This window comes from Cylas formicarius, unplaced genomic scaffold (genome assembly GCF_029955315.1).
Source record: "Cylas formicarius isolate icCylForm1 unplaced genomic scaffold, icCylForm1.1 PGA_scaffold_9__14_contigs__length_23061073, whole genome shotgun sequence".
Taxonomy (NCBI): Eukaryota; Metazoa; Arthropoda; class Insecta; order Coleoptera; family Brentidae; genus Cylas; species Cylas formicarius.
The window spans coordinates 6,369,226-6,441,314 of NW_026844365.1; the positions used below are offsets into that span (position 1 = coordinate 6,369,226).

Genomic DNA, 72,089 nt, shown 5'->3' on the forward strand with positions numbered 1-72,089 from the left:
ACAAATTTGAAATAAGTACCACTATTATCATTAATGAAATAATTCCGAAGATGATAGGGTAATCAAATTAATCTTTTATTTGTACCTAAATTCGCTATGGTTCTGGCTGTTTCGACGCTTTGCAGGTAACACGCATCTTGAGGAGTTCCCAACGAATCCAGATAGTCTTCATAGGTTGCGAATCTCAGCAAGGTTTTGTCGGCTTCTATCTGAGGTGTCGCCTTCATGGACAATCTTCTGTGCGTAGTTAGATATCAGAATTTTACAACAAAAATCAAATTTTAGTTGTCAAAGTCACCATTTTTATTACGAAACAAAAAAATTTTTTACTGAAGACAATAGATTCATAATTTTCAATGTATTAAAAAAAGGCAGTTACCAATTTTGTTGTCTGGACGGATTTAATAATAATAATAAAGGGCCTCTATTCGATTTTGACGGAGATATCTCACAAAATATATAACTGTGGGGGCGGCCTCCCCCTAAAACGAGTATATGACACAATTTATAAAATAAAATATAGCATATAAATTATATAGGCATTTATTCAAAATGGTAGATACTGCTAGAGTAAATTCAAAAAATAAATACGTATATACAATTTGATAGTTACTAGTTTTATGATGAATGTATTGCTTAAGCTTTTGTTTGAATGAAGTTAGCGAGGTGATTGATCTAAGTTGGAGAGGTAATGGTAAACAGCCCCCTATGGCGAGTATTAACCGAATGAATATCTGATCCACGAGTAAGTTTGTCAAAAAGATACGTTGGACGTTGGAGAGATATTACGTTTTTAATTAAGACTAAAAATTGCGACTTAAAACGTTCGTCTAATGTTAGCCGGCGAGACTCCTCTAGGCTAGTAGATATATGATCGAATTTACGAATATTGTATGAGAATCTGAGACAGGCATTCTAAAGACGCTGAAGACTAACCTTGTCCTTTTGAAGTAGGGCGGGCCAGTAAACTAGAGAGAATTAAGGAATCGGTAAGTTTTAGTAGAGAATCTGAAGCTTGTAAAACGATTTCTGGATCAATGAAGCTACGTGACCTTCAAAACGCAGATAATTATCCGAATGCAGACCCAGATTTTTGCAGCGTCTAGACTAATTATTTTTCCTTTATCTTTACCAGAAATTATGAGTTGCGTCTTATTTTCGTTAAGTAACAGACCGTGCTTACTAGAAATATCACTGAGAGCACGGTCACTGTTTATATTATTAACGGCGGTATTAATTTGAGAGTAATTAAAAGAGAGAGATACCTAAGTGTCGTCTGCGTACCGATGGGAGGAACAATGCTTAATAAACTTACAGGAGTCGGAGGTATAAACGGAAAACAGCACCGGACCTAAAATACTACCCTGTGCTACACCTTTGGGAATATTTACATAATTGGAATAGCTTTTATTGCAGAATACTCTTTGACACCGATCAGAAAAGTAACTTTTGAAAAACTGCAACGCACCAGCCCCGACACCAAAGTATTTCAGTTTAGCAAAGAGCAATCGGTCGTCCAGGGTGTCAAATACCTTGCTACAATCAAGCAATATTCCGGCCTGCATCATTTGCCCGAAATATATCATCACAAACTTTTAAAAGAGCAGTATTTGTACCATAATGTGCCCTAAAGGCCGATTGCGTTGGGGGTAGAATATTGTGCCGAACCATAAAATCTCCAAGCTGCTTCTCAACAACTTTTTCTAGCACTTTAGATATAGTAGGGACAATGCTAATAGGTCGATACATAATAATTGAGAAACATCATGCGGTTGAGATGTTTTAGGGACAGGAATGACGTTAGCGTATTTCCAGAGTTTAAAGAACTTGTTAGTAGACAAGCACTTATTATAAGTAATATGCGGCAAAAGTTGGGGGATAAAGTATAATATCATCTTCCTATCAATCCCATCAGACCCCACGGCGTGAGTTCTAACTAAAATAACAATGTTTTTTATTACGTCAGTTTTTTATTAACATTAAAAAGTGTTATTTAATATTTGAAAGTGCAAACTTGTCGGTCAAGTGTCAACCATGCGGATAACTACCGGTATAATATAAACATCAGAAGATCCAAAAAAGAAAAACTGTTAAAGTGATTTTCCATTTTCTAAAACATTTGCTAGGTTAGACAAGTTTGTAAAATTGATCTATAAAACAAACACAAATTTTTGAAGCTAAGAACTTTCTGTATAACGCTACGTGCAACCTTAAGAGTTTAATGGTGCGCGTAAAATTGTATTTTTTTTCGTAGATAATATCGCTCTTTACTGCTGTACCAAGTCAAGCAGAACAACACATAAAAAACCCAAAATTGGATAATAACCGCAAAAATTCGGCAATGAACCTATTCTTTGACGTCCCTCGGCAAATATTTAATTTACGTAAGTAGAATAGGTGAACAGTATTTTTTAAACGGATTTAAATTATAAATGATTGTTATAATTTAATTTTAGCAAAAAATACGCAGAAACATCGATAAAAAATATACTCCATATCTGGTTTATTATAACCGGAGATGGATTGCCGAAGGGGCCGCTATGATTAACTCATATACCGAGTTAAAATAAATTTTAATAAGTCAATCTTCAGTTATTGAATTAAATATGAGGACAAAATAAGAAAATTTTTATTGCGTATATAATAAATCAAACACCGGTAAAATACATTTTGACAATGACGACATGAAAATTAGTGACAGTAAGAATATATTTGTGTGATTGCTACACTCTATTAAAAACGCTTTAATTAAAGCTAACCATAATTAGGCAGGAAACAGTCTTAAAGCAGTGTCTAAAATATTTTCTGTTTATTTTCCTTCTAAAACAATACCTTTGATTTCAACAATTTAACGTATTATTACCCAATTAAGTTAAATAACTGCCAATGTTCAGTTGAAAATCTCTATAATAAAGCAGAAGAAACGGACAATAAAGAATTGAACGTTGCATTGCATTGCATAGGCTAAAGGGATAATGCTCTATCTTATTAGGACTTATCTTGAAACTAGATTTCAATGCGTTGAAGTAAACAACGTAAATAGTCCACTTAAATCCAGGGCTCGGTCCTTGAACCTTAAAGCCCGTTCGCAGATGATACTGCTCTATTTTGAAAAGAAGATATGCGGAATAATCATTAATGACCTACAGAAATATGTGAATTGACTGTATCTAAACAAATTAAAAATTAATATTAACAAAACAAAATATAAATGATATAAATATACAACTCGAGAAAGTTACAAAATTTAAATATCTAGGAATAATAATATACGATAAACTAAATTGCCGTGAACACACAGAAAAAAATATCTACACAGTTCTACCCCTCATTTTTGTTTAAGCGTAGGAATTACTTAACTAATGGGGAATGCACACCGAAACAAATGTCAATAAAATGCAATAATTACATAAAAAAAAATATATTATATAAGTATGATGATGATAAGTATGATTAATACCAGAGCCAACATAGGTTTATATAATCCCATTTCATTCACTACCTGTAAGTTTAACAAGTGTAAAAAGTAACATTATTATTAACATTATTAAACAATATTAATTTGTTATTACTTGACTTTTTATTTTTGATAGTTTATTCCATAGTTTAACTGTTTAGAGAAAATGTAATTTTTTTTTAATGGATAAAATAATTTTGTTATGACTATTGCTTTCGTTAATTCGTTGCCTACTTTTATTAGCCATTTTGTATCATTTTGTAATCTTTTCGTTACATTCATCCATTTTTCTCCAACGTCCATTCCTTTCATAGCTTTCCATAATTGTTTCCTACGTACATTATAGTACGTTTTTTCTAAGTGAATGAAAATATATTGTTCGGAATCCTGATTGTTCTTCGCTTAAATCATCCATATGTAGTTCTATTTTTTCTTTTATTATTGCTCTATAATTGCTGGCTGACTTATTTCTTATTTCCTTTTTTATATACGGAAGGCTTGTGTTCCATTCCATTCTATTCTCTCGGAATTTCTTTTTCAATTTTATTAAATAATGCTTTATTGAAAAATACCTTCTCCTCTATATTTCAACAACTCCATTTTCATATTTCCTGGCCTAGGTGCTTTATTGTTTTTTGCCTTTTTAAGGCTTTGTTTATATCTTCTTTCATGATTTCAGTTTCACCTATCGTTGGTGTCGTTGTTGTCTCTAGGTCTTGTATATATTCCTGTCGATTTTCTTGCAATAACATCGGCTAGTGTTCTTTCCACTCGTTAGGTGTAATCATTTGTACAATATCCTTGTGGTCATTGTTGCTTCTAATATATTTTTTCCATGTTGTCTAAGTTTCTGTATAATCTTTACCAGTATTCGTTTTTCTCTATTAGAATTCTTTGTTTTACCTGCTGTCTAATATTCTTCTCGTGTTCTTATTGTCTTGTGTATATTTTTCCATTTATTTTTTATAAGTATTGACACTGTTTTTGCTGCTCTCTCATGTTTCGGAACACCATTACAGATGTGTGTACATATTCCGACCATTTTCTCTCCTTGTCTCTTTTTCTTTGTCCCACTTGAAACGATTATGTCTATTTCGAATTTTTCAATTCAATAAAAAATTTCTATAGAATGGGTTTAGTTATAAAGAAACAGTTCTGGCTTTTTTTTATTTTATGTATAACACGCCAAAAATTTTCGTTTATAACGTGCGAATAAGCGAATCTCTCAAGAAACATATAATAACCCAACTGAATAAACACACAAATAAACACCTTTGTCCGAAGCGGGACAAACGATCAAAAAAGCTTGTTATTAGCGGCAACCTCGGGCGTAACATTGACACAGAACAATATGGTTTTGTTCGAGACGTTGGTTTTGGTTAGGAATTGCAAATATATCGTAATTGAATTCGGAAGATTGCGGCCGAAGAAGGGATATTTTAATTTTGACAACGACCTATATATAAACTTAAATCGCTACCACCGTTATCAGTCTACCGATCTTCAGAATCGTCAGCAACTTACACAGAATGTTCGCGCAATTTTCTGCCATCGTAGCCATAATATGTGCGGTAGAGTGTGTTCCGTCATACTACGGTAGCTACGACGGCTATCCGCCAGCAAGCTACGGCTACGGACATAACATCGGCTATGGCTACGGCAACAACTACGATTACGACGGTTATGGTGATCACTACGACGGTGAAGGTTACATCTACGAGAAACCTCTGATCGGGTTCGAATCGCCCCTCATTAAGAAGTATATATCACCAATAACTAAGTCGATTACGAAAACTTCCCTGGCCCAGACTCACCCAAGTCCGTTGAACTATGGGTATGGAAACGGCTACGGCTACGGTTACGGCGGTCACTACGAAAAGCCGCATTATTACACGGGAGATTTCGTTTATTCGAAATAGTGATCAAATGAGAAGGGAATGTAATCATATATTTATTTGTAATTCGATTTTAAACTTTAGTATATGAATATTTATTTTGTAGTAATAATCATAAATGTTTTATCTGCCAAAAGAATGTACCGGGTGATTTGATATAACGTTTGGGAAAAAAACGTGAAACACAGAAGTTGTTCACAAAATAGTAAGTTATCTGTAAGATATAGTTACAGATAATAGTTATTTATTTTTTAATGGATCACCTCGTATATTATATGATTAATAAAATCCTAAAAAATTCAGCACATTTCTTGTATTTATCCTATGCCCAAATCCAATATTTTTTAATATAAAAGCAACATTTAGGAATAAAATAATATTACAGAATTTATAATTTATATCGTAGGTGGCTGGGAAGTAAGTCATAACCAAAATGCAAAATGTTTGCGTATAACAGACAGTTAAAGTTTTAGCAAAACAACTATGCTCCTTTTATCCTTAAAAATGACATAACACAAAAAAAACAATTTCCCAGAAAACGTAATTATTATGTTTTTTCAGAAATATTCATTTTCATTTAAAGCATAAAAATAATTATTTTTGATTTGTGCCACTTTTAACAGAAAAAGAAAGGCAAAAACAAAATGTTTTCAATTGGGACATATTTGAAGATTTTTTTTGTGAATTCATGAAATTTTTGCAGAAATAAAAAATAAAAACAATAATTTTTATTAATAAAAATGTTTCAAAAGCAGTTGGTATTACTATAAAAAAAAACAATTAAATCAAAGGTGCTAATGGAACGCAAACATAAACCTAAATATATAAACATAAAATAACTTTAAAAAAGAACATTCGAAAATTTTTAAAAGGAAAAATAAAGAAATAATACATTTTCAGACATTTCTATAAAAACAATTATAACAAGATTTTTTTCCCATCACTACTATTCTGGGGATGGAATTAAAGCTAGAGGTTTTTTTCCTAAACTTCTATCAAAGAAATCTTATTAGAAATAGCAAGAGTCAAGTGCTTTTCATTTGGACATCATTTAATCGAGATTTCTGCTTTAGAATCTTACAAAATGTCAGACGATGGTCAATTCTCGTGGTCTATATTATCTGGATCGTTGTTAATACTGGTAATATCTAGCATTATTCTCTAAGATTTTCCCTATACGATTTGAAGACTACATGATTTCTAAATAAAACTGAAAACAGACTTTTATGCATTTTATTAAAATGACCTAAAACATGATTCTGCAATAAGTCGGTAAATAAGCTACAAAAACTATGTGGTGGCTTCCTTAATTCAACGAATTCAAAAATACGTAGGTATTTTAAACCCTTTTATTAGTCACTGACAAAAGCCTTTTTATATATTTGATCGTTTATGAAAAAAATCAGTTAATAAAAAATTAGTCAAATTTGAGAAAGAAACAAACAAGCGACCTAACTTAAAAACAAATTGTGCTTAGGGGAGCGAGGAGTAAATGCGATCATTTAAGAAAGTATATCGTAACTTTAAAACTATTCATAGCACGATTATGTGCTTTGGCATGGATCCCCCGAAATGTTGTTAAATTATATTAATAAGATTAATCGAAAAAATCCCAGCCTTTTCTAAACCCTTTATGGCTTTTTCTGTAGATAATTAGTAGACAGTCCCTTTTAAAATGTCAATGTTGATGCTACTTTTTCGAAGAAGCGGCAACGTGGCAGAGTTTTACCTCGGTAACTAATTATTACAGTGTGATCCCGCAAATTAGATAATAATACAGACTAGAATCGTGTTGATATTCAAATTGTGGCGTTTACACATAACGTCTTTGTTGATTTTCGGTTTCCGATATCCAATGCACCCCTGCGGATGTGGAACTTCCTGTACATAAATTTATTTATTGGTTTCTATTGCTGGACACAAATTTATAATAATATTTATTGCATTGGGTACAGTTGGTAATAACATGTTTACATACTTTTTAGCTTAATTAGGTTTTGCGGCTATCTAAATAAGCTAGTAGACTCTTCGGTTTAACATCGGCCTGATTATAACACATAAAGTCGATTATTACTATTATTATTAGAACTCCAAAATTACGAGGTTTATATTTACGTAAAATTATATTATATTATTATAGTTATCGAAATATTCAACTTTACAATAAGTGATTATAGTACTACCAATGACCGGCGTAACCATAATAATCAGGCGCCGAAGCAATGACGGCCTTGTGTACAACCGGGTGTACTAAAATGTTACGGTAAGAAGTGTAGTGCACAGGTTTGAAGCCCACAATGCTTTTCGTCGGAATTGAATAACCGTAGCTCCATGGGTTGGCGTAAACGAAACTTTTGTGCACCACTGGTGTACCGATGACGTCTTCTCTGTACACGTAACTCACTGCGGGTACGGCAGGATGTCCGTGGAAGGAACTGTGCAAAACACCTGGTCTGGCAATCGGCAGACTGACGATGACGAACAAAATACATACGTACTCCATCGTCACGACGTAGTATTTCTTGATGACTGCTCCCTCTCCAAGCGATCCTAAGGTTTATAGCAAAAAGAAGACAATCGCGTGCTAAACCAATTAGTCGCAGATATTTAATAGGGAGCTTTTAATGAAAATAATGACCTTGATCGGTTACATGCCCATACTATCCTATAGGGAATCTCCGGACCGCAGGTAATGCGACTAATTCGCTTTTAATTAAAATGCTTTTCCGGCAATCGATGGGGGAAATTTGGTTTTTTGATTCGATGACGTGTCGGTAATCCGGATAACCGAATAAGGGAAAATAAAAAAAAACAATACAGCAAAAAGCGGTGTAATAAAACGGTTAATTCTACGAGGGCCACTTGAAAAGTTTCCTACTTAACAATGACACGACACAAAGGATATAGATAGATAGATAGATATCCTAGGGATGCTACCATCTCTCTAACCCAGCGTTGTTCACCGCAAAATAATTGTTCATCCTTCGAGCGCAGTTTGCAGATGATTGAACAAAAAGAAGTCGCTCGGGGCTAGATCTGGTGCATAAGGCGGATAATCAAGCAGTTCAAATCGTAATTAGTAGATTTTTGCTGGCAATTGCTGAGGTAAGTCTTGTTGAAACAGGATTTTTTATGCAAATGTCGCCGTCTTTTCCCAATTTCTGTCCTCAGCTTGTCAAGCACTGTAGTATGTTCTTTGATCTAACATTATAACTATGCTTTTCACATCTTTGGGCTAAGTAGTTTTGACTATATGGCGGCATTGACTATAACAAAGAACAACCCACAGTGCATTGTCCTGCAACAACTGTGACTCAACTCCTATAAAGAAATCCATTCTTGAAATCAATTAAACCTTAGTATATAGTAAGGAACAAGGCTACAGGGAAAAAGAAAAAAAGATATTTCATTATTTAAGCAAAATGCTTCGTTAATTAGTGAACGATAGTTAAAATGCTGTGCCAACTATCAACGTGTCAAAAATTTGCATCTTGTGTCGTTTGAATGATTCAATTGAATTGATTGAATAGATTGGGTAATAGTATATTACGCAACAAGTGCAGTAAACGGCATTTGACTCACGAGTTTTTAATAAACGAGTGAGTTAAAAAGTTTACCGAACGTGTTGCATACTATACTTTTTCTACGAACTTTAGTTTTTGGTTCCATTTTCGCAAAACAGCACAAATACATTCAGTGACATGACCGTCAGAATGGTCAAACGTCAATTATCAAAGCGTGGGAAATATATGCGAAAACATCCGATGGCTCCTAAATCCGTGCGGTAAAATCCTGGAAATGTCCGGCTCGGATTCGTGGGAAACGAAACTGACGTGGTAAAGTGACGCTTCCTTCACGCACGCTAGATCGGTGTGTAATTAGGTATTTTATAGATTGGGGTAGAATTATAACCGCAATCTGATAGGAGCAGCACTTTTTAAAAAATTCTTTTTTATAAACAGTTATAGTTAACAAATGTTTACGAATATTTATGTTTTGAATATCCGTACGACTTGGTGGTAAGCAACACACTAATTAAGCTTCCAAATAGGAGACTGTACACCTGGAAAGAATCCGGAGACAACGAAGATTATTTAATTAGAATCCAGATAGACTTCAGTTTGGCGAATAAAAGATTTATAAATGAAATAAAAGCAGTTAAAGCTTACCCAAGCGCAGATTTCGGATCCGACCACAAGTCTATAGTTTTGGATTTGCTACAGGGGATCCTAACACAAAATGGGAAAAAACTAAGGATACCGTAGAAACACAAAAAAAATAGTTGGTAAGGACAGGAGGGTGCCAAAATAGAAGTCGATGACACAAAAATTTTTATCACTAATGGTGAAGCAGCATACAAGTCCATTAAAAACACTATTCGTAACAAAATCTGCGAAGCGAAGGAGAACTGGATGAAAGAAAGGTGCAGAGAAATAGAGGACCTGGAACGCAAATACGATAGCTTTAATGTGCACAAAAACTATTTCAGATTGTACGATGTTTTGAACAAATAGATCCACCGTAAATAAAAAATGCTACTCATCATCGGCTCATTGAAATGCTCATAATGCTGATTTTGCCAATTCAAATTATGTCGCAACTCAAAATCCCTTGCAAGATAGTTAAGCATCAAGTCAAGCATTACAGCCAAGCACTAAGCCAAGCACCAGAATTATTTTTCGAATTTAAACTCTTAACCAATCAAATTAGTTAGAAGATATTCCAAAATCACTTTTCGAAAAATAACATTGACCGGTTCTTCGTAGACGAGTATTGTTGAACAGAGATTTGATTGTGTTTAAATAATTTTCATTGTTCCAGTAGACCAGGTTGGTTAGTTTTAGTTGAAAATGAGCCTTACTTTCATGTGTTCAAAAGACGAGGCGTGCAATCGTTCCCAGAATTCGCCTCAGTCAGACCCGGTAATATAAATGAATAAGCGACTGCCGCAGACTTCTCGCATGACTACGTTCAGAAGCGACAAAACGATCGGTTTTTATTTAATTGGTTTAAAAAATTCAATTCGCGGGAAAACACGGCGAATGTGCTTCAAGGACAATGTCTGACACTCCAGTGATTTATTCAGTTTTTGCTTATTTTAAAATTTTATCACCGGAATTTTAGAGTCGTGAGGGGTGACAGACTTTTTCATGGATTCAAATAGTTGTGATAGTTATATTCATGAGTAATCTACTACTATGCTTATTATGTAATTTTAGATTTTCAAGAGCAACACATTCATGCTTTTGATACCCCCCCCCCCCTTGTAAATTTCTAATATTATAATAAAAGCAGCTACAGAGTAGAATGCTAAAGAGTTTCAATTAGGTTCTGAAGGAGCCAGGAGGAAGGTTGGCAATGAAAACTGCGTATATATTTCCTTGAAGTTGTGTTCCGTTTGCGATAATCGATACGAAGAAAACGTCAGGATCTGTTTGAAAACAATTCATGGTTTTGCATCACGATGATGCATCTGCCCACTCATCATCAGGCGTCACACGATATGCTTTGAGACAAACCACATTCGTCGTATTAGTTTTCAATTTTTTTTTGACCTCGTTAAAAAATACTGGAAATTCTTCCAAAATAACCCGAAGTTATTGCTCGGCGGCGGCTGCGGTCGATTTGGAAAACCCACCTGCCGTGTTTTTTCGATATTTTTATACGCTCGATAGCTCTAGTTGGTAGGCCAGAGTTACATACACGGCGGCTCATTTAAAAATATAGTTCGGGTTTCACCATTTGTCACCGACTCTGACGCGAGCAGATCGCATTCGGTAAGTGACACGTGGACGTAAGCGAACGAGGTTTCGCTCATCGACGCGCCTGCATCAGCGTTGCGGCAAACACAAAACGCGGGCGAGAGTCGCTAAAGACGCGACGCATCCTGTAACGACGACGGAAATCCCAGAAGACTCGAAATCGCGCTTCATTCTCCCATGAAGTAAACAAATTTAGCTCCGCTAGTTACCATTAGTCCGTATATAAACAATAAAAGCGTTACGCCGTCCGGTAGTCGATCGAAATCCTCGACAAAATGATTACCGTTTGGTGTTGTTTGTGTTTGTTTACGGTCTCGATCAAAGGAAAGACGGTTTACTACACCCCCAGGAGTGCCATATACACCCCGGAAACGGGGGAAACCCTGCCACACGTCGCGCCGGTTCACGAGTTTTCGTCATCTGTGCAGACGTCGTTCAGGCACGAGGTGAACGTGAAGAAACCGGCCTTGGTGCAGTCCGAAGGTCACGAGCACGTGGCGCTGCCTTTTGAGGAAGAAAGTCATCACGTTTACACAGAAGAGACGGAAGACGTCATCAAGAAGCCCGCGGGATCGCACGTCGGGCTGGTGGAGAGGGAGAACACGAGGAAGACCTTCCGGAAGGACGTGGTGAAAAAGCCGGTGTTGTTGGCGGCGCCCGTCGAAGTTCATGACTGGAGATAACAGCCGGAGACCGAACTGTGGCGTATCGCTTAAGCTAATTTATTGGAAGACAAGACTGCCCGTTCCTAGTTTAGCAGATAATGACTTTTATATATAAAGAAAAGTGGATAAATAAATAATTTCCAAAATATGTTTTCTTTTGGCGGGGGGGGGGGGGGTCGTAATAGGAACAACCCATTTCCTAGATAGAGCAAAATCTGCTTAGAGCGCAATGACGGACCCCTAATATCGCCAAGTTTTTGGTAATTGAGAAAGGTATAACCAAAACACAAAGAAAATCGATATGAATCTATCGATTATGATTAAAAAACATTTATGTAACACATAAGTTTAAGATTTAAAAAACTGTCAATTTCTGGTATTACCGCGTTTGGTAGGCGGCTAATGACAGTCATCTCTGCATCTGTGCATGTGCGTTATAGGCCTACTGGCCACATATTATATGTAGAAATACATTATTTTTGCAAATTCTTCATTTATATAGTCGGTACGATTTGCGATGGCATAGTCGGTCATAAAATTAAGGAAGAAGGTGCGTCGGTATTATACTAAGAAGGCCGCAAGCCCACCGATTTATCTGCTATAGTTCTACCGTTGTCTATTGTGCGCTGAGTCGTACACTCCACAGAGATAGCACCAACGAGTCGATAATTACAGTTATTTCCACTTTATGGTAATAATATAGTAATTGTTGAGAATGGGATCTGAGACCTTTCTTGTAAAGCTCATAATGCAGCTCTTGCAAGTTGAAATTATTTTGTAATATCAAAGGATCAGTCAGGTATGTAATGATGCAGAATATATATAGATATGGCATATCAAAATTTCTTGCAAGATCGTTAATGAAAGCTACAAGCGTAAGAACCAAAAGATTCACAGCACTAAAAACCAGCGCTCGATTAACTGAATGCTTTTTTAAGTTTAAGCTCTATCGATCTTAATCATCTACCTGAATAGAGATTTCATTTTGTATAAACGAGAATATAATTCTTGAATAATGTTAATTTTCTCAGTAGACCATAAACATTTCAACAAAATAAGGACTCCCACAAGTGGCGATATAACCTCCAAATATTACCGATTTAACTGCCAATGTTCTACCTTTGTCTATTGCTTTCCGGTGTCATATACTCGACAGAGACAGCACCAATTTCCAGATAATTACAGTAGTATCCACTACAAAATAGCGTCGCATTCTTGATAAACCGCTGCCGAAAGTCGAAAGACTGTCTTTAATTATTAAGGATAACGCAACGATATCATTCTAGAGTTAGCTAAAGCGTACCAAGTGCATCGACAAGAAAAGAAGAAATTACATCGGTCAGCAAAAAAACATTGTATACTTGCGCTAACGGGGATATCACAGCACATAGAGATTACGTGTATCGATTTTTTGCCAACAACCACTGAAATCCAATATTCGAAATAACTGCTATCTGGTTGATTGGAAATTAAGAAGGTCAAAAATCCTATGTAAAGCAATATCCCTTTTTCGTCGCAGCTGCTGTTGCTACATATATAAAACACTTCACAGGAGACTGGATAAGTAGTAGTTGAATTGTATTTACAAAATATGTTTCGTTTTTTGTTATTGGCAGCTGTGGCGGGTGTTTGCTTCGCTAGGCCCGGAGGTTTGGGCTTAGGAATTGGTTTAGGCGGTCAGTATTGATAATTGTTACTTTTTAAATAACTATTATTTCATAATTTCCGAAATGTACGACCAATTTCTGATTCTAATTATTTTCCAAAGACTCAAAGACAATTTTATTAGGGCAGCTAAGAAGTAGTTTAATTTATTTTTTTTGCATAGATATTTACATCATTAAGCTTTTTCCAAATAGTCCTGCAATTATTTCAATTGCCATTCACGCAGTGTTGGAGATAATCTTTCTTTCTGCGCGAATGGCGATATTTGTTTGTACCAGTTCCATTCTTGTCTGTTTAAACTCACTGGAAGCCTCATGTTTCCATCGGAAGGGTAAATTAACGAATTTTTTTTGTTTTCGATTTTTATTTCCTTTAAAAGTGACTTTACATCAAAAATATTAACCAAAACCAAAACTAACCAAAAAGTTGACATCCTTAACTCAAGTTATATGCTCAATAGGTGCTATCGATAAGGAATTATGCAAAACAAGTCCCTGTCAGGATTTTTAAATTTTTTTATTACCATCCGTTAAAGAGTGATCAGATATTTGTGAGGTTCGGTGATTATTTACTTCTCTGGATTAAGAATGATACATGGAAAAATCAAAATACTTCATATACTCAAGACTATGTCGGCTTAAAATAAAAATGGCAAATTATCAATATCTTAATTTTCTTTTAACAAAATGAAATACTTCGTTTCAGTACTTCAAATTTTTTAAACAAAAATGTGGGTATTTCAAATTTAATATTCATCGCTTCATTTCGAATTTTTAGATATTTATACAGCAATTTGAATTGACCAACACTGATCCGTTTTACGTATATAAATTTGCTCTATTTAATTGAGCATAACTTTATAGTGAATTTTTGCTAGTTTTAAATTAGCTAGATATATACATAAAAATATTCATATGGTTGCTTTAAATCAAGTATTATGTCAATTGCATCCAACAAATTATCTCTGTTTGGTTTGGTCTTATCAAAATTTAATATTGGCTAATTTTACCATAAAATTGTTGTATAATTTTGTTGAGATCATGCAAATAATATAAACATTCTTCGACTAACTATTTTTAATAAAACATGTTTTTATTGACCAATGATTTTTGATAATTTTTAACAAATAACGGAGGTTAAGGAATAATTTCCAAAATGGGCTTGTTCAGATGTGCTGCTAAATATATGTTATGAGAAAACAGAACACACATTTTGTTAAGAAGGTAAGCCGAAGCAGATATTTTTGTATTTTTTATATGTATCCAAAACTAGTATTTTTATTGTGCTATACAGATAATTCTTGTGATCCAGAATGCAGGTGTAATCTGACATGTAACTTTAAAACTACTTCTGAGCGAAGACAAAATTCATTACCAACTTTTTCTGTTATAAACTTTCTGTTAGTGTTTGGTTGCTTCTCCTTATTGTAAGTCATACAAAAAAAAAGAGAATGAAGTTTAACTCTTTTATTAACAGATGATACAAAATTCTTAAAAAATTGGTCGGCGTAAAAATGTTAATTGCTGCTACCTAAAATCGATCGATCGAAATAAAATTGTAGCACATGTTCTTTCCTAGCCTTAAATAAATTAAATTAATGGGTGTTTTTTTTCGATGTATAGAACTTTAAGTTGTAATAAAAAAACGATGGATTATTCGATTGACATTAATTTTATTTATAAGAAAGATAATTTTGAGGCATTACATTTTAAATATGATTTCTGGCATATGACCGCCACGGCTGGCGCGGATGTAGTCTAATCTGGACGTCCAATTTTCGATGACTTTTTCCAACATTTGTGGCCATATATCGGCAATAACACGGCGAATGTTGTCTTCCAAATGGTCAAGCGTATGTGGCTTATCCGCATAGACCAATGACTTTACATAGCCACACAGAAAGTAGTCTAGCGGTGTTAAATCACAAGATCTTGGAGGCCAATGCACAGGTCCAAACGTGAAATTAATAGGTCACCAAACAATCAAAGACAATAAATCGATTGTGGCACGAGCTGTGTGACATGTTGCGCCGTCTGGTTGAAACCACATCTCCTGGAGATCATGGTTATTCAATTCAGGAATGAAAAAGTTAGTAATCATAGCTCTATACCGATCACCACTGCAACGTTCCGGCCATCATCGTTTTTGAAGAAGTACGGACCAATGATTCCAGCAACCTATAAAGCGCACCAAACAGTCAGTTTTTCTGGATGTAACGGTGTTTCAACATACACTTGCAGATTAGCTTCGCTCCAAATTCGCTTATGAAAATCGGGAACAACGGCAATCTCGTTTTGGGCCCATTCTACGAATCTACGCCTTACTTGATGATCGTTTGATGAATTGCCAAACCAAACTGAGAATAAATCACTTGACAGCTGTTATATCGGTCGCCATCTTGAACAGTAATGCCAACTTAAAGTTCTATACATCGAAAAAAAACACCCATGTCATGGCCGTTTTTTGGTCTGCATCTAGTTCTGGTATTTAATAAAAATAGAAGGATCCATACCATACATAACAAATGTTGGTATTGTATTTCAAAACCCATTTACATTCACATATTTTCCATTATTATTGATTGTTGATAGCCTGCACAAGAAAATGGGAAAAATGTAGGTAGTAAATAAGTGTTCTAAAAACATACCTTTCGATACTATTTTAACGGACTGTGGAAGTTCCCAACTTTTCAATGGGTCTACTACATGTATTTTAGGGAGGCAACAATTGCCAAATAAAGAGATGATGCAATCTCAGAAGTAGCACTTGTAAGACTATTTATTACAATGAAAAATATATCTTATTGAAATTCTTAATTTAAATTGGTGTCCTTGATTGATGTAGCGTACTTTTTCACCAACAGCCCCAAAGATTCCAATTTTAACGTCATTGGTCAAATGTTCCATAAATCCATAAATCATTTTTTTAAGATGTATTAAACTTGTTTGTGGTTGGTGTTTGGTGCAAAACTTTTATTTGAATTGTATTTACTAGATCATGGGATAGCTCTAGCCCCTTCAATAGCTGCAGCTCCGGTAGTGGCCGCAGCCCCTATAGTTTCCCACGTGGCGGCGCCACTGACTGTAAACGCCGGCGTCAGTCAAGCTTCTAGGGTGGATATCGTCACTCCCGTTTTGGGCACCGTCGCCACAGGTGTGGGTCAAGGCGGTTTGGGGCTCACAGGTCATGGAGGACTAGCGCTGGCCGGTCACGAACTCAGGCTGGGATAACTTTCCTATCCGTTCTACGTCATTGTAAATAAAATATTTGGACAATATTAAATACGAAACGATCAGTTGATTTGTTCGTTCCCCCACGGTTTTGATGTGTTCAAAGCATAAAGATACAATAAAATAAAGAGATTTTCTAAAGTATTCACAGGTGAAGCCACGTATATCACCAAAATAAAAATTTTAAAATAATCAAAACTTGCCCTCACCAGTAAAACATCCGCTCGAGGTAGCAGTTCACCTCTGTCGATATTTATCTTAGATGCAGTAAGAAATTGGTGGACAGCCAGTAAGACCCCCTACTTCTGCATTTATTAGTACCACTAAAAATGGTACCTACCCGATAAACATTATATTTACTGGTAATTACCTCATAGTCAAAAACTGAATCATTTACCCATGTCTAATCTAATTAAGAAACTTGGTAGAGACTTCAATTCTGAGGATTGGAGCCATTTTATTGACTCATCCAAGAGCAGCTTTAAAGCGGTTCTTTTGCACATTCTGTACCTGTTGCTAATTCTGTGCAAATGAAAGAATGTGGTGACTTAAAAATTTTGGGACTTCTACTAGGTCAGCAGTCAGCATATACGAGGTGTATTTATGCCGACAAGCTCGGCCATTTTGAATGTTCATTTAATTGTTGACAGCTGCTTTGCTTGCACGTGTTTTGGATCGTCTTCGATTTTTACCTATTCAAAAAAATGGATCAAAGAACCTGTATCAAATTTTGTGTGAAAAACGAAATTAAGTGCGCGGATGCATTCCGAATGTTGACTGTGGCATACGGAGAAGCTACGACCGAAGCAACGTTTATCGGTGGTACAAAATGTTCTCAGAAGGCCGAGAAGATGTGAACGACAAAGAGCGTGCCGGACGCCCGAGCACTTCAACAACAGACAAAAAAATTAATGAAGTGGAGAAAATGGTATTGACCAATCGTCGAATCACCGTTAGAGAAGTTGCTGAGGACCTAAACATATCGATCGGCTCGTACCATTCGATTTTTATCAATGATTTGGGCATGAGACGGGTCGCCGCGAAATTCGTACCAAAATTGCTCAATTGTGACCAAAAACAGCATCGCATGAACATTGCTAATGAGATGTTAAACTCTGTCCGCGACGACCCAAATTTGCTCCAGAGGGTCATAACTGGTGACGAATCGTGGGTTTATGGTTATGACGTGGAAACCAAAGCTCAATCATCTCAATGGAAGCTGCCGCACGAACCAAGACCGAAAAAAGCGCGCCAAGTTCGGTCGAATGTGAAAGTTTTGCTGAAAGTTTTCTTCGATTGCAGGGGCGTGGTGCATCATGAGTTCTTGCCACAGGGAGAAACGGTCAATAAGGAATATTACCTGCAAGTTATGCGCAATTTGCGCGAAGCAATCCGCCAGAAACGCCCGGATTTGTGGAATAACAAAAATTGGCTTTTGCACCACGATAACGCCCTTCCTCACACATCGTTGCTTGTGCGCGACTTTTTGGCCAAAAACAACACACTAATGATGCCGCAGCCACCGTATTCCCCAGATTTGGCCCCCTGTGACTTTTCCTTGTTCCCTAAACTGAAGAGGCCCATGAAAGGACGACGTTACGCTTCTCTTGACGAGATAAAGACGGCATCGAAGGAGGAGCTGAAGAAGATAAAAAAAAATGTTTTTTTTAAGTGCTTCGAAGATTGGAAAAACCGTTGGCACAAGTGTATAATATCTCATGGGGATTACTTTGAAGGGGACAAAATAGATATTCATGAATAAATAAATAATTTTTGAAAAAACACAAAATTCGCGATACTTTTTGAACACACCTCGTATACGAAGTACCCAGTACAAGGTTGCAATGATGGCAGATTACTGCTGATCATTAAAAAGGGATAATTCGACCATACAAGATAATCCACTAAACCAAATTTAGATTTTTTAATTCGGTTTTTGTTCTCCTAGCAATAAAAATTATGTTTAAATCAATAGAGATTTCCTTTTATTAATTCTTTTGATGTTGATAAAAAAAAACATACTTAATAGAGGAAAATACTTATCAGATTTAAATATAACAGGTCTGTTATGGTTACTAATATTCCACTTGGATAGGAATAGTATTCGGAGAAACTTTTTCATATACACTTTTCAGATATCTCTAAAGCGAAGCAAAACATCGAAAATTGAGTCTTTTTAATTTCGATTAGTATCAAAAAATATGTGCAGTATCACTGTAAAAAGCTTTAAACCTGCTCAATTCACATAATTTTAATGAAGACAAGTTAAAAACTGTGCCTATCGTTATTTCGGGTTATACTGCAAATTGTTTAATTGATACTGGCTCAACATGTTCCTCTAATAAAAGAAACGTGGGAAGACAAAATTAATGTAAAGAAAATTTCAAGTGTTACTCCTTTACGATGGTTCAACGGTAAATCATTTTCTTTTGATGGAGTTTCCCGAAATAAAAATAACTTGCACTCGCACTCGCACGCTCACTCGCACGACCACCCGCACGCGCACTCGCCAGCCGACTACGTTCGCTATCTATCTTTTTGCCTTCGAAATGCGGATCCTCTAGTACTAAGGGCAGGATTATTATCGGAACAAATGACACCAATGGGATGAGTCATTAAGTACATTGAGGGTACTACTAAAAGCAAGTAAGGTCTCAAAAAAAACTGTTTAAAAAAAAGGGCGAACGCAAAAGTTTTTCTTTTACGTTCGCCATGTACCTTTGTGTCCTTTTTCCCTGTTACAGGGGTCTCGTCACACTGACAAGAATCCGCTAGGGATAGTGCGACCACCAGCGCACATTATTTTAAGCCTTTTTGGCTTACTTCGGGAGTGCGGTTTCTCTCGTGTTATATAGGACTTTTTTACGGAAGAGCACCCATTCGCGGTCTATCCGAAAGAAGTTTGGTGTTCGGACGACCTGCGCCTTATTTTCAACTTGTATTTCTACGGAAGAGCAGAGTGGTCTTCGGCGTCAAACTTTTAATTTTTAGGGCCGGTCTATCCGAAAGAACTTTTATTTCCAGACGACCCGCGCCTAACTTTTAACGTATATGTATATACGTTCTCGGGCGAAAATCTTTTACACCTTATCGACGGTAAGCACAAAACTAGGTCTCGCGCTTTTAGCTCGTCTAGGTACCCGAAATATCTTCGAAATTATCGACTCAGCGACGGCAACAAATATGTTCTACATAGTACAAGCGTTATCCTAATGCAAGTTCATCTACGGGAACCTTGTGATATTTACTTCCTCTAAATGATCAACTTTCCGAACACATCGACGACGTCGGAACGTATCGGCGGTTCGGTTCGAAGACCTCGCTAAATCATTCAATAGGTGGTAACGACGGGCGGTGTGTACAAAGGGCAGGGACGTAATCAACGCGAGTTTAGGATTCGCGCTTACTGGGAGTTCCTTCAGTGTAGCGTGCGTGCGGCCCAGAATATCCAAAGGCATCACAGACCTGTTATTGCTCAATCTCGTGCAGCCAAAGGCCGCTTTGTCGCTCTAAGAATTTTTGGTCCGCAGACGGTAAAAATTAGCAGGCTAGAGTGTCGTTCGTTATAGAAATTAATCGCTCGATTAACTAAAAACGGCCATGCACCACCACCCCCCGAATAAAGAATGAGCTCTTAATTTGTCCATCCCTCCGGAGTCCGGGACCGGCGAGGTTTCCCCTTTCGAATCATATTTGCTGCTGGCTACACTCCTGGTGTTGCCCCTCCATCGATTCCTTTAAGTTTCAACCTCCAATATTAAGCCTGAAGCAACTGTAGGAATTGCGCAAATAATATGGTCGACATATTCCTTCAAGAAAGGCAACTGACAATTCAACATGTGTCTAAAAGATCCTCCAACACAAATTGAGCCATTATAGGGCTGACATAACTGCCCATAGGAGTACCGGAAATCTGTTTGTAAAATTGTCCCTGGTACGAAAAAAATTTGAGTCAAAAATGAAATCTATAATTTTTGAGGAACTCTGTAAGGGAACTTTTGGTATATGCCGAGATAGCTTGCCATCTTTTGCTGATACTTGATTTTGCTAAGTTTAAAAGAAAGACAACATCAACACTGATGATTACATAATTTCGTGGAAGTTGTTTATTTTGAATAAACTCAGTAAATTTCAAAGAATCAGACACATAATAATCATTGTTAAAAATATACGCTCTGGTTAAAATCTGAGTCGCCCATAATTTACTATTTTTGAATTGATAGAAGAAATTATAGGGCTTAAATACAGGGTAGACATTTAGTCCTATTTAAACTCATCTTAGTACTGATCTATTTAAGTTCCTAAATAATTAATAAGGTTGGTTAATCTTAAACAATTTATTAGAATTCGGTTAATTACTAATAGAAGAAAAAGTGATTAAACTAAATAATACTAAATATTTTGCCCTTCGGAAGTATTGTAAAAAAAGTAATAAATAATAATATTTGATTGATTATTGTATTTGTTAAATTTTGGATATTTAGATAATTAGCAATTCATTACCTTCTTCTTTCAAAGGTGGCAGCTCTTCTTCGACCAGTTCCAAATCGCCAGGCTCTCTACACTTTTGACTTGACCATTTTGGAAATTCGGGCTCGGCTCTCACAAAAATATAAAAAAATATATCGCTCACTCCAAATGATGCCGCTTGACGGTATAGGTATGTATACACGCGAAACAATCAATTTCGCGTTTATCGTCTGAAGAGGATCGACCTCGGAAAAATTAAGAGTTCAATAAATTTTGTAGGTAAATTGACGACAAACATACAGAGTGTTTCAAAAAACGCTCCGCTAATTTGTAGGATAAATAAAATATTAAAAAATAACTATGCCTAAACTTTTATTGGTTTCCATAACCTAGGGCACTAGGTTATAAATATTTTTCTATTCCCGTCTGTAAAATACCTAATTACCCCCCGATCTGGAGTGCGGGAAGCGACGCTTTACCACGTCAGTTTCGTTTCCGACGAATCCGAGCCACTTCGGACATTTCCGGGATTTTACCGCACGGATTTGGAACCAATCGGATGTTGTCAATTCTGACGGTCATGTCAGTGAATGTATTCGTGTTGTTTTGAGAAAATGTACCCAACAACTAACGGTCGTGGAAAAAGTATAGTGTGCAACACGTTCGGTAAACCTTTTAACTCACTCGTTTATTAAAAAATCGCTCCGCTCGCGTCAAATAAACTCGTGAGTCAAATGACGTTTACCGCACTTGTTGCATAATATGCTATTCCCGGTGACATATTGCAGAAAGTGACTTTAATAAACACAAATATTATGATTCTCTGCCTCAATCTCGTCTGAGACATTATAAAAATACGCATGCAAAAATGTGTAAGATCTTTGGCTTATTTGTTTTAAACACATATTTGTTATCTCATTTCCCTTTTCTTTATTTCTTGTATTGTAAGAATGAGTTATGTTTTGTAGTTTGGTTTTTGTATTAACATTGAACATTTCAACGTCCTAAGCAGTGGTACAGAATAACAATTTCTAGTTTTTTGGAAAACTATTTTTGAGAAATGTTTTTGCATAATTTTTGTTTAAGATGTACATCCAGTACTCCTCTCTATCCTAAAATACCATATTGTCACCGTGACTACACTAATGCATAATAAATTGTTAACATTTAGTTTTTATTTAAAATTACTCTAAAATATTTGAATTTGTAAATCTTAAGTTGTTTGCTACAGTTTGTAAATGTTTGTTCAATTTTAATTGTGTATACATTGTTATTCCTAAATTTTTTATTTTTTATGTCGATTTTATTAAATGTTTTTTGTTTGTATATCTAAAGCGTTCAAATTTAACTGTTTTTTCTTCATTCACCGTAAGTGTCACCAGCTCAAGTGTTTACCGAAGGCATTTACTACTTTGATATTGAATTTATCCCAAGAATATTGATTTTTATTTAATATTTTGTTTTCCTCTAGGAACTGGACGAATGTCTTCTTAACACTGGTCGATATTTTTCTCTAAGGTATTGGTCCCCTTTTTTGAATAGTGGTTTTGCAAAAGAGATTTTGAATTCTTAAATACTCACAGCGATTAAAAAATATGTTAATTTGTGAATCAAAGCAACCACAAGTTTAACACTGCTTAATGGTTCTAAAAACATATTATCATAAAATAAGTCTTTATTTATTCACAATCAGCACGTATATCCTTCCGGATTGAAATTACACTGATCGGACTTTTGGCCGGTTATGTCTACGCCGGACCATTTCCAATCTGCGCAGCCCCCGTCTGCACAGCGGATAAATACGGGTACCGCATTTTTCTCTACGCTTCCCGTAATGTTCACCATCTTGAGGTCCACAATGGGCACGTTGTTCCTGGGTTCGCCATTGATGTCCGGATAATTTTCTTGTATCTCGATACCGTATTTGTGTATAGCTGTAAAATAGACAGTCCGCATAATAATTAATATTTAAGAAATAAAATAATTTCTTTGTCAGTAATCCTACCTTCTGTTTTTACCATGTCACATTTCTGTCATATCACTTTCCTCACAATCAGACAAAAAATTTTAGTCCTTTTGAAATTATGAACGTTTCTACATTTTACAATGTGTAGATATACACAAATTAGGTGTATATTCTACGGTTTTAAATATGTGGACATAATCATATATCAGTGCGTGAAGCATCAGATACCTTCAATCAAGCAGGGTTTTAAAGTGTAAATACAGTGGGAATAAACATCTACAAATTGCATGTAATGAAAAAAATCAACTAAAAGTCCTTCAAGCAAAGAAATTTTCGATTTTACGCCTGTCAAAAAAGGCGTCTTAAAAAGATTTTCAGAAAAAATCGCAGTTATAAAGCATTTACCATAAACCCTCACTCACAGACACAGTAATAAATAAGAACTCGAATCACCCTCACACACACAAAATCGCTGCCTTTTATTTTTGAAAAGTATTAAATACAATTAAAAAAAAGCTTTTAACAACAAAACAGTTCCAAAAAACTCTGAACTCTATCCCTCCCGTACTAAATACCGATCCCAACATTTATAAAATAATGAAACACAGAGGGAAAACTAGCCAATAAATGACAGTGAAAATGTGAACATTATAATATATTTGTGCAATTTTCTTATTACCTACATCGTAGTGTATTTGCGTTACTGCAAAAATATTCATTTCTCAGAGCTCTCTAGTGTAATGAAGAAATAGATCTATACTTACTAGAAATGGTAATGTTCCTATAGGTGACGTTTGTAATGGATCCGTAACCTCCGTCGCGGTGAGTCTTGATGTGGATCCCGTTGTCTGAATTCACCAATATTGAATCCGCAAAGGTGACGTTGCTTAAGGTGTTCAGTGGTACCGATGTGTTGCTGAAGCCCACCGAAATGCTCAAACCGTGAGTCCCGTGGCAGTACATATTGGCTACGTAGACGTTGGCACCTAAAAAACAACGTTCTAATGTAACTTGAGTTAAATGACGAATGTTGAGATGCGAAAAAGGAGGAAATCGGAGAGATACGCAAAGCTCTATCGAGGATCTCAGAGGAGGAACCAATTAAGAACCAAAAATCTCAAGAAAATCAGATCTTACTGTAGTATCTGTAATTTATATATAACACCTGAGGCATTGTCTTTCATTGCTACATAGTTGTCACCTATACGTATACAAAACTGCATATTTGGATAAAAGATTCTTTTTAGTTAAGAAACTTTTTCCGACTTTTTGTGAAATTTGAAAGCAGTACAAGTAAAGTGTTATTAGTATCGTGTTTTTTTCTTTTCAAACCAAAGAAGTACTTATTTCCGCAATTAAATATCATATTTGTATTCATGCACCGACTTTGCAAAAATACAATAAAATTTAATATAATTCAAAGGAAATGCGCCATTGCAGGTCAGTTTTTAACATTTCTAGGTTAGAATTTGGAAAAGAATTCAGTCAAGGTGTGATTTTCGAAAACCAGAAACCAGGAAATAAATCATTGCTGCTTGACTATTATTATTCTAGGTTTATTGACATTTTTCATGCTTTGTAGAATGAGAGAATCAGTAAAGATGGATTTTATGTCCAAACTAACCAGAATATCGTTGGATCTAATGTAATTGTTTTTAATTGTTCAGTGAAATGAAAGCAATTAAGTATCCATCAGATTTAATTGTGAAGGGTTTTAATATAGAAGTTAGATATTTTGCTAGAGAATATAAAAGATAGTCAGCTGTGTTCATGACCTCTATCTGCTTTTAGAATTACGATGTCGGGATTAGATTTTATTAGAATAGTTTCAGGGAGGTTGGATTTTTTAAGGATTTTGCTCTTTCAAATCGAATTTCATTAGCTTTTTGAGATTGGCAGTTTGTTTTTAATTGAAACCTTTTGCAGGAACTGATTTTTCCGTTTCACAAAGTTGCTACAATGACGAACGTGTTTTAAAACTCAAGAATGCGATTACGCCCTTTGGACGCCATTCTATCTTCTTTTGGCCGCTGCAGTGATATGTTTGTCACCCCGAGTCTACAATTACTATTCCTTTACTAATTGACCATCCGTTACAAAATACTTAAAATAATTCTTTCGTTTTTGGCACAAGAAAGAATTTTCCGGTTAATTCAATGCCAAGCAATGGAAGCGGCTTATTTGGTTCCCTCTGTACTCCCATTGCATCCATAATGAGGTTATATTGCTCTACACATTTCTGAAATAGACTCTAGACATTGCAACGTTGCTGCCTGTAATAACAACATATGGCAACATCCGCTATGTTAAATGATATTCCTTATGTTCCACTAAATTTTTAGATTCACCGCTTTCTTCTGCTTTTTTTGCTTAATTCTTTCCTATACTTATCTATTGCAGTTTTCGAACTTTTAAAAAATACGATACCACGAAAACTTTCACTTGGGCCCCATTTGAACATCCAAAGATTTGAAAATTGCTGCTTGCAAAGGTGAATTTATTTCACAGTATACGGGGCCGTTTGATTTGGACGCGGCCTATAAAGATTGTCAAAACTGTGTTTTTCTTACCGCATCTGACGGCTACACAATCGTCCTGGTTGTATACCACGGAATCTTTAATGACAACATCGGTAGAGTTCCAAACGTCAAATCCGTCTGTGTTAATTCCTTCCTGTCCTTCAGGCGCAACCCCCTAAGCCAATAAATCTTATTAATTTGGTTAGCAAATATGACGATTAACCAAATGAAATATACGGGATGACCTGAATACTGACAGATTGATATTTTTATTATTATATTTATTAAATAATTTTTTTCATTATTTAGATTTAAGTCTCACGGTTTTTTCAACATTTTGTTGACAGAGGCTTTTCGAGAAAAAAAACAAGGTCCCTTGTTAATATTTCAAGTTTATGCTGTTTATGCAAATATGTGAATAATATTACAGTAGCCTGTGGGAGTTTCTTTGAAGCATATTTAAATACTACCTATTAAAATTAAAAAATAAGCTATTCGCTATTGGTAATTTTGAAAGTGTTGATTTTGTAATTAACAATATCCCAAAATCAATTGTTGTCAAGAACAAATAAGGGAAAAAGAAATTACGCCAAGTGAAATTAGTTTTAACACAGTTACAAAATTGACATAAAGTTTACTTACTTACTTATTTTTTTTGTTTTCTTTTCTGTTAATTCATTTTTTATACATAACTACACAAAAATTAAATTATAAAAGATCGTATTATCGCAAACTAACCAAAATATTATTTCAAAACATGGTTAAAGAATCATCTTAGCAACTTTCTTCTAATTTCGTTCATGCCCAAAGTATTATCCGGAAAGAGGAAATAATTTAAAACGTCGAGTCGATCCTAAACAAAATGCCACCTCAAACAGCTAATGAAATTCGACTTGAGACCGCAAAAATTCTTAAAAAATAAAAACCTCCTGAATCTGAACGCATTGTTCTAAAACCTCTAGAGTCTAATCAGGACATAGTAATTGTAAAAGCGGATAAACGAAAGGCTACGGAGGACATGAATACAAGTGAATATCAGGACAAAATTTAAGATATTCCTACAGATGGCTCTTATCGTCAACTTAAAAGAGATCCCACCTGATCTTTGGAACGCAAACTTAAATCTGTTATTAAGGCTTGTTCTAAATCAGAATCCGTGAAAAAGTCTAGAGAATTCTCTAATATTCGCAAACCATGATTAACCCTTCGAACTGTTGTCAGCACCATTAGTTCTCCAACATATTCTCCAGCAAAATATCTAGAATCTTTATTAAGTTTAGATGTCTGAAACCAAACCTTCCCATCTTAATTAAAAAATGCTCGATTAAAACATATTTTTCTTGTACGGTCAAATTTATGGCACAAAAGTCGGAAACAGATATAAGTTATCCATTATCATCAGCCATTGCGAACATATTTATGAAAGCCTTTGAAAAAAAAGCACTCGACACCTTCCATCTTAAACCGAAATTATGATACTTTTATTATTTGCCCTTATGGTCAAGAATCTCTACTAGAATTGCTTAGGCATTTAAACTCAATACACCCTAACATACGTTTTACTATTGAATGAGAAACTAATAATAGTATCTAATTCTTAGATCTTCTTATCAATAGAAAATCCAGACCGATACCGTTCTTAGATATTCTTATCAATAGAAAATCATTGCGTAATTTTGTTTATAGAAAACCTACCCACACAAACACTCTCTTGTTTAGAGAGCTCGTTTACATCCGCTCTTCTCTCTAATAATTCTCACATTGGAGAGATTAAATGTTCTTCCACAAAATACAATTCAAAACAATCTTGTAAAAATAACGAGCACGAAAGTAACTCCACATTTGCCAGTGTTGTCCTTGCTTACATTCAAAATATCACTTCATATATCAAAAGTTCTTAAGAAAAAGGACTTTAAAACCGGATTCATCACTTGCCCAAAAGTCTCTCAACATCGTAGATCTGTCAAAGATAAAATTCCGTTTGAGTTACCAGCATTTCACGCATATGCGGCAAAGAATACGTAGGAGAAATTGGACGTAAAATATCAACTAGGCCCAAAGAACATAAAAGAACCATAAGACTACGAGAATAAACTCTTCAGCCGTTGCCGTACACAATGACGAAACCCAACATCAAATCTTATTCAATAAAACTAAAATTCTTGCATGCAAAATCCAAACTAACCAAAACTAACTGCGACTCAGGTCTACCTTTCGCCAATATGGCAATTAGTCATCCGAGACCACCCCTCCTTTAGCTTCGCCCCCCTCAAACAAAATATAAGCAGGTACAAAGTAGTTAATCTCTGAAGAAGCCTACTGGATGATTGGCGAATTGTCAGTAACTTGTATTTTTAAACAACCGAATTAAGAGGGCGTCAGACGTCGAGTTCTGGCATAGTTGCGAATTTTAAAATGTCATTTTAATGACTCATTTCCATAGAGCTCCACGCATCTCGGAGAATACGTGAAATTAATGAAACGTAGAATGTTTGGAAGCCTGACAAGAAAAAGCCATGATTGGCAAAACTTACCGCATCTGACTGCAACGCAATCATCTTGGTTGTACACCACAGAATCTTTAATGACAACGTCAGTAGAGTTCCAAACGTCGAATCCATCGGTATTTTTTCCATATTTTCCATTAGGTGCCACGTCCTGAAGGAGTTTAAATTATTTTTTTAATATTTTTCTATGTCCTTTAGTAGAAAAAGAAAATTTTCATATTACAAGCAAACCTGCAGAAAGTGGATTCATAAGAGTGATTTTGGATTTTATTAGGTTAATGGATAATGGACAGAAACAAACGTAAAAACCGTTTTCTGGAAATATTCTATTTAGTGAACCAACTATCTAGTGTACCGGCTTTGCATTAACTATTTCACTATAGCGTGAGTCCCCTGTATTCCCATGTGATTTAAAATTTAAAATGCGTCAAAGATGGCACAGAATATGCCATGAATTTTCCGAAAGATTTAAAAATTATTTAATATAAATATAAAAGACAAAATGTTTCTTTGCCCAAGTAAATAGAAAGGCAGTACAAATGAACCCAAACAACTTTTGCCTTTAAGCATTTTCACATTTTTTACAGATTTCAAAAAAATAAAAAAATAAATAAATAGAAATAAAATTTTCTATGTTCTTTTAGACAGATTTCTCGTACCAAATAATTTACATAAAATAAAAATACATCGCGAGTATTACAGTTTTGTTTCTTTATTTATTTATATTTTTCTATTCTTCGTTTATAAAGTCGAATAATTCCGAACATCTTATGCGTTCTATTGAATTTAAATGCTACTGGTGCGTTATTTTTGTTTATTGTTAAACAAACTAAAACAGAAACGCCAATAAATTTGTTTAGGGTAAATATTACCGGATCTCCTGCGCTATCGTCAATAATCCAGTCGGACAAGGTGACGTTGATTGCGTTCGTGACCTGCACGCAGTCGATCGGTGTGTTGATCACTTTGATGTTGCTGAATGTCGAATGGAACGCTTCAATGGTGAAAAACTGCGGTTTTTCACTGCCGGGACCACCCAATCCGTCCCAGTATAGTTGGCCCTGGCCGTCGAATATTGCACCTGTCATAACAAAATCAAAAACCCAATTAATTTTAACGTTCAACAATTACGCACCCCCAATCAAAATTGATTTTTTGATTGACAGATGGTCACAGCAACGCATATATTTTATCGCAAATTCTTCTGATATATATGATATATTTGACATAAACTTCTGCATACGGAGTGTTGCATTATGAAAAAAGTAAGGGGATTATTCCTTGCATAAACAAATGTTGTTAGGTAGTGTGTCGCATTTAAGATGTAGATGCCTCAATATTTTGGCTACCAAAACACAGATTTGAAGTTTTGCAGTCACACAGGTCAATGGTTCACATTTTTTAAGATACCTAACTGAAATTTAAATTACTGCGAATCCACAAATAGTCCATAAATATTGTTCTAACTTCACCTACCAAATTTCATTACAAACTTTGTATTTTTAGTTTATTTATTGCAGTCAATCTCCGGACAATTAAATGCAAGGGGTCCGAATTTGAGAAACATCTGAATTACAATATATAAGATATATTTGTATATACATACAATAATACTATTGAACCCACCAGATATCAGGTGCTTAGATATTTTATTCAACACATACTGTGGTCCATTTTGGTCGCGACTGGTATGCCCGTTGTTAGTGAAGATTAAGCCTTGCAAACCTTTCGTACTTTTATGTGAAACATCAACAATTTTTTTTTTTTGGAAGTTTTGGGGCACTCGTATTTCGGGTATCTTCTGAGATATCGGAAGGGTGAATAGAAAGATAGATAGCGATGATTACGTAGAATTCAGTGGCGTAGTCACTTTCTTTTATGTAAATCGTTTCGTCTTTTTGAAAAAAAAAATAAAGGTTGTTTCTCAAAAATGTATAACAGTAAGGGGTTATTTGCATAAGTGATCTCACGGAAATGGTTTTTTCCAATTGTCATGAAGGTGTTTGCGTTAGACCTTGGAAAAATGATTTATTAAATATCTTAAACAGTTACCTTATTTATTTCTGACAATACTTACACAATAACTTATAAATTCGCTTGAAGCTAACTTAGTTTAATATTAACATTTTATTTGTAACATTTGAAACAGCTTTATGACATATGTATTCTTAAAAAAGAACAACTGTGCAGGTTTCGTTTCACAAAAAAGTACGATTGGTTTGCGAAAACTCAAGGACCGATCTTTACTAACAGCGGACAAACCCTAAGTCGCCATCAAAATGCGACACAGTGTACGTGAACATATCTATACAGAGACTTATGTAACATAGGACTTTAACAAGCAAGTACCTAATAAATCGAGTGAATTTAGAAAACAAAAAAAAAACAAATACAAAACAACGTACATTTACAAAATAGGAAACAAAATCAACAAATACACATCGTAATTCTACAAAACAAATACAAACTCATAACGTAACATAAGGTAATAGATCTAACACTTTCCGCTGATGATATTCGATTTATCATTATTTGAATTTTGTTGTAAAATTAAAGTAACGTTAACATTAACATTAAAGTAACAAATTTCATGTCACATCCAGTATATAATTGTAATAGTGGAGCGTGTGGATATATTACTCGATATCCATATTTTTAAAAGTTGATTTTTTGATTTAAAAAACGTATCTGGAGTGACGAACTATCTCAACAATAAATATATTGAGTGGATTGGAAGACACTAAACAACGATAACTAATGCCCAGGCCTTACGATTCTAGCATGTTTTTATGGGGTCATTTAAAAAATTAAATTTATTTTGCTAGGCGAGAAAACATTAATATTATAGAAGAAGAAATTAGAACTCAAATAAATAATACAAAAGCAATCACTCTAAATGGAAGCTACGGAAAAAATAATGGCAATATGTAAAAATGATTGGTGATTACTTTCAACATTTGGTTGAATAAAATAATTAAATAAATAAACGAACAAATAAATGCATAAGGCAGTTAACCACGCCCAAGTATATTTAATAATCATATAAATTATTATTCTTATTTTTTTATATAGTAGATGTTAAAATAGTAAACGATTTAACAAACGTGTTTCGTCGAAATGACTTAACAAACAAACAAAAATAATAAATATGAAAAATAACCATAACATGTTACATATTTTTGAAATCAGTGTTTAAAAGGGTATAATATGTTGGACATTCCATACGAGAAAAATACGCCTCTATCTGATTTTTATTTATCCTACACTATACATAAACAAAAGAAAACTTTCAGTTGCACTCTACAATTTTTGTATTAAACTTTTTTATTCTAAATTTTGAAGGAAAACATTTAGGGGAGTCGACATTTATAATGGATCACCTTGTAGAAAGTATTTCCTTTAATTACAATTTTTTGGAATTCCTAGAAATTCTTTTATGAATTCCTTCATACTACACCAAAAAAACGATAATTTACGGTCCCCAATTATAGAGGAAAAAGTTCTTGGTAAAAGATCTGCAGCGTAGGAGACAGAATTCACTGCTCAAAGACCGTATGGTTGCTCATCAATTTTTAGGGCATCGGGTTACAGAATTACGTTGGACACTTTATGAATTAAGAAGAAGAAGGAGAAGATGAAGAAATATTATCTGAAAGACAAGAGGGTGAGATTTGATGTCTTGAACTTTAATCGCACTTCTCAGGAAAATACGTCTACATTGCAGCGAATAATAATGCAGGATGTTAAAGAAAGTTCTTGGTAATTTAGGGTGACAAAGGGTGAGACTTGATGTTTTGGACTTCTTAGGATGTTAAAGATTGCGTAAATAGCACATTTAAAAGTATATCTATCTGTAGAAATGGAATATTCGGAGTCACGACAATCCAGAGAGTCATTCTTAAGTATTTAGAAGGAAAGACACAAAGGACAAAAATGATGATGAGAGGCGGGTCTGCTGTTAAATTTCGATATTAAATCAAGGCTCTTACAAATATGTCAGGGGCAGAAGTCATGAGAACAGCAGAGGGCAGAGAAGCATGGATAACACCATGTCAAATCTTTGGTAGTACGTAACACACACCGTGAACATTTGCTGAAATGCTAGAATGCCTACCTTCATCTCCCTGTACGTTCAAACCTGTACCGTTGATGGTAACCAGCGGCCCCAACCAATTCGTAAAACCGAAAGTCGTGTTTCCTTTAAATTTAACACTGGCCCCCTTTGTCAAATTGAGCTTCAAGGTGATACCAGCCGGAACGTAAAGGTTGTCAAACACGATGTCCGAGCATTGCTTGGTGGCATTTTCGACATCGTCGAAGTCGCTCACCACGCATGGTTCCGCACTGCACGAGAAAGCAATTATATTTAGCAGAAATAAGACTATCAAAGGCGACATGTTGCTGGTTATCGACGAGCCTTATTTATAAAATCGTATCGTTTAGTTTAAAAGTTTTATAAGTGTTGTGACGAGTGCGCCTGATTACGATATCACGTGGTGTTTTCGTTTTATTCACAACATAAATGTGAAGTACATTCGCCGTTATTAGGTTCGATTCCCTAGCACTCCAGTATTGAAGTCCTTGTGTAGCCACTACAACTACAGCACAAAACATAAAATGTACGTTTTTGATTCACTCTAAGTACAACTAGGTCCAAAGCTGTAGTGAAAATCATAAAAGATGGCAATTTGGTCCCATCATAAATTATATGTCCTAACTCGAAAAATAGTGTTTTATTTACCATATGATATTTTAGATTAGATATCAAATAAAACTACAATAATGGTTTACATCCATTTACTTTAGATGTGGATAGTCTAGACTATTCAATTAATGGGGTTCCACTAGTCACCAATATTATAACACACAATAACGCGTTTTACCATAAACCATAACGTGCGTTGGGTACGTAAAATTGAGTTTCGGTTTGTGGTAAAACGCATTATTGTATGTTAGTGCAGTGCCGAAGGTTCCAGTCAAGAGTTTGATACCAATATTATAAGTTATTTGGTGTTTTCTTTATTTTTTATGAGTTGTATGTAGGAAATTCATATTTCTAGTTCGTTCAAATTCCAAAATAGACTGTTTTCTGTCACCAGGGAAGACATTTCATCAATAGAGAGGGCAAAATGAGAACTTTTGTGTCCAAGATCTGGCAGAGTAACTGCATCCAACTCTAATAAAAACAAATTGCTACCGAATCAAAATGGTATCCAGCAGAAGAGCAACAATTTGGGGATTGTCTAATGAACATGCGGCAGTCCAAGCCCATTACAGATAGCTGCAGTGTTTTTTGAGTGCTTTTTGTTACAAATAATAAAGTAATTTAACAGCTAAGGAAACCAAAATATTAATATGCTTTTATAAACTAGACAATACTTAAATACCTTTAATAGACACAAAATAAGGTCATCTGATAAAAGAAGACAGTTTCGCTTTTCTACTCAAGCCGGAGACTACAAAGAAACGTTATTTGCTTTCTTTGTTGGCCCTGGGAGGCCATATTGAATTTCATTTGACAAGTCGTTGGACTGCCTAATTATTTACATTTCGTGGTTTTGTTGCATACTGTACTAAATAGATTTGGCTTAAAGGTAAAGTATAGTCTTAAAGCAATAAGTATTCTGTTTTAGCATAAGTTCTCATAATTGGGAAATAATTTTGGACCATTAGAATATTTTAATGCATTGAAATTTCTTTTAGGCCGAAAATCGTTTATTATTTTGATTATTATCAAAGATTTGTAAGTTATCTGATTTTTTAAAGAAACTTCCGTAGGGTGCTGCAATACATTTTACAAAACTTCTGGATTCCTCCTGCTCCGGTTTTTGCTAACGTTTCGCCAATCGTCCTGTTGGTTTCTTCACAGCTTGATTTAAACTGAGAGATAAACACTGAAAGTAAGTTATTTGTTTCAGATTCATAGTTATCATAGAATATTTTTGATTATGAACATGCGAAAGCAGGAGTCTCCCTCTTGGTAAAAACAGATTTGAAAAAATTCATCAAGGAGTACAGTTTTGTTTCCGAAAAAATCATTACCATCACTCTTAACTTGTTTGAAACTGAAGCTATCACAATACGCGTTGGATGATTACGATCAACAAATACTGAAGAATCTCACAGGAACTGAATAAAATAAAAGGCCACCAAGACATAATAATTGCGGGTGATTTCAACGCTAGGGTGGGTTCACGGGAACAAGATCAAGTAATAGGAAATTGCGGTGAAAGCACGGACTTAGAAATATTAAACTCTTATTTACCACATAAACACATTTATAGATACACATGGGAAAGACCCACTTTACAACGAAAATCAGTTATAGACTACGTAATCACAAAACAAAAATCTAAAGCAAAGTCACGAGACTGTAGAGTAAAACGGGGAGCGAATTGTGGATCGGATCATTACTTAGTCGTGGCCAAACTGGCCTATCTATTTTGAAAAAATGCTAAAAAAACTGAAGAGCATAATAATACCACTGAATAAGCCGGAAGAAATGTACTGACCAAGTACAGTCTAAGTCTGAGTCACTAGATGAATTACCACAAAGTTACCCCAACATAGAGAAGAATCACAAACGACAAATAGAGAATTACGGAGATCAATGAAAATGGAAAAGAACAACTTCTGGTATCAAAAGTGCAAATCTGAAAATCTGATGGTAGGAACTCTGTCAACAGAGGAATGGAAAGCAGTTCAGAATCAACACGTTAATTCCTGTTAGAATAAAAACAACATTATATGCCCCTGTTAGGTGAAAGCAGAACAGAATTCATAAGGGTAGGGCCACTACTAAATAAGGAGGAAATTAATAGAAGTACAACTATAGCTTCTGAGGAAGTTGGAATAAAGAATAATAAATCCTCTGCCTTCCGAGTGGAAGACGGCGCACCTAATATAATTTTATAAAAAAGGAAACAGAAGACATCCCAATGAGCCGACTTGTAAAGTGCTAAATGATAAAATAATGCAGAACATCGGTCACAGAGTCGGCGATGATCAAAGTGGAATTAGACCAAACCGATCCTGTACAGACAACCTATTTATTGTCAACGGCTGGCAGAAAAGGTCATAGCAGTAGATAAGGAATTGCATTTGGCATTTGTGAATCCAGAAAAGACCTATGATACTGTTCCGAGAGCAAAGCTGTGGAGAGCTTTAAAGACTTATGATCACCTGTTACAGATTATTACAGAAATGTATAGCGACAACACAGTACAGATTAAAAATGGACCGACACTTTCCCAACCAATGGAATATTATAAATGTCACCAAGGGATTCAGACAGGGATGCAGTATATCCCCCTTGCTATCCCGATAGATGATAATGATGATAATGCTGACAATCAAATTGCGTCTGCTCTTCGCAATAATGTGTTAACTATCCCTAATTGCTTCAGGATGGTATGATCGAAACGTACTACAAGTTAAAAATCCTGTGTCATTGTCTACCACTTTTAAATATTCATTGCGATTGTAATTGGAGAAAAGTTGTTGGACCACGAAAGGGTTTTCCGGAAACAGTACAAGTTGGGATGTCTAAGTGGAAGGAAATATTTTCTTATTTAGTTTTTTGTATATCTTTGTTTGTTTGAAGGCGATGACAAATATTGATGAAACAACGTTTTAACTGGTCAAGTAGCTCCAGTTGTCTACAGGTGAAGTCTAGATCTGACCAACAATATATACTATACTATATCGATTACCAACAATATATACTATGACTAAGGAAAAAAATTTAAATACAAAAAGTGTTTGGCCTTGATTATATATTTTATTTAGAGGACTTTTATCTACACAGGGAATTCCGTTGCGGCAGAATAGTAACAAACTCCAATTTTTAAATGGAATGCTATGAATGTTTTTTAACATTCTAATTATTCAATTGATTTTTAGTATAGCAATAAAATACTGCTTCTATTATTCGATCACGTAGAATGCCATACCACACATAAACATCTCTCCGGTCCTGATTCTTAATTTTTTCTTTTAAAATAAGTTGACTTTCTGTTCTTGCAAGAATTTTATTGGTTCTTTTTTTTTTCATGCATTTCTTGTAAAAATAAGTAGAGGTTAGAAATGCAATTGCAGAAATTAAAACCTATGAAATGAAATTGAAGTTCTATTTACTTGTATTACTTGTTGATTTTATATTGGATTTATGTAATTAATGTTTAAAAAAAAAACTTAGAATAGGATATTGTGTAGGTCTAGTTAGATTCAAAGTAAAATACACAAGTTGTTGAAGAAAATTGGCCATAACTTCCAAACTACCAATTTTTTAAATAAATAATAAATGATTTTTATCAAGGAGCTCTTCTAAAGTTCGTTTAGATCTCAACGGATGGTGGTGTCTGAGCGCTTTTCGTCTTTCTGATCTTTTGTTCTATTGTGCTGAAGCCGTTACATATGGATCTGATGCAGTTGGCCCTTTTCGTGTGTCTGTTCCACCAAGGACATTTGTCTTGACCTTACCTCCATCAGCTGAAATTTTCATACCATCCGACTTATCTTTGTAGGTATGTCTTGTACCCCACCCAGTACTTGGCTATGACATTTCGACAATTAAGGTCTAGGTCCAACTTCAGCAACCAAACAGATGTGTTTTTGATGGGAAAATGATGATTTATCGTCCTCCAACATGCGAACTAAATCAAGAATAAAACAACTCGCAATTTAAATCTGTATGTAATAATGTGTTTTAACAAGAATAACCTTCGGGTAGGAAATTACAGCTGTCAGACTTTCTGCCGGATATTTTTACGTCGTCCCACTGCCAATCTGCGCAGCCCCCGTCTGCGCACAAGATGAACACCGGCGCGGCATCCCTGGACACATTTCCGGTAACGTTCACCATTTTGAGATCTACGATGGGCACATTGTTTCTGGGTTCGGCGGTTGTGTCCGGGTAATTCTCGTGGATCTCGATACCAAACTTTTCTATACCTGGAAAAGAAACATGTTCTGAAATCACGCAATAAAGATCTGGACCAATTTATTTATTTATTTTTATTTATTAAGTTATTTATTTCTCATGCTCTATAGTATCATTAACAATTTACAACAACAATATAACAACAGGCCAGCCTATATAATAAATAAACAAACACAAAAATATATAAAAAATATATAATAACTAACTATAAAACTAAAAAAAATGCCTATGCAGACAGCGGCAAGACGCAACACGATATGGGTCCATAACTTTTAAATATTTAAACAATGAAACATTAAAAAATTAGCTAATGCGTCTTTGTTTTTCCATTAGACGTTTTTTTTTATGGGAGAGGCATATTGTATAACTTAGAACTCCCTCATAACATTTCTAGTGCACTGAGGATGCAAAAAAACAATGACTGGTTGACTGGAGTTTAAAATTCTAAAAACAAAATTATACATGTATTCTCTGCGATGTTATCAATATGTGAAGAAAAGAGATATGTCACAAATTACTCCTATCGGTAGCAAAGTTTTATAATTAGTAATTAAAAAAAACACAATGCTTATATCCATTAAGTTTGAGATTATGGTCCATAGGATAAACAGATACACTGTTGAAATTAATATTGAAGTTTAATGGAGAGCATCTTGCATAGAAAAAGAAATGTAAACTTGGGAATTATCAGCATATTATTGCATCACTGAATATTTAGTATACTCATTCATATCTGCTACATAAAGGCTAAACAATCAACAAAAGAGCCAAACAGGTAGTCGCCCTCGTAACTTCATTGTGGCGAATGTCATTCAATGACTTAACTGGACTGGTAGGTGTACTAAAATGTAATATAAACCCTGTTTGACAGTCTTGAAAGGATTTGGAAGTTGGCAAAAGTAGGCATTTGTTGGTAGATGTTCTTCTATTTATTTTATTTGTGAAAAAACTGGAAGTATACTGATTGGTCTTAGACCTTTTGGCTGACTGGGAGTTGATATTTTGACAACTGGTTTTATAATGGCCTTTTTCCAAACAGTGGGAAAATAATTAGCCAAAATACAGCTGTTCATAATATTTATTAAAAGATTTATAAGCTATGGAAGCTTGACATCATTTATGGAAACTCCGCCTTCTCCAGTCTCCAAAAATTTGAATTATATGTAATATTTGGAAGGGCACTGGAGTTGTAATATTTTATTTTATTAATTGATACGCTATCGACCACTTGAATGCACGATGCAAAATATTTACAAGGTACTTCAGGTTTACATTAATTTTTTTTTTTTGAGAGAAGCGTTTTAACAGCTTACCTTACGTCCAAAGTTAAATACAAAATGTTATTGTTTTTTATACTAGTTCGAATTATACTATCAACCGTAACAAGTGGAAACAGTACTGGAATTGGAACTAATGAGTGGCGAACATAAATTCATCCGTCACTCAATTTGAGAATTAATGGATTGGAAGGAATGGGTTTCAAAATTAATGTCCCCTCCCTTATTTCGCAGTCAAAAATACCAGATAAAATAAAGGCAAGCGTAAATCGACAACCCTAAACAGTCTTCATTTTCATTAAGAAACACAATATGGTGCAATAGTTCCGCACACTCTCGGTCTCGATAATGACAAGAGTTAGTTTGGTTTGTTTTCCTTATTTTTCGCAATTTTATTGCGTTTTGGCTTAATATTTTCCAAAAGTATAAAAACGAAAGGTATTCTAGGGTTAGAGCCTCTCATAATTTTAGACCATTAAAATATTTTAATTAATTTAATTTTTTTTTGGGGCGAAAAGCTTTAAATATTATCGTTATTATCCAAGATGTGTAAGTTATTTGTTGCAGATTCATAGTTATGATGAATATTTTTGAATGTTTCTAGTTAGTGAAAATGAGTTAATTTTAGGATTAATTTTAATTAGAAATTTAAATAAAAAGCAAACAAGAATTTTAAAAATGTGTTCGAATTTTAACACAATATACAATTTGATAATAGCGAGAGTGTCAAATATATTATATAAAAAGCAAACTATATTTTATGTGTTAAGTTTTCCCCTTTTTTATATAGGAATACATTTTATTCTAAACAAATAATTACTTCTTGTTAGTAAGTACCCCATAAACGAATTTCTTCTAATTTTTTTCATTGAAAGCTCAGTCTCTGAGTAACTTGCAGTATCAGTTTCTGAATCCAGTGAAATTATTTTGGGCTCTAATTCATTAAAAATGGTTTCGTTACACCACTCTAAAATAATTTTATTAGCATATTGCACACATTTTTTGTAAATCTCGGTTAATGTTGCCTAATATTCAATTTGGTTTTTAAAAAACTAGTCGCCGATCTCTTTTTTACAAGAACTTGTACATGGTTCATTTTCTTATAAAATGTTGTGATACTGACAATTATCCATAATTATAACTGACTGCTCTTCCAAGTTACAAAGCAATTTTTCTTGTAACCAGCTAATACATTTCTCGCTATTCATGTCGCCAAGGTATTTTGTAGATTTTGACTTGGAACAACTCACCAAGGTTGCTCGTTCAACAAATCATTTTTCGCAAGATCGCATCCCTTGAAAGACCAGTTTTCTTACACTTTTTATTGAATTGTCGGGCCAAGCCTTTAGAAAATGTTCACGTATGGTTCGTGAAACATTGGTTATGCTGGGCAATACTCTCTGCAAAGAACTATTGCTGATAAAGCAATTTCTTTCTTCTTACAAACACTATCTTACGTGGTTATAAATGGTTAATTTCACTATACATTTAATACACCGTGTCTCGTGTATTACATTTAAATGCATTAGGTAAATCAGTCGCCTTTTTTCGGGAATTGGAATTTAAATGATAAATAACAAACAATTTATAATAGAAAATGAATTAAAAATCGCAGCACTAAAATAAAAAAGCAACCTTCTTACGAAAAACCACAAAGAAATGGATTCTGTCAAAGTGACAGAAGTTAAATGCGACATTCAACAAATTCGTTTATCTTTATTGGATATACGCATCAAACATACTGTTTGCTTAAGACAAAAAAAAGGTAATTGTCTTCTTCTAATCCGCTATATTTACTATTGTCCGTAGATTAAAGAGACAATAAAAGAAAACTTACTGGACATGGAAATATTTCTATAAGTTACATTTGTTATGGACCCGTAGCCTCCCTGGTAGTGGGTCTTGATGTGGATCCCGTTTTCCGAATTCACCAACACGGAATCAGTGAAAGTGACGTTGCTCAACGTATTCAGCGGTACGGACGTGTTGCTAAAGCCCACGGAAATGCTCAAACCGTGAGTGCCGTGGCAGAACATGTTGGTGACATATATGTTGGCCCCTACAAAATAGCGATGCTTCATTTTTTAATGTAGAATGGTAAAAAGAGAGATATACTAATAAATTATGATTACGATAAATGGTCAAAACTTGCCTGGAATGTCATGAACGGAAGTTATAGATAAGACTAAAATAAACAATTTAAAATTTACGGGGTGGTTCTCAGTGTCCTCATGGCAGCATCTGCGCTTCGAATTTTATTTACTTGGACTACGAAAACCCTAGATTTGACTTGAAATGAAAATGCGCATGCGCATATACAGTATGGTGGTAAAATACTAAACAAAAGTTGGTGTATGCGTCATGATCACATTTGGTAAACTTAAAATTTTTGCAAGTCAATCAACACTTAAGATAGGACAAAAAATACTAAAATTGCACAAGAGTAAAACATCTTTTAAGGGTTAAGAAAAATGTTATTAAGAAAAGTTGTTGAGCATTTTTTTAGAGCATATGTTGGAAAATGTGTTAAGAACAATTCCGAACGAAGTGAAGCAAAGAATGTGGTTCCTTTATGATGGAGCTCCTGCACACGTTACGAAGAATTAAATTAAATAAAGGTGGTCCGATTAGAGGTCTCTTCATCTAACCAAGATGAACTATTTTGTTTATGCATATGTTAAAGACCAGGTGTATAAAACTGCTCCCACAACAAAAAAGGAAATGAAACGGAGGATACGAAAAACCTTTCAAAGTGTTAGTCATGAAATGGTGGCGAATATTGCCCAATCATTTATGCACCTTATTAGAGCGTATATTATTAATATTGCATTTTTAATATTATCCCCTAACTTAAAATTCTATTTAAATTGTTTTTCCAAAATTCAGTTCGTAATTTCAGTTTTGTTTTGTTATTAATTAATAAATTATTTACGCATTACATTACATTACAACAATGTTATCTGAAACAATACTTAACTCGTCTCTGTAGATTTTTCAAGTTCAAGAAATATTTATTTTGTTCTCAATCTTTCGTGGTATTCTCGCACGGTTTGATAATTTTGATTATTTTGTTGGTTATATAATATAATATGTGTACCTCAAAAAATAAAAGTTAATAAAATAGGAGTAATTAATGGAAGTCTAATATACAGGGAACAAAACGATTCGAACTAACTTCAAGACGAGTCTGGGATAAATGACTGTACTACTTTGGTTGACATACTAAAATGACAGCTAACTGAAATAAAATGTTAAACACAGTGCGAAAAAATGGTTATAAATCCGAAAAAACAAATTAATAAATTCAGTTAATAAACAAAGAACAGCTCAAAAAGGTTTATTCAAAAACTTCGCCATGAGCAAAACTTGAATAATTCATACGATAAATTTACGGAAAACCTTTTATTTTTTGAATTAATTGATTCGCATAAAACGTAAGAGAAAAACGCTGTCGATTTATTTGCAGAGGTAGCCTACCGTATTGAAACGTATGTCTCGTTTGTATCAAAATTTCCTTACTCTTTTTTTCTTAATAAAATTTGGGAGTTAATTTCTTTAATCGAACGAAGCAACATATTCAGAACTTTTTGACTCAAAAATGGAAAGCTTTTTTCTCCAATAGATTTATGAGTTTTTGTATGAATTGCAGGTTTCAGGGACCTCTGGCGAGTGCCATATAGATTTGTGGGTGTTAAGTATCTCGGATTCTTCATTTCTGGCATATAATTGCGGTATGTCCATTACGTTAACTCCTCTGTATAATAGACTTAATGGATTCATATATGGTATAGAATTCAGGGCTTCTTAAACTGGGGGTCGCGAGACTACTGAAAGGGGGTCGCAAAGATCTGATACTTTTCAATCATTATAAATAAAATTTTAAAATTAGTATACACACTACGTACAAATATAAATAAAATACAAATAAAAATCATACAAAATACTATTGTAGTTTTATTATAACTATTTTTTGAAAAAAGTGGCAATGCAAAACTGTTACGTAGGGCCTATAAATGAAAATATGGAAGTAGCATTTAAAATAATAAATACAAGGCGCTCCTCGATTTTCAACTGAACGTTCGACATTGATATCTGGCCGCCGGCGTCAGTGTTTGCAAGATAACTTAGTGATTATAAGTACCCAGACGCCGCGTCGCCATACAGCTTACACATACAATACGGAAGCATAATCAAGCTAGGCTAGGCGAATCGCCATATTATTTTTATAAAAGAATAATAAAAAAAATTAAATGAAACCTTCTTTTTCGGCGTCTTTGTGATACGGTGCCTTTGTGCGCTGCACGCTTTGAACACGCCATGCGTCGGGGTTCATCTGATCGTAATTTGTTGTCATTGCACTGTTTGTACTTCAGTTTGGACTCAGCTTTGTCTTCGTAGTGACATGTGTGCATTTACTGTGTAATTTTCAGTTGGTGTTTTTAATTATTACGTTAAAGTTCAACTAAATTTTGTTTAATTATTTATTATTATTTAACCATCATGGATAAATGGCTAATTAAAATTCCAACTAATAAGTCTGCCACGCCGTCACAACCAAGTTGCAGTGCTTCAAATCCGACTTCTAGCAAAATAAAAAAGAAGAAAATATGACGAATCATATTTGCAGTATAGCTTCACGTGCTCTTCTCACAACAATGAAGAACAACCAGTGTGCTTAATTTGCAAAGAAGTTTTGGCTGCAGAAAGCATGAAACCGTCAAAACTGCAACGACATTTGAATACTAAACATGCAACGTTATCAAAAAAGCCAACAGAATATTTTGAGCGTCTTTTGCAAACATCAAATAAAGAAAAGAACACTTTGGAGAAGTATGTTACTTTGAATGATAAATATCTATTGGCATCGTATGAAGTTTCGTATTTGATAGCAAAAACGAAAAAGCCTTTTACTATTGGAGAGCAACTTTTACTACCTGCAGCTATAAGAATGTCTGAAATTGTTCATGGAAAACAGTATGCTGCTGAAATTAGTAAAATTCCATTATCCAATGGCACTGTGTCCAAAAGAATTTCAGACATTAGCAATGATCAATTTCAACAGCTTCTTATGAAGCTTAAAGACAGCTGAAAGTTTGCAATACAACTGGACGAGTCGACAGACATTTCAAAAATGGCACAGTTGTTACTTTTTGTAAGATATATTTATGAGGGAAGCATTCATGAAGATATACTGTTTTGTCGTCCTCTGGAAGGTCATACTCGTGGAAAGATATATATAAAAGAGTTTTTTGAAAAAGAAGGATTAAATTGGAAAAATTGTGTTGGTGTGTGCACGGACGGTGCTGCAGCAATGACCGGATAAGTGCAGTGGAAAGTGGATCGCTCGAAATGTTTCCATTTACTGACGAGTATATAATTAGTAAAAATATTTCAAAAAAAGCTACTCCTATAACAAAAATTATAGTTAATCATTTGAAGGATATGGAAGTTTACATGAATAGGTATTTTCCCAATGATATTGATACACAACAATGGATTTGCAATCCATTTTCAATTGAAATGGAAGAAATTAATTTTTTAAACTTAAAAGCACAAGAAGAATTTGCCGAATTAACAAGTGATACTACCTTGCGACTCAGATTTTCTCAAGTGCCTGTGCATGAATTTTGGATAGAAATCAAATCAGAATATCCCCTACTATCGGAAATGGCAATGAACACATTACTGCCATTTTGTACAACATATTTATGTGAATCAGCCTTTTCCACATTAATTTACATAATTTTTACATAAAATCAAGATACTATATAGATAATAAACGTTGAAAATTTTTTACGATCTGCACTAACTCAAATTGAGCCTAGATTTAATTATTTGTGTAAAACATCCGTCACATTAATATTGTTTGATGTTGATAATATGTTTTTATTAAAGAAATTGTTACAAAAGTTTATTTTTTATATTGAATATATATATATATATATATATATATATATATATATATATATATATATATATATATATATATATATATATATATATATATATATATATATATATATATATATATATATATACATATAGTTTTATGTCATTCTATTTATTGTGTTTTATTACGACCGATATCCCGTCAACGTTTCCAATTATATATATGTGAAATGAATGGGTACGTATTCTTTAATCGTTATTTTATTTACATTGTAAAATAGTGCGATATTACATATACATCTAAAGTTAATATATATTTCATTATATGGAGGAGGGGGTCGTTTAAAATTTCCTAAGCTTGAAGGGGGTCGCTATATAAAAAAGTTTAAGAAGCCCTGGTATAGATCATAACGACCCTACATGATTCATTATAAAAGGGAGTAAATATTAATTACAAAATATACAGGGTGCTCCAACTAAAATGATTTATGTTTGATTCCCAACTTTTTATGATTCGCCCTGTATATGGACACATCTAAACCTTTGGTATTTAACTTTTTTCCTTTAAAACGACTATTAAACAACATATATTACTATGACAAACTATTGGAACACCCTTTATAATAAAGACTGCTCATTACACTACAATTAGGACATGACAAGTGAACTTTTTGAAAATTGGGCAGCGTAGTAGTTTATGATATTTCCCCTTATCACAGCAAATATGATCATATTACTGACTATCTAAAACAGTCTAAGTGGTTGACTGACTTTGAAAGGTTCTACTTGCCACTCTAGTTCATTAAAATCGAAGTACTGCAGAGTCCTCTTATTTATTTAACAAATTAAATACCATATTCCGAAGTACAGTATTGCCACGTTTCAGAGATCTTTCACTTATAACGATATTAAAGTTTATAATGATGTCTCTGCTACTTTTAAAGCATATCATTAATCAATACGTCCAAAGATGTATTGTTAATGAGGAGATAATCAGTCCCTTCAATAAGTATATAAACAGGGTGGTTAGATGAGCAGCTATGCCACTAAGTGTCTTTATTTATTGTATAACGTATTCCTCCACTAGCAATAAAGACATTTTAAATTAAATTGAATTGATTTGTCAAAGAAACTTCTACAGGCTACTGTAATACTTTTTACAAAACTTCTGGATTCCTCCTGCGTCGGTTTTTGCTGAGTCCAAATTGCTAACGTTTCGCAAATCATCCTGTTGGCTATTTCAGAGCTTGACTGACAGACTGACAGTTTCAGACAAGCTCTGAAGAAGCCAACAGGATGATTTGCGAAACGTCAGCAATTTAGACTCAGCAAAAACCAACGCAGGAGGAATCCCGAAGTTTTGTAAAAAAAAAGTAAATTGAATTGAATTGAATAATTAAACGTCTGATTTTAGACATAAAAACCATATCTCAAAATGTCAAAATGACGACAGGACGCCATTTTAAATTTGTTTTTAAATGGTCGGAGGGGTCATCTGATACATCTTTTTAAAGGTCTTTTCTTTTTCTACTCCCATACTAATTTTGAAAACTTTTGACTGGTCCGTTTTTGCAAGGCAAACAATTAAATAAATGAATTTTTATTTATTTCATTAATTAATTAATATATTTTGTGCTATAATTTTCTTACTAGTTGTTAATAGCATCATTACAGTCATGACCATTTATCGTGTATCGGACTGTAACAACATTTTTTTGTAAGTTCACATGATTCTGAATTCTAGAATGTTGTCACAGGTCGGTGAAAAGTAATATAAAGAAAACAAATCAGTATCTAAGTTCTCAGAAGAAGTTAAAACTAGAGAATCTCTTGAATTACCAAATACATTGCGTATTTCAATGTTGAAATCGCTATTTGAACAGCATCCCCCGGTTTAAATATGTTGACAACTGCTTACCGCACCTAACTGCCACGCAATCGTCCTGGTTGTATACGGCGGAATTTTTAATAACAACGTCGGTTGAGTTCCAAACGTCAAATCCGTCGGTATTTTTGCCGAATTTTCCACTTGGCGCCACGTCCTACAGTAATACAGTTGAATTAGTTGTTTAATAAAAAAATTACGTTTTAGGAGTAAAACGTAAGAAAAATAACCCTACATATTAAGAAAAACACTACATAAAAAACAATGCTGAATCAAAGAATCAAAATATACGTGAAGTTCTCTCTGGAAAAGGATTTAATTATTGACATTACTGAAAAAAGTCCTGCTTGGTGAAAAAATTAATATATGATATATGAAATATGACAATAATAAGCGTAGAAAAAGCAACAGTAGCCGTTTTGATTAGTTTTGTTAGCCACACATTCCGTTAGAAAGTGTGACAAGAAAAGAAAGTGAAAGAAACACTTTCTTCAGGTAATACACAATTTATGACGTAAAATATATTATTTCCACATTTCCAAAACTTACAGTCGTAAAGAATTTAAAAAAAAAGATTAGAAAAATGAACATTATTAAAACTTATTTTCAATATTTCAAAATGTCCACCAAGGAGCGTAACCACTAAGCAAAACTGTTTTTGTCTGAATTTTTCACATACAAACCGGCCATTTTAAATCACAGGTAAATTCGAGTCTCCATTGTAAAACACTTATGGCTCAATCTCTTTACGGAAAGTGGCGGTAGGTGTACAAACCATTTTTTAAACAATTATCGGTAACTTCAAAATCTTGGGGTCATTGCTATCAACGTTTTTGTAAATGTGCGATTGTAACTGTAGCTTATAATTGGCACTAGAAGGCGCTTCTATATATAATTTCAAATAAGCATTATTTTCTATAACGAAAGATACGACAGTGAAAACCGTATCTTCTCTTTTCTAACCCACAATACGAAAAAATAAAGAAAAATCCAGACAGAGACATTTTGCGTATTCCGTACCTTGTCTTGTCATCCGACACATATAGGCTTGGTTCCATTTGAAAAAGAATTTTTACTAGGGTAAGAAGGCTTCATTCGAAATCCCACTGAAAATAATAAGATATCGAAAAACAAAAGTTTTTCAGAATTCAGCCAGGAAGACCAATGGAACTTTATCAACAATCAACAATATCAACTTGGTTAAAAGAACATGGATTAATAATAACAACTTTTATTTTCGAAAATTGAATCCTACAGTAGTACTATAATAGTACTGGAACTGGAAGACAAAAGTTAGGATACCCACGGAACCATTTACGAATATTTCTGGGTGGAATCGCTAGATATAAAAAAAATTGCTTAACAGACTCAGAGTTCAGACAGTAATTCAATTCAATAAGATCATTTAAAATCTGTGGATCAGTCGCAATTATCCATTTGTTTTCTAATGAAATCGTTCGAAATTTTGGGTTTCTGGTATACATGCTGATAGCGTGCTGTACGGTCTGAGTGCATAATATTTATAACAACGTTGTCCGTGTGTTTTTTGAGTAGCAGAGGGTACTGTTTCTGGTATTCTACAGGTTGGACCGTTTAAGATGCTCTTATACCTTATCTCAAAAAGTACGAAATTGAAGAAAGAAATCCAAGAGTTGTTTGACCCGAATTATATATTTTATTTATAGTAGTTTTATGTATACTGGGTATTCCGTTGTGCCAGGGCACTAAGGAGCTTTATTGGAAACTAAAATTTTGAATTTTTATTATGGATCTATGAAAGTGGTTTAACCTATATAACCTATTAACCTATACTATGACTTATCACTTTTTTCTAAATGGTGTGAGATATTTAAATTTGTTGGAGTACTGTAATGTCCATTAATTGATATTCTGTCGGGCGATTTTAAAGAAGATATTGTTTTTCAATAAGATAATGCGCCATATTATACCGTAGGCACTGTTAGAAATTGTTTAAATCAACGTTTTCCATTGGTCGGTACCATGGATTGGCCAGCGAGGAGTCTTGACTTTTGAACTTCGAACAACGTGTAAAAATATAGGTGTAATAGTGTTCAAAACGTAAATAAGCGAATTTAGCAAGAGGTAGAAAGAAATAATACTACTTATATTGCCAAAGGTGAAGGTTATGTAGAAAATGTTTTGTTGTTAATAATAAATTTTATTGACTTGAATTTATTGAATTTAAGTAATTGATGTTTGAAGAAAAGTAAGTTAGAATAGGATATTATAAAGGATAAGTCAAATTTAACAAAATTAGCCATAACTTGTAAACTATCAGTTTTTGCCATAAAAGCTATATATATGAAATGATACAAGTGTCATAAATAAGTAAGTAAACGAACTAACAAGAACAATATACACAAACAGCTACAAAAATATTACTTATATAATTTCCATTGACAGTTTCATTTTAAAAATTCTTTTAAAAGACAGTCTGGATAAATTTCTGAGCACGCTTATCTCGGGGTATCGGTTTAGGAACTTAGCAGACACATAAGAAAATGAATTCTGATATTTAGCTTTGTGCATTTTTGGTACCTCATAAAGATTGCTGAAACGTGTACAACGATTATGAACAGTACTCAGAGTCGTAATTTTTTCCATAAAATATTCGGGGTATCCAGTTTTGACACTCTTATGTCAAAAGGAGGCTAGGTGAAGTTTTCGTCTATCGGCGATGTTAAGCCAGCGTAATTCTCTCAGTTTTTCACTAACATAGTCTTTGAGTTTTAGATTCAATATGAAACGAATACATAAGTTTTACATTTCAATGGTCAAATCCAAACATGGACCAAATAGAAATTTCCAATAGTTTGTGTTACACAAAACCAATGCTTCAGACAATAATCTCTTTAAATTTCCATTGAAAATATATTAATTACTGTATAAGTTTCGTAAGTTCCAATAACGTTTTTATATAATTTTAGAAACATGAGTGTTGAACCTTAATTTATTATAAAAAATAACACCGAAGTTTTTGCGTTCGGTAACAACTGCTATTTTAAATGTCAAGCAGCTCACTAGCACAACTTTTAAAAAGTCCAAAGTAAATAATGACTGACTTATTTTGATTTTACATTAGCCCGTTATTACATCGCAATCTTTTCTAAACAGTGATGAAGGAATATCACCACCCATCTGTGCGCTGTCGAAATATAGTCGAATTTATTAAATAATACGTCACCGGGTCTCCCGCCAAATTATCGATGATCCAGTCGGTAAATGTTAGGTTGACCGCATTCGTCGCCTGTACGCAGTCGATCGGGGTGTTGATCACTTTAAAGTTACGAAACACCGAATGAAATGCCTGGATTGTAAAAAACTGCGGTTTCTGGGTGCCCTTGTCGCCCAAACCGTCCCAATAAAGTTGCCCCTGGCCGTCGAATATCGACCCTAAAAAATTTTTAGATGAAACTGTGTAAAAAACAGATACTTTGCAGTTTGTTAAGGAGATTATGAATGAATAAAACTGTCATAGAAATATAAGACATGTTTACCAGGAGGGTGTGAACATCCAAGATAGTAAGGAAATGTCAAATGTATTTTTAGAATACTGCAAAAATATGGGGAAAACAACCATTACTTTAAAGTTATTTTGATAAATGATTTAATTTTCCTCGTATATCGGGAACCATCATTTCAAAAGCCATTTTAACTTTTAAAAATTCGACTTGCTTAGATATCTATAATATCAACATCCGATTAATTAAAGAATGTTCTGATTTCTTGGTGCCCTTTCAACGCATTTATGTAACGCCTGTTTAGCATCCGGTACTTTCCCAGATCAATTGAAGTATGCAGAAGTGAGTCCACTTTTCAAAAAAGGCAGTAAATACGATTTAAACAATTACCGTCCTATTTCAATATTGGCTATTTTTGGCAAGAGTCTTGAAATTATACTGAAAGAGTTGCTGTTGGACTACTTGCTTAAAATTTCATTTTTTCCTAATGAACATTTATTTAAAAATGGTAATAACTGCGATAGCACAAACCATTGCCTACAATCAGCAATACCTAAGGTATTGAAAAATATGGTTTTGTCAGTGCTGGACGGAGTTTTTCATATCATTGTTGAGAAGTAGCGTGGGTTTGTAAATGGCCGTTTGTCTGTGACAAACCTTTTTTTTTATACTAACTTCATCGTTAGGGCTTTCGATAACGGATATGAGGTGCATTCCATATGTACTGGTTTCAGCAAGGCTTTTGATCTGCAGGACCAAGGAGTATTACTGAACTTAAAAAAATCAGTTTCAATTGTGCAATAGGTCAAGGTCAGCTGTTTCCGGCCGGCGTTCCTCAGGGGTTCTATCTGGGCCTAAAATTGTTTATTCTTCTGGTGAACGATATAGGCCATTATTTGGAATCAGATTATTCACTTTTTGCTGATGATATGAAAGCTTACCGCTGAGTGGTGTAAGATGAACAATTTAAAATGAAATACTGTACAATGTGCCTGTATGGTTTTCTGTCAACATAGAAATCCTGTTGATTGCTCATATAGAATGAAAGAATATGTGTTGAAAAGAGTGCAAGTAATGAAGAATGTGATTAGTTCGGCTAACCGTATGTTGGGTCTGGCGGTATGTTCGGGTCTGTTCGGATGCGTTCGGGTGTGTTCGAGTCTGTTCGTGTGCGTTCGGGTAACATACTTGAATGCACCCGAATATACCCGAACACACCCGAACATACTCGGACACAAAATTCTCACGCGTCAACCCGAACACATCCGAATATTCCCAAAAATTCATATTTTCCCGCCAAAAGTGATTTAGAACCGGTACTACTATATTACTGTCAAGTATCTACTGACCTCGAACTGTGTATACCTAATTTCAAATTTTAATCCTCTGTAACCTGTCTACTTTTACAAATTTGTTTCGTGACTTTGTAGTTAAATAAATAAACCTAGACCAAAGTAAAGCAAATTGCTGCTACTCACCTTCATCTCCCTGCATAGTCAAACCAGTTCCGTTGATCGTAACCAGCGGCCCCAGCCAATTCGTAAACCCGAAAGTGGTGTTACCTCTAAACGTGACATTAGCGCCGTCTGTCAGATTCAATTTCAAGGTGACTCCCGCAGGAACGTAAAGGTTTTCGAATATTATGCTAGAGCACTTTTCCGTGGCAGCTTCGACGTCACCGAAATCTGAGACCACGCACTCTTCCGCCCCGAGGGACAAAGGAAATGCACTCAAAAGAGGCAACAGCACCAAAGCGAACATGTTTTCTATGAAGAAGCGCGATGCTTCTATACTCGGTGAATGCCATCGCACATTGATAAGATCCGGACGATAAATACGTATGTGACGTCTCGAAAACACTTGAATCTGTTTTTCGTTTTTATAAGAAGTGCTTACTAATTACTGCGATATAACTACAGGGTGGATTTAATTTTGATGTTTTCCTAGCCGGAAACAACTCAAGGCAAGTTCACTTTTAACTATAGTGAAAATCACAAAAGATTGCGTACGTCGGTGATAGGGTGAGTAAGATAATGCAAAGGGATAAGGGATAAGGGTTAAAGTTAATGGTTATTTTAATTATTTTGTACGAAATAAGTTTGGCTTAAAGGCAAGGTGTATCTAGTCTAAAAACGAGAAGTATTCCAGGGTAAGATCTTTGTAGCATTATCATAAAAGTATTTTTTCTACTCCCGTCTGTAAAATACCCAATTACCCATCGATCTAGCGTGGGGGAAGCGTCACGCTTTGAATTTTGACGTTTGTCATTTCTGACGGTCATGTCAGTGAATTTATTCGTGTTGTTTTGCGAAAATGTAGTACGCAACACGTTCCACGTTCGGTAAACTTTTTAACTCACTCGTTTATTAAAAACTCGCTCCGCTCGCGTCAAATAAACTCGTGAGTCAAATGCCGTTTACCGCACTTGTTGCATAATATACTATTAACGAATTTAAATTTCTTTGATTATTATTAATTAAATTAAAATTATTTAATAATAAAAAACACAACAACAAACAAGTATTATGTTAAAAGTGCACGAATTTTAACACAAAATACAAAGAACAATTTAGTTTAAATATCAATTTGATTTTAATTAGATTCTCAAATAGGTGAATATAAACGCATACAAATTATATCAGAAGAACAATATATTATGTGTTAGGTTTTTTCCATTTTACATAGGAACGTCGCGACATAATTTTCAAAATGCAGTGCAAACTCCTTAGTTCGAACATCTATTTGTCAGGCCCAATTCGGATTATTAAATTGTTCGGATTAACAAATATACAATAAAAAATATCTGTGTAAGGTTTTACATTTTTAATATGTACGTATATTAAATTTTACACAATACATATGTAATGTGTATTACCCATCAAAACATTTACTTAAAGTTATTTTAAAGAACACAAACAAACCTAAAAAATAAAACATGAATTAAAATTATAATTTTTGTTTGTTTCTTATTTTTGAACGCTGCATCTTGAGCTTCACTTTTCAATTCCTGCGAGAGCACGATTCGATATCGGGGAACCTTATTTTGTATTGCGCAAGCAAACACGGAGTTTCGGAAATATCGTCGGAGTTCTCGTCAGTGTCAGAATCTTCGACAACTTCTCCATTTATACTAACTTCGATCAATGCGTCGCTGATTGCTTTATCATTCGATACCCATGTTCCGATTTCATACAGGGAAGCAAATTGAGAAATGTATTATTTTGCGAAACGTATTTGTAACTCGTATTTGTAAAAAAATGTTATGAAATGTAGGGTGTTCTATTTAAAAAAATGCAACTTTGTTTTACCACCCTGTTTATAAAAAAGTGTCGAAAAATATAAAAAAAATAAAGGTCATTTTATTAGAAACAAATTTTGTATTTTTTTTTGTAACCCCCGTTGGTTTCGAGATAAGATATAGGCCACTCTTAAATGGGCCACTGTGTACCATTTCTGCTCAGAAAGATTGGGAGTAAGGACGAGACGTAACCTTGAATATAGAGGAGCTGAAACTGATTACAATCCCTTTTATATCCGTATGAATGCCTACTATTTCGTACCCTCTAATAGTATATTATGCAACAAGTGCGGTAAACGGGTGACTTGAAAAGTTTACCGAACGTGTTGCATACTATACTTTTTCAACGACCTTTAGTTTTTGGGTACAGTTTCGCAAAACAACACGACATTACGTTAAAATTCAAAGCGTGAGAAATATCTCCGCAAAACATCCGATTGCTCCCAAACCCGTGCGGTAAAATCCCGGAAATGTCCCAAGTGGATCGGATTCGTGGGAAATGAAACTGATGTGGTAAAGTGATGCTTCCCGCAGGCTAGCTCGGTATTTTACAGACGAGAGTAGAAAAAATTATGTAAATTGATATTTTAGATTACACTATGGTAATCAAGCTAGGGCAGTCGCGTTCCACCCTGTATATACCGAGCTCAAATATAATCAAACTTGGTAAAGTCAGCATACCGTATTTGTTAAACAAATTTCAACAAGAATGAGAGCTTGGTACCACCAGCAATGCAATAAATCGTTCTTTTTTGTGCTAAAAGCACTTCTGTCGATTGTGTAGACCAACCTCATAGAGAAATTTTTTTTTTCTACTCCCGTCTGTAAAATTTTACTTTGATTAACTTTACCACGATTTTACCGCACGGATTTGGGAGCAATCGGATGTTTTCGGAGATATTTCCCACGCTTTGAATTTTGACGTTTGTCATATCTGACAGTCATGTTAGTGAATGTATTCGTGTTTTGCGAAAATGTACCCAAAAAGCAACGGTCGTAGATAAAGTATAGTATACAACACGTTCGGTAAACTGTTTAACTCACTCGTTTATTAAACACTCGCTCCGCTCGTGTCAAATAAACTCGTGAGTCAAATACCGTTTACCGCACTTGTTGCATATTATACTATTTAATAATTGTGACTCCGACAGTCCAGTGCGCAAATTCCTCAATATCCACATATTCAAGTTTAACCGAGAAATCAATATCTCCCAGTGATTTTTATATTTGTTAGTTATTTGTAGTTTTAAGTTGACCGACTTGAATGCTGTGAACATTTGAAAAAAAAAACTTATGAATTGCGGCTCCAGTTTCACCGAAAATAACATCAATATTGTTATTTTAAATGGAACGCCATGTATATTTTTTATTTTTTGGACTCGCTGAACAATTCTCTAACACACTTCATGTCTAGAACATCAATAGTTTTTTAAATAGGGGATCAAAGAAGCGGCACCATACTTAGGAAAACATACTAAACATATTAGTTATTATACAATTTTAATGATTTTCGTGAAAAAGAATTGTTAACAATTTAAATAAAACGAGTATCTTCTTTTCAATTTGCAGGGATTTGCGGAAGTTGAATTTATCGTAATTGGGGATAAAAAAGTAGCTTTGGACAGGGGAGGTTTTCTTTAATTTTCGTGAAGTAACTGATCAAAATTTGAAAATTTGATTTGCGGTAACAATATTTTGTTATTGATGTTTTGTTGAATTGCATTTTGAACGAGAAGTAAGTAACCGTAATATTTCTTCCTCTTGTCTACTTTGTTTCTTCATAAATTAAAGATATCTTGGTATTATGGTAAATATTTGAATCGCTGTAGTTCAACAAAGTTGATTAGTGAATTCAAAAAATGAAGAACATATAGGTACAATTTAAAATCACAAAGTTGAGGGGGGTAACCGTAAACGACATTCAATTATTTCTATGCTATAAATACTCACGACATTCAACGCTATCAACTTACCAAATTGCATATTTCCAGCTCAAGATATTTTGAAATGGCGCCGTAGATAGTATTTTGTTCCGTCGCCAATGGGTATTGTTATTGATGCCAAAGCAATACAATTAAAGACAGAATTTTTCAAAAAAATTAACTTGTTCTCAACTTCTAATACTTGCTCGCCAATAGACCCATCTGAATGCTGCCCCATCTTTTAGTTTATGGCCTCCAACTGTGGACTCTGTATATATAGTTTAATAAGGAATTTAAATTAAAGTCGTGTCTGGGATAGCGGTTCTCGAATGGTATTGTTTAATATAATCGAATTCGGAAATATAGTTATCGTTAAAAATTAATTGAAATGCGATAGCACGAATTTAATATATTTTAAAAGTAGCAGAACTATCGTAAAGTTTGGTGTTCCGTCAACAGCAATATGGGTGAGTATCGGATAACCATTTAACCGTTGCCCTTAACTTTTTTATTTAAAACGTTTGGGAGAGAAATACAAATACAAAAGTTTATCAAAAAACAGTAAGCTTTGTGCAAGACATAATTTTATGTATAAAGGGTGTTGCAGAAATCACCCACGGTTTTTAATTAAACACCCCGTATATTATGTGCTTGATAATTGCAAATGCACATTTCTTGTAGAATATGTCTTATACCCAAATCCACCAGCTTCTGAGATATATGCGCCGAAGTGGATCGTTGAAAGAAAACAAAATAATAATTATAATAAAATTATATAATTATAACTGACAGTGACGATAATACATTTGGCAAAACAATGAATTTTGTTAAAGAAATTAGAGGCCTAAACATATAAATGCACGTTCCAGACAAAAAAACCTTTCATTTATTCTCTGAAAAATTGCAACACACATCCAGCCTCACCAGTAAGAAGAGATGAAAAGTGAAACTTAAAGTTGAAGAAAATCCCAATATTTCCATAATAAAAATATCGGAATGCATGAAGGAAGAGTTTATTAATCAAACCACTCTCAAAAAAGCAGGTTGCAAGGCGTTCAAAGTTAGGCCTGCCGCAAAATTAACGCCCAGGCATTAAGAAGTTGGCATACAATGTCGAAAAAAATTGACGGAAATGATGCTCATTTAAAAAATATTGGCAGTGATATGATAAATCGAAAAAAAAAAGCAGACAGACGGCCCCAGTAAAGGTCTGGCCTCACATGACGAACGCTAGACCCGTCCGTAGCTCGGCAACGACGACGAGACGACGAGTTCACTTTATTTTTTTCGTGCCGATTTCGTGAGCGTTTCTGTGTGTATAATAGATATCTAGAAGATTTTCACAACAAAAAAGAATGTAGAGAGATTGTTAGAAGAAGTGATATATAATAAAAGACCTGAAGCGCGTATCCTTCAAGGTGGAGGACACTTTCTACAACTCTTCGAGTTTCAATGTTCTACTTTTTTTCAAAAAGGTTGTAAATAATTTATTGACAGACAATTTTGTTAAAAATTATTAACAGTGGGTAGTGTTTTTTTTTTTTAATGAATCGTTTAGTATTCACCTTGTGGTTAGGATGCTAAGTTGTTTCATTAAAACTGTAAAAGTAAAATGAACAGCCATTGTTTTTCTGAAGGAGACTAGTTCGTAAGTAAAAACTAGGTGTTTTGTTTTAGATAGATATTTTATTTTTCACAAAAAAAAGTTGTCGATTTAACCAGTGCGGAAAAGAGGATTTTATTTTTTGAAGCAAAAACCGTACATCGGATTTAAAAAAATGAAGAAAAGAAGAAAATTAATAAATTAAGGACAATTAAAATTGAGATGGTAAGAATTATTTTTATTTTAAGAGAAATAAGTGGCGTACCATCAACGTCTACCAAAATAGAGAGGTGAAATTCCGTATGCTCGTGACTGTTGTATTAAAAAAAAATTGTGGTACGCTAGATAATGCCTCTGGGTGCATGGTATATGTGTGCCAAATTTTATTAGAATATCTAAAGTGGTATTACAGATCTTATAAAAATATATGTTATTTTACCACCCTGTATCTTAAAAGTTTAGACATTTGGGACATGTTCATATGTAGTTTTCTTCTTAAAGTGCGAAGCACACTCTGGTAGCGCAGGGGTACACTAGGACGAAGACGGAGCACACGGGGGTCTCTTGGGGCGTGGGTTTTTAGGTTTAAGGTTATTTGCGGCTTTTTGCTCCTTAACCGGCCTTATATTACTACTTCATATGAAGGTTTCTTTTTTAAAATGGACGCAAAACTCTATTATTGATATTCAATTAGAAAACATCTTATATATGGTGTGCTATTTAAGAAAATCGCGATTTTTCAATTTCAAATGATCTAAATATATTGAATATATTGAATATTTTGAACATATTGAATATATTGAATGTTTTCAAAATATATGAAATATTTTGAATACCCTGTAGCATTGCAGTTCCGTTGCACAAATCTTTATATCACCTTCGAGTAACGCTTATGTCAAAAATAATGGTCCTATCGTAATCTTTTTGCAAGTGTGAAAACTAATATTTTAATACAAAACTTAAAATATTGGAAAAACTATTGGGTAGCTATTACTACGAATAAAAAGGTTGAAGGATCTCAAAAGGATGATAATGAACTTTATCCAATAGTTGATTCACCCTGTCTATATTATTATTTAGGGTGGTTCTCAAGCAACGCATTGATTTCGACAGCCCTATGGAATCTTCTTGTGCCAATTTACGCAGCAATCGATCCGAATTGCGATATGAATCAGGAAATGATAGTCGGGAAGGAGTACTACATCCACAACAAAGAATACCCTCAAAACTACAGCCGGGGATCATCGTGTAGATGGGTGGCTAAAAGTGCGATCGGCACCAAAATTAATTTACAGTCTCCAAATTGTCAAGACGACATGCTGGCTATATCGTCAACCGGTAATGAGACTCTTGAAGACGCACATAATTACTGTGGAAACGGGTCGTTTTCCGCTATTTCGCAGGCAAACACCCTTACAATCGGTAATTGGTTTTGAATAAAATCGGAGATTTTGACTATAGAAGAAGATCTGTAAATTTGAAAGCTGCCTTAGTTGTAATTTCATTAGGTTTTATAATAATAATAGTAAATATTTTGAATCCAGCTTAGTTCTAGTATTAAAAGAAAAATAAGGTCCATTTATTGGAATTACAAAAGTCTCTGTCCTAAACAAATGAATATTTTGGCAATAATGAATTTTTATTATTATTATATTATATAGAATTATTATTGTGGCTTGTTTGAACATTCACGAAAATTCAAATATTCCTGCCAAAACTGGCTTAGAACCGGCACTACTATACTACTATTGTTATTGTAGTATTCGATTAATGTTAAGTAGCTGAGATCAATATATTTATATTCGGTGTATTAAGTAGTTTTGTCTAAATATTGTGCAATAATTTAAAACAATAATAATGTTTATGACGAAGTGAAAGTAAAAATAAAATGAACAGCCATTTTTTTTCTGAAGGAGACTAGTTCGTAAGTAAAAACTAGGTGTATTGTTTTAGATAGATATTTTATTTTTCACAAAAAAAGTTGTTGATTTAACCAGTGCGGAAAAGAAGATTTTATTTTTTTAAGCAAAAACCGTACATCGGATTGAAAAAAATGAAGAAAAGAAAAACAAAATAAATTAAGGACTATTAAGAAATTAAAATTGAGATGGTAAGAATTATTTTTATTTTAAGAGAAATAAGTGGCGTACCCTCAACGTCTACCAAAATAGAGAGGTGGAATTCCGTATGCTCGTCACTGTTGCATGGAATTTAGGTCAAGTAACACTCCCAAAAATTTGGCATTATCTGAAGTATCAAATATATGCTCCTCGATTTCAATATTTCAATAATATTCAATAATATTTTCCAATTTGGAGCTTTCTATTTTGAAAAGTATTGCGTTCGTTTTATTTGTGTTTAGGATGAGTTTACTTTGATTAAACCAGTTTTTGTGCCATGTTCTTGGTGCCATCAAATTTGTATCATTTGCATAGTGAAGCATTGTTTGGCCTGGTTATTCTGAGACAAGATCTAGGTCATTTATGAAAATTACAAATAAGAGTGGCCAGAAACTACTACCCTGTGACTGTTATTGTTATATAAGTGTTAATAGGCATTTTAACTTTTCGCGGTATACTTCCGCAAAATTCGATGCTATTAGACGTCCTCTTGAAACCCGAATTAAATAAAAAACAAAATGAAGCATTAGGTTGACTATATTTTGTATGAAAATAACTGCTAGACAAATAAAGTTAAATTAAAAAAAAAAATCAATGTTTAAAAATAACTGAGATACCTCGTCAAACTTTCTACCAACCCTGTAGGTACTTTCACATGCATTTTTGAACTGTTATTCGAGTATGAGTGTTAGTATGCGTCGCTACGTCCTATACATACAAATTATAAAATTCTTAGAATATAAATGGACGTCAAAAACTCCGCCCCTATTTTTTTTAGTTTTATTCGCGTCGCCTTCAGTAATATCAATTGTCTGCTTGGTGATACTCGTATGCCTCCTTCGTTTCAAGGGTCTGATACTCAAAAATTACTGTCGTAAGCATTGCTTCGTAGCGACAACTCGTGGCCATGACTTAAATGTTGTATCAAAGTTTTTTACTCTTCGTCAACCTTTGACTGAAGCAGTAATTGATGCAAGTATTGAAGGAGCTGATGAGTGTTCGGAGAACCTCAAAAAACTGCGTCAAGAAAAAGAAAAAGCTGTATTAGAGCAACACATTTTGTTTCAATCAGTGTTGTTTAGTTTTCGGCCATTTACACAGATTTCATCATTTTTCATACTCCGTAAAACACTATTGAATTCAATAGGTTCACATTAGATCGTGGAATAGGCCTCACCATCAACATGTACATATTACTAACAAAGTCATTTTTTCAATTCTTGGAACAGCTATATCACGGCAACGGCAATACTTATGCAAAAAAGTGTAGAGATATTTTTTATAAAGGATTGAATGACCTACAATTTTTGTTTGAACTATTTTTGATGTAAAACTTACCGTTTAGCTGAAAACGGGCAAAATCCTATGGAGATTGATGTGGAAGAAGAAATAAAAAAATTATCTAGGTTTCAAAAACGCACCCCTAAGTTGTAGTTAAGCGGTGTTTAGATTCTTGTACTAATGAAATGAACCACGAATCTTAGTTCCTTGTGGTAGGGCATATTCAATAGCCTCCAACCATACCAATATTGTGAAATGGTGTTTTGTGACAGGACTGTTTTCGACGCTTACCTCTCCTGGTGGACAGTTCCGTTGTATCATGACCGCTGTCAAGGACAGTCCGGAAGAACTGGGAGGACCGGCGCTACAAAACCAACTGGAATGCGACTGTGGTTGGAGGATATCGGTAAAACAAACTTTTATTGCCTTTCCTGGAGTGCAACTAAATGATGTGTACTCTAAATACCCCTCAACGAATGTAATTTGATTTAAACTTATGGGATATGTGTCTGTCTCAGTCTAGTATGTATGTATGTATGTTTGTATCCTAATTTTCTGCACTAGGCGTACCTTTAAATTTTTAAATTAAAAAAGAATAATCGGAACTAAAAACTGCGTTCTGGAAATAGGATTGACATTAAACATACATTTTGTAAAAGTCTCATGATCAATATTCGTTCAAGACTAAACTAGAATTGGACCCTATTTTGTCACAGTACATTGAATGTTGGGAATCACATCTTCGATTGAAGCGTTATTCACAGATATTTTTATATTTTGAGGTCTGTTAGATCGGCCATTTCAAGATGTTCAACCTTAAGAAGGAATATTTTTAGAAAAATATCACGAAATTTTTCCATAAATATTACGTTAGATGCACAACTTATTATTTGTATGAATTTTTATGTGCAAAATAAATGCATGATTAAATTGCAAAATTGCTAGAAAACATTATAAGATGGGAAGGTCATTATGAATTTTGTAATAAAAAAAACATGGGCACAAAATGGGAACAATACTAAACAAGCAAAAAGTCTATTTGATTCAATGTAATTTTTAGTTCTAATTAACTTTTTAAATAAAATTGATATTGGTAAATGTAAGAGACACTCTGCTTTACAAATGTCGCATAATTTCTTTCCTAAAATTAATAATATGGTTAGAACTTACGTAAACACATTTTACACTTGCCAACTAAAATGTTTTTGGATTGATATATAGCTCTTCAAATTTCAATGCAATTACCGATCACTCCACTTTTTTGCGAAAACCTTTCCCAACAGGAAAACTAAAATTTATTTCTTCAGACAAAAAACGTTTTGTCTTTTGAATAACCGATGTTACAAAAAGTACTGAATATTGTTTCGCCAATTTTATTAAGGCGACTAATTTATTTGTTTTGGCGATGGAACAACTCCTACAAATTCTTGTAGAAAATTTGAGGATAGTGTTGGCGTTCCAAAATCTACAGTTCAAAAAAATTTAAAAAAGCACGAGTTGAAGATATCGTTATCTTTTTTGGTCTGCTAGATCCTCGGACCTTACTTCCCTTAATTACACCCTATGGGACTAATTGAAACCAAAATTTATAAGCAAGGACCATTTCCAGATGTTCACCATTTGGAACGAATAATTTTATGATTATCAGGAATTTATTAATGAATTGGTCCATAGAACGTAACATATATTGAACGAGAATGAGAGAAAATTAAGCTTCTATTTATTTCTAGGATTAATATTAGGTTGGTTTCGCAATTTATTATTTGTATTTATTACGTAAACGTTACGTAAACGTTAAGAAACGACAAAGTTATTGCGAATTTTATAATCAGAGGAGACAAAATTAAAAATAGGAACTATAGTAAACAGCAAAAATCTATTTTTCAACGTAAATGGATGTAAACTTTTGTCAAATATAAAGGTATTTTACTTTACAAAATTCCTATGCTACTAGAAAAATAACAAGAGAATAAGTTTTTCCGAAAATTAGTAATAAAAATGTGTCCCATATAGTTCCAACTTTCTGAAACATATTGTGTACTTACCAAACTAAAATAGTGGAGAAACAAATTTGGATTTTTTGAGAAATTTGAGTGTTTTTAATAGTCATTTTTTTTAAATGTTTAATAAAAATTAATGGTACGTAACTAATAATCAAATTAAAAACTTATCAAAAATCGCAGCAACACTAGATATTTCTTTATCATGGTTTCTTTTGGAAGCGCAAATTTGTACTTTTCTATTACCGATCGATTCACATTTTCCCAAAAAAAAAAAAATAATAAATTTTATTTCTTCCAGCAGTCCTATAAATGTTTTATATCGTTTCGCACGTCAATAACATGTGTTGCTAGTAATTGACAGAGTGGCAAAATGACAAGTGTGTGATTTCAACTCCCACTTAAGTTGTGCGAAGTTGTGTAAAGTAAAAATATTAAATGAAACAACCGTAAATTGTTGTGCAAACGTTGACAACATTAAAGACGACGAATTTTTTGACGCCATTACAAAGATCGGAAAAGATGATATCATGTAATCATTCATGAGTTTAATGAAAACATATTGTTTTTAAATCACCAGATAGAACTTTCTTAAACTGTTTTTTATGTGTACGACTTAATCAATTCCTATTATAGAGCCTGTTGTTTCTTTATGGATAAAGAAAAGGGATGAAACTCGACCGACCTTTAAAGATGTCCCTTGTGTGGACAACAATTTTGAATATTGCGGAGGTTACTGTGTGATAGATAGGAAAAGATTTTTAGTAATAATATGTTATCGTTCTCATCAAAAAAATTATGAATTCTTTGTACAAGCCTAACAGTAAGATTTTAATATGTGGTGATTTACTTTTTACAAAACTTCCGGATTCCTCCTGCGTACGTTTTTGGTGAGTCGAAATTGCAGTTGCAGTCGAGCTCTGAAGAAGCCAACAGGATGATTGGTGAGTCTAAATTGCTTACGTTTCGCCAATCATCCTGTTGGCTTCTTCAGAGCTTGACTGCAACTGCAATTTCGACTCAGCAAAAACCGACGCAGGAGGAATCCAGAAGTTTTGTAAAAAGTATTACAGTAGCCTGTGGAAGTTTATTTGAAAAATTATGTGGTGATATTTTTAAAAAATTATGTTTTTCTAATGTCCCATTATGATTTTTTTCCCTTGTAAAATGGCCTACTAGAGTGACTTCTTTCACAAGCACAGTGATTGACCATGTGTTTGTAAATTTTAGTAAGGATTTTCTGTGTTATGTTTTTCACAATTATGTGTGTGATCACAGATCAGTGTTCATAGAACTTCAAGTATTTCGAAATGACATCACCAGGTCACCAAACTTCCGTGAATCCAAAATTTTGAATATTGAGCAATCCCTTCGTCTGGAGGATTGGTTTATGTTTATTCCGAGACGGAGATTTATAGTACTTACTAATTTAAAAAATCTGTTTGTTTTTGAGCAGTGCAATGCGATATCGAACGGGGTATTTAAGGAGGTCTGGAAGAAACATAAAAAATTAGTTTCTCAAACCAAAAAAGCCTTCTATCTGTCGATCGTTATACTGTTGCTTGGAGGGTGATTTCGGAGTAGTCGAATGAATGTCGGTATAGTGTTGAGGCTGATATAATGAATAAGCAGAGCGATAAAATCGATATTGAGCTTAATACTGTAGCGTTTGTATTTATGAAAAAAATATTGGTCTGAATGCTATTAGGGATGCACCTTCTATGGAGGAGAAGCTCTTGCATACTTTAAAAAACAATTTAAAAAACAAAAAGTTTTTTGGATCCGATGCCACACCAAGGTTTTTATTAATAAGTTCATTGGGTTTAACAACATTCTTGTTGTGCCAGTTTTCAAGAACAGTAGCTAGTTACCTGAGAACTATCGTCCGGTAACAATTTGAAATCTTATTTCTAAATAGTTTCAGTATGCTTTTGTATATAAATATATTTTTATAGATAGCCAACATTGGTTCAGAGAAAATAGAAGCACTTCAACTGCTGCTAATTCGTATTTATGTAGGATAGTATTTTTGATTCTATCGAACTTGGTGAAACTCTGTTTCAGTAGTTTTTTAGAAGATCGTTCTGAATTGGTATCCCTTAAGTTTTATGACGGAAAGAGAATGGAAAGTGTAAATTCAGCTAGTCAACGAATAGACATGGGTGTTCTCCAAGGTTCAGTTTTAGGCCCTGCACTCTTCATATTGTATGTAAATTTTATATTTAAAATTTTACCTGATGTCTCGTGTAGAAATGACTATGACCAGAAGTGCTGTAGGGTACTCGATAGCTTGATGACATGGTTTGGAAAAATTAATCCATATTTCAATGCAAGCAAAACTTTAACTAAAAGGTTTCATAACTCTCAGAAACAATGTGACAATTTTAAGATCTGCTTAGGCAATGACACTATCTCAGGTAGGGATACTGTGAGGTTTCTAGGATTCAGTTTAGCTTAGCTGATTATTCAAAGTGGAAGTCACATGGTGATACTCTTATTTCAACTCTAAATGCTGTACAGTTGCTCAATTTATGCTATGCGAAGGTGGAGTGTTTACGTTATGGGATCAATTATGGGACTCATTTTTGAAATGTCATTGTATGTTTTTACAATATATCGAATTTTAATTTAGTTGTACTGTAGGCTGTCGATAATTTTGAGAATTTTTAACAATCTGTCCTTGGAGTTAAGAAACAAACGACTATTTAAAAAACAATTAAAAATATTATTTATCAAAAGCATGATCAAGTGTAGCCGAATTTTTCGGACTAAATGTTTTTTTATATGTCAGTTGCACCTTCCATGTATTGAACTGAGGTGGCTTTTACTTGATGAAAATCCATCAAATGTCATATTTGATAAAGACACGGTGTTGTTGAAACAATTGTCATGTAAAAATTTATATTTTCGTGAAAATCTAAACTTTTAGTTCTTATTTATTTTGACCTCCCATGTATTTTGACTATTCCTTTACAATTTTGTAGTTTTCAATGGGAAAATAAATATTATTATTATTTCTAATGGCTGTTATTATTTGTAGCCTAGAATCGTTGGGGGACATGAGCCGAGAATCAACGAGTTCCCTTGGATGGCGGGAATTATAGATCTGCGCATTCGAATGCTATGGTGCGGGGCTAACATAATCTCGGAATTTTTCGTACTGACCGCTGCCCATTGCATCGATCAGAAACCACCCGACATGTTGGCGGTGTTGACGGGCGAGCACAACCTCACTACAGGTAATGCAACATCGAGTTTCGAGTTGATTTTTGGCCAACGCACAGTCTTAAAAACACACAATTTCGAAATGCGAAATTTAAAATTTATTGTGTCTCGTATTTGTAGCATAAAGAACTCAAACACATGTCTCGGAGGACCTCTTTTCCGCGTTTTCATAACAATATCGTTAATATGACAGCATGCAAAGAATTGTTATTATTATTTCTTACTTAAGTAATTGTCTATCCATTTTATTAAAATACTTGAAAAAAGTACGAATACGAAATATATAAATACGAAATGTATAATTATTATGTTGTTAATACATTAAAAATGCAAAAGCAAAAAGAATTGTCTTCTTTTTTTTTCTGGAGGACATTGGATGCTAATTAAAAACTAGATTTTTGTTTTAGATAGATGTTTTATTTTTTAACCAGTGCAGTGGCGACTGAATTAACAAAGATATTATTTGTTCATAGACAGCGGCACGCATCTGATTTCCTTAAAAAATTGTCATTTTCATTCATTCATGAGCAGATTTGATCTCCTTTTTAGTCGATTTTGACTTAAAAATGAAAAATATGCTGTCATATTAACGATATTGTTATGACTGAAGAAGTTTTTAAAAAGAAAAAATTAAATTTCTTTAGAAATGATTGGAGATTGTAAGAATAATTTTTATTTTAAGAGAAATTAGTCGCATACCATCAGTGCCTGTGATATTTCGACCAGCGGAATGGGTGCGTAGTGTGTGTTTGTCGGCTCCATATTTTTAATCAACTTTAGTGGTATTTTGTTTCAGTTAAGTATGTCAAATACTCATATCTTCATCTTTACATACTTCTTGTTGAAGACTTTTTGTGATTGGAAGTTATTTCAAGTAAAACATCAAGTAACCTCAAACTCTGTACCTCAAATTGTGTACTAATTTCTGAAAGCAGATTGAGGTAAATCTTTCTCAGCGTTTTGATTGCTAACTTTCGAATTTAACTGATAGCTTGAAATCTCTTCAACTTACTGTAGGAAACAATTCTATGGACTTGTGTAACTTAAAGGCTGCAGTCAACCGAAATAGTCAGATGATCAAAAAGAACTCGCTTTGGTTCCACGGCATTGATGACAGTAAGAATGAGGACTCAGTTGAAGTCCTTGTGGCGGTTCTGAATGATAAACTAGGAGTTTCCTGTAGCAAGGAAGGCGGCGGGGATAAACCTCGTATTTTGCTGGGTAGTTTTGTCCATGGGTGGAAAGAAATGCTATTTTCAGCGGCAAAACATCACTTAAAAATACTGGTTATTCCATCTCACCAAAATTAGGTATGGCTTGCTAATGTTGGCAAAAAAGAAGTTTGGTAACGCTAACGTCTGGACATCTGGAGGAAAAATATACCACTGGAATGGCCAGGCACGTGAAAGATCTGTAATTTCAACGGAGGATGACCTAAAATAGGACTGGTTAAGGTTTGGTTAGTTTTTGGGCTTACTGCTTGTTCGATGCGATACGCTTATTTGTAAATACATCAAGCGATGCTTTTTAGTGTGATGCATACTCTTTGCTAAGCGGGTTATGAACAATGGTTTTTGGGAACTTGTTTATGTTTTGTTTTTAAGTTGCATAATAATTTTTGGAGCAGAAAACGCATAATTATAAGGGACAAGCACTGCTCGAGTATTGTCATTTTAATGTTCGGTCTGTACGTACTTCTTTTGTTCTTTTTTCCACAAAAATTAATGATCTGTCTTTAGACGTTATTAGTTTATCCGAAACTTGGCTTACCTCAAATATTTCTAGTGTACCATTTAATATTAAAAATTAGGAATTGTTAAAGTGTGATTGTGATGTTAGGGTGTGGCTTTTTACATTAAAAAGAATCTAAAACACAAAGTTCTTGATGATATCGTCTATAACAATGTAGCGCTTGAACAAATGTGGATATCTATTAATATTGCTAGTAGGAGGGTTTGTTTCGGAACCCTTTACAGACCTCCCCACTTGAATCTGAATCTGCAGTCCCTTGAAATAACCTTAGTGCGATTAATTTCTGAATATGGTTACGTTTTATTTGGAAATGACTTTAACGTTGACCTTCTTGGAGTGAATTGTAATAATGGTACCGCTATTTTTTCCAATTTTTTGAGCAAGTATAGCAAAAAATAGCCAAAAGCACTGTCTAAATATAAGAAACAGAAAACCGAACAATCCTGGATTGAATACAAGGAGTTGAGAAATCTTGTAAATATGGCTGTTAAGTCGGAGAAAAAGGTTTTTTACAACACAAATTCCTTACGAATTCGAAAAACTTCTGGCGTGTACTTAGATATCTGAATGTCTACTCCGGACCTTCACTATGCTAATGAACTTAATCAATACTTTTATAATAAGACCCCGCAAACAGACTTAAATAACGATTTCATTAACCAGTTCTGCAACAACAATAACTCTTTAAATCCAGAAAAACATTGTCAAGTGTTAACCCTAACGAAGTAGGAATAATAATACATCAAATTAGAACTGATGCCGTGGGGTCTGATGGGATTGATAGGAAGATGATGTTATACGTTATCCCCCAACTTTTGCCGCATAATACGTATATTATCAATAAGTGCTTGTCTACTAACAATTTCTGTAAACCCTGTAAATACGCTAACGTCATTCCTGTCCCTAAAACCTCTCAACCGCATGATGTTTCTCAATTCCGACCTATTAGCATTCCCCCTACTATATCTAAAGTGCTAGTAAAAGTTGTTGAGAAGCAGCTTACGGACATTATGGTACAAAAGTTTGTGACGATATATTTCGGGCAAATGATGTAGGCCTGAATACCTGCTTAATATTGCTTGATTATAGCAAGGCATTTGACACCCTGGGCCATCGCCTACTCTTTGCTAAACTGAAATACTTTGGTTAGTTTTGGTTAGTTTTGGTTAGCTGTAAATTTATTAAGCATTGGTTGTCCCATCAGTACGCAGACGACACTCAAGTATATTTCTCTTTTAATTACACTCAAATTAATATATCCATTAATAACATACCTACGTGCTCTCAGTGATAAAGTAAGACGCTTATAATTTTGCTAAAGATAAAGGAAAAATAATTAGTCTATAAGCTGCCAAAGTTTTCTTAAATGACTTTCTCTTACGGCCACTTGCCGAATGCAAAAATCTGGGTCTGCATTTGGATAATAGTCTGCGTGTTGAAGGTCACGCAGCTTCATTGATCCAGAAATCGTTTTACAAGCTTCGGATTCTCTACTGTAATAAAGATATTCTGGACACAGCAATTAAGTTAATTAAGAGGATTCTCGCTGGCTAACATTAGACAAACGTTTTAAATCGCTGCTTTTAGTATTAATTGAAAAAGTAATATCTCTCCAACGTCCGACGTATCCTTTTGCACACTTACTCTTGGATCAAATATTCATTCGGTTAATACTCGCCACAGGGGGCTGTTTATCGTTCCCAAATATACTTGAGCACAGTTCCAACGCAGTTTACCGTATAATGCTTCCAAGACTTACAACAAACTCCCTCTCTAATTGAGATCAATCACCTTATTGACTTCCTTCAAACAAACACTTAAACAAAACATTTATCATAATAGAAATCGATAATAGAACTAGTAACTATCAAATTGAACATATATGTCTTTTTTGAATTCACTCTAGCAGTGTTAAAATTATTAAAAATGTTTTTTTTTCACAATTTAACTCTACCATTTTGAATGAAAGTCTACGTAATTTAGATGCTACATTTTTTTTATAAATAGTGTATGTCTTTTTGAATTCACTCTAGCAGTGTTAACATTATTAAAAATGCTTTTTTTTCACAATTCACAATCATATGCTACTTTTTTTTTATAAATAGTGTCATATGCTCGTTGTAGGGAGTTGCATGAGAGCAACTATATTGGATGCCACCCCCACTGTGTTTTTTTTGTAATATATCTCCTTCGAAACCGAATAAAGGCCCTTTATTATTATTATTATTATTATTATTATTATTATTATTATTATTATTATTATAAATTCCGTGAGCCCGCCACTGGTTTAAATAATGCCTCTTGATATTGTTTCAATCGTTTTTTTCATTTATTCATTAGAATGTAATGTAATGTATCATGGAATATAAACAGCAACGGTATTTCGTAGAATAGAATAGAATAGATTATTGACCATGTTTATAATATGTATGTAAAATACAAGACAATGAATAAATTATATAAAGAGTGTATAAATTATATAAAACAGTGTATAATACATAAGAACAGGACAGTGTATATAACAAATATAAATAAATAAATAAATAAATAAAAGAAAGCAAAATGAACAAAATTAAAGTTTAGTGATTTTTTTTTGCTTTTGGTATATTTAAATCTTGAAGCACGAAGTAGCTTGTTATTTCTAGTTAAATAGTCATGGTAAGAGGAGTTCTGACTAAAGCTGTTTATGTTTTTTTGTATGATGATGTATGTGATAATAAATTAAAATAAAACTGCCAAATCGTTGAAGTCTTCTCTTCGTTTTAATTTTATATTGCCTAGAAAATAATCGTGCAAAACCAATGCAACCATCCCTCTTCGAAAAACTAACACAAAAACATTTGTCACTATTAAATGGCAATCTGTTGGGTTTACACCAAGAGTCAACAATTTTAAGAACCCTCTGAATATTTTTATATCATCTGCAAATAGTAATAATTTACTACATATAGAAAAATAGAAAATATGAGGGAGGCAAGGTTACTCCGTTGTCCTACTAGCGGCAATGAACTGATTTTGCCAATCATGCCAATACCTCATTCAATATAAGGGAGACTATTTTTTATATATTTAATAATAATAATAATAATAATAATAATAATTTATTTGCGCTTCGTGACCTACTATAAGAAGACATATAAATATAATAGTGTTATATATATTCAGGAAGCCCTTAGAGCATGCAATACAACGTATTTATACAAACGGCCAAATAAAATATATGAGAGGAAACAAATATCAAGTAAATAGGTTTATGTTTGAAAAACCTCTAATGCTTCACCAACAAAAACAACAAAAAAAAAATCTTCCTCCGAGTTTGATTGGTGCATATCGATAACAACTGGGAGAATATCAGATGCAACGATCAATTTTTCCTTTTCCCAAATTTTGCTTTTCAGGGGGTCTGTGTGCCTACAATAGTTGTTCCATTTTCGGGTGAAACCTGAAACAAACCGTTATGAATACTAGAAGTATTATTATTATTTTATTTGAACAAGTACGTTTTGTAAACTTCATTTACAAATAAGTATCCAATCCTTTGCAGAAGTTCAAACAAAACTTTAAAGCAGATCTTAACAACTTGAATTTATTTGCAACAAATCACAACTTAAAACTTAACTCTCAAAGGATATTCGAGAAAACGAAGAATCTACGTTCAGATTGAAAATAATGTTTTCCAATTGTAAATACAGCAAAAAATGTAGGTTTGACTTTTGACAATCTTTTGATTTTCACATAAAAAAAAACTTAAAGCAGTTAAGCACATTTACAGATTAATGCGATTTTTAAATCTCAAACAAGAATTATTTTTTCTGCAACGCCTTATATATATAAACATATATATATATATATATATATATATATATATATATATATATATATATATATATATATATATATATATATATATATATATATATATATATATATATATATATATATATATATATATGATATCATCCGTTCGCTCGTTGAACTCCGACTGGAATCCTGCAGACGTTTCGCCAAAATCTCACTTGGCATCTTCAATGCTAGCGCTCCGAAAACACGTGAAACACAGTGTTCGAAGTGTTTTCGGAGCGCGAGCATTGAAGATGCCAAGTGAGAAGATTTTGGCGAAACGTCTGCAGGATTCCAGTCGGATGCAGGATTTGCAGGATTCCAGTCGGAGTTCAAAAACGAACGGATGATATCCCGGAATATAGTGTCATCACATTTTTCCATCCGTGAATCAATACGTGAGAATATATATATATATATATATATATATATATATATATATATATATACAGGTTGGTAAAATAAAAAAAAATCTACTATCAGAATAATCAATTTAAATATTCAATAGTTGTTTTTATTTATCTTTGGTGTTATAGTTAAACTCGCATGGCAACGTCATCGTCGATTTGTGTTTGAGTCTTCTTTTTCTCCAATTGGTCCCCTTGAGGGCAAGCTTCCGTTCAGCCATGCTCAAGCGGTTCTAAATTGGTCTTTAGTGGCACCACAACATCCTTTTTTTTCTAATATATTTTCTTTTTGAATTGTTAGTTATGCGATACATTAGCGCGCTTCTAGCGTTCCATGCTATTGTGGACTTTAGAGTCTTCTCACTAACATCTTTCTTTTAGAAAGGTTGTTATACTCGAGAGTGGGTCCTTCTCGTCAAAATTTGATTCGTAGTGTAATTCGTGAAAGTGTATTGCCTTTTCTTGACAAATAAAGGACACAATATATTATATTATTATATATTATTTTATTATACTATATCGTTTGGCGATTTGTTTTATTTATGAAACTTGAAATTTGGGATGAAACCCGCAATTTTATCACTTGAAAATATTGCAATATGTATTCAAATTTTGTTTTCTTCTCAAAAATCTTGGGACGACATTATATTATTTATAAAAATGATTTGCGCTTTAGGAAACGACACCCCAGCGACTGCAATTTATCTGGTTAGCACCTACGTAATCCACCCCGACTATGAAGACACTTATTACACCGGTGACATCGCTATCGTTCAAACCAAGACCCAAATATTATTCAGTTTCTATGTCGGCCCCATATGCTTACCATTTCAGTACACGAATTACAATTTCGTTGGTGAAGTTGTTACGATATTAGGTAAGTTCCTCCAATCGAATAAATTCTAGTTTAGATGAAAAAAAAACTGTGTTAAAGCAGCCGCCTTAATCTTCTAATCTTGTTTTGGAAATTATTGAAAGCGTTGTGGTGAAACGGTAAATTTGAAATCGTCCAAACACTTACTATAACGTAC

At 33.9% G+C, this 72,089-nt stretch overlaps 5 protein-coding genes across 7 annotated transcripts in view; 2 read left to right on the forward strand and 3 right to left on the reverse strand.

The window, feature by feature from the left end:
• Positions 1–288, reverse strand: part of LOC132707554 (cilia- and flagella-associated protein 299-like) — a 3,151-nt gene extending 2,863 nt beyond the window's left edge. Inside the window, exon 1 of the mRNA XM_060679453.1 lies at positions 86–288. Within this exon, the coding sequence (XP_060535436.1) occupies positions 86–227 (142 nt within the window). The 5' untranslated portion in view covers positions 228–288. The remainder of the gene's footprint in view (positions 1–85) is intronic.
• A 13,012-nt stretch (positions 289–13,300) lies between these two features.
• Positions 13,301–16,785, forward strand: LOC132707801 (uncharacterized). Its single transcript, XM_060679751.1, has 2 exons — positions 13,301–13,455; positions 16,439–16,785. Exons 1-2 carry the CDS (start codon positions 13,371–13,373, stop codon positions 16,672–16,674), a joined length of 321 nt encoding a protein of 106 aa, XP_060535734.1. The 5' UTR covers positions 13,301–13,370; the 3' UTR covers positions 16,675–16,785.
• Positions 16,786–22,812: 6,027 nt separating this feature from the next.
• LOC132707435 (uncharacterized) lies at positions 22,813–32,754 on the reverse strand. 2 transcript variants are annotated; one of them, XM_060679297.1, is made up of 5 exons: positions 32,251–32,754; positions 29,009–29,217; positions 25,681–25,804; positions 23,875–24,096; positions 22,813–23,078 (listed from the first exon to the last, which is right to left on the reverse strand). In XM_060679297.1, the coding sequence occupies exons 1-5, from the start codon at positions 32,531–32,533 to the stop codon at positions 22,834–22,836; spliced, it is 1,083 nt and encodes a 360-aa protein (XP_060535280.1). In that variant the 5' UTR covers positions 32,534–32,754; the 3' UTR covers positions 22,813–22,833. The 2 variants fall into 2 exon arrangements, with proteins under 2 accessions (XP_060535280.1, XP_060535279.1); XM_060679296.1 differs by lacking the exon at positions 25,681–25,804 and adding an exon at positions 28,164–28,287 and having other exon boundaries at positions 32,251–32,753.
• Positions 32,755–36,432: 3,678 nt separating this feature from the next.
• On the reverse strand, positions 36,433–51,432 carry LOC132707227 (uncharacterized). 2 transcript variants are annotated; one of them, XM_060678986.1, is made up of 6 exons: positions 51,089–51,432; positions 49,334–49,542; positions 46,162–46,285; positions 40,192–40,413; positions 36,858–37,088; positions 36,433–36,790 (listed from the first exon to the last, which is right to left on the reverse strand). In XM_060678986.1, exons 1-6 carry the CDS (start codon positions 51,369–51,371, stop codon positions 36,708–36,710), a joined length of 1,152 nt encoding a protein of 383 aa, XP_060534969.1. In that variant the 5' UTR covers positions 51,372–51,432; the 3' UTR covers positions 36,433–36,707. The 2 variants fall into 2 exon arrangements, with proteins under 2 accessions (XP_060534969.1, XP_060534970.1); XM_060678987.1 differs by lacking the exon at positions 36,433–36,790 and having other exon boundaries at positions 36,819–37,088.
• Positions 51,433–57,732: 6,300 nt separating this feature from the next.
• The window catches only part of LOC132707274 (venom serine protease 34-like), a 16,723-nt gene continuing 2,366 nt past the window's right edge, over positions 57,733–72,089 (forward strand). Inside the window, exons 1-4 of the mRNA XM_060679062.1 lie at positions 57,733–57,855; positions 60,107–60,240; positions 64,875–65,073; positions 71,735–71,935. Of these exons, the coding sequence (XP_060535045.1) occupies positions 57,750–57,855; positions 60,107–60,240; positions 64,875–65,073; positions 71,735–71,935 (640 nt within the window). The 5' untranslated portion in view covers positions 57,733–57,749. The remainder of the gene's footprint in view (positions 57,856–60,106; positions 60,241–64,874; positions 65,074–71,734; positions 71,936–72,089) is intronic.

What these genes read in the sequence shown, in the direction of transcription:
- LOC132707801 (XM_060679751.1), top strand. Translation starts at nt 13,371, where the DNA reads ATGTTTCGTTTTTTGTTATTGGCAGCTGTGGCGGGTGTTTGCTTCGCT. An exon ending in CTTAGGAATTGGTTTAGGCG is followed by an intron (nt 13,456 to 16,438) that starts GTCAGTATTGAT and finishes TGTATTTACTAG; the next exon opens with ATCATGGGATAGCTCTAGCC.
- LOC132707435 (XM_060679297.1), bottom strand. Translation starts at nt 32,533, where the DNA reads ATGTCGCCTTTGATAGTCTTATTTCTGCTAAATATAATTGCTTTCTCG. An exon ending in ACGATAGCGCAGGAGATCCG is followed by an intron (nt 25,805 to 29,008) that starts GTAATATTTACC and finishes TTATTGGCTTAG; the next exon opens with GGGGTTGCGCCTGAAGGACA. An exon ending in TTGTGTAGCCGTCAGATGCG is followed by an intron (nt 24,097 to 25,680) that starts GTAAGAAAAACA and finishes GTTGTTTTTTAG; the next exon opens with GTGCCAACGTCTACGTAGCC.
- LOC132707227 (XM_060678986.1), bottom strand. Translation starts at nt 51,371, where the DNA reads ATGTTCGCTTTGGTGCTGTTGCCTCTTTTGAGTGCATTTCCTTTGTCC. An exon ending in GACTATGCAGGGAGATGAAG is followed by an intron (nt 49,543 to 51,088) that starts GTGAGTAGCAGC and finishes AAAATTTTTTAG; the next exon opens with GGTCGATATTCGACGGCCAG. An exon ending in TTGCGTGGCAGTTAGGTGCG is followed by an intron (nt 40,414 to 46,161) that starts GTAAGCAGTTGT and finishes GCTATTTTGTAG; the next exon opens with GGGCCAACATATATGTCACC.